Raw genomic sequence first — 62,616 nt, 5'->3', positions numbered from 1 at the left:
CAAGTCGAAACATGACAAAGAAAGGTACAAGTTTTTAACAGATTTAAAAAGTGACTTTTAAAGTATTGATAAATATATTGACTAAGTGATGTTTTGAATGCTAACAAAATAGTCAAAAAGTTGTTCTTCATATTAAATACCTGAAAAAAGTTATAAGAATTGCAGATAAGTTCGGCTGGGATGTGGCCAGTGAGTATAAGGGCCCTCCACAGATAATCAATATACCTAAAGTGGTGAAAGATATTGTACAATTATTGCTGTTTTTGAGGTCAATACAATGATTTAAATCATGGGCTCGGTGAATATTGTACTCCTCAGATGGCTAGATCATTGTATTGACCTCAAAAACAGCAATAATTGTTTTATTGTATGAATCACTGATAAAATGATACAGCTCATTACTTGTTTGCATTTAATTAAGTCCTAGCCAAATACAAGAGAGAAGTCGAATTAAAATGTAAATAAACCTTACCAGTTGTATCAATTTGAAATTTTTTTTTAACAATTTTAGTTGCCATGAAAAAATTGTAGTTTCAGTCTTTTTTATAGGACAGATTTTGAAAGGAAGGAGTATTATCGAAGAAAACTGACAGCCAAAAAGTAAAAATTGTTGTTCAGTAAAAGTGTTGGAGGGGGCCCCTGCGTCCCCTTTTACCACCTGAAAATATATATTCGCTTATGTTTGGTTCACATGAAAAAAAAATCATAGTCGTTTAACTAGCTTTCTTAAACCATTTGTATCAAATTGGAATTCCCCGATCTATTTTTAGATCAATGTAGAGGAAATAAATTCTTGTATTCACCTGGAACGTCACGTGCAGGTCAATACAACGTAGTATTTTTCTAACATAGTTAGATATCAGCCAATCAGAGAGATGAAAATTATTCAATCATATAATAATTTGTTTTGTAAAAAAGAGCATGTAAATGTACAAACAGTTAAAGAACATTTCTTAATTTTGCTTACACTGTATACCATACGTTATTTATCATTTAGGTCTTTTTAAAGTGCATGGTACACTTGTGCCAAAATGGATATCTTCGCTTTTTGAACTATGCTGGTTAATGCAGATGGAAAATTTAAAGATTTGTTATTTGCTATATTGAATATGACAAACCAAGATTTTTTTTCATTGCAGGATCTGATAAGAAAGTGTTTTCGCTGGAGTGAAAATTTTCCCTAACGTTATAGTACTTCATGTTAATTTAGATATTTAGACTTATTCAGGTGCATTTGTGTTTTATGTTCTGATATTGAGACATTAATCCATAATTTTGACTGGGAGTCAGGACTGATATTCTGCATCGTAAGGTAAGTGCCTAATTTTTGTAATGATAGGCCGAGAGCCTGATATGTGTAACGACTGGCCGAGAGCCTGATATGTGTAATGATTGGCTGAGAGCCTGACATGTGTAATGATTGGCTGAGAGCCTGATATGTGCATTGATTGGGGGAGAGTCTATGTGTATGATTGGCTAAGAGCCTATGCGTATGTTCGGCTGAGAGCCTGATATGTGTATTGATTGGCTGAGAGCCAGGATTAAGATACATTGTATGTTTCATAGGCTGAGAGCCACATACATGTATGTGATTGAATGACTTGAGAGCCAAAATGAAGTTCAAATGCATGTTAGTTAAGGCTTACGAGATCAGATAATACCTTTTACGATACTCATGTGGAAATTCAAATTAGAAGCTCCAAGACTGACATATACAGAAGGGGTAACATTGCTCACGTTGCAAAACTCAATTCTGATTTGTGTCCTGTTCTATGTTCTATTAAATTATTTTAATTTGATTCGTATTCAAAGAGTCTTACGACATTATATTCAGGTCATTAAAATAGTTCAAAATATGTAATTCTTGTAAGCCTGTAAAAAGTAACAAAGCCATATCTTATACTTGTGTTAGAGAACTTATTTTTAAAGTCATTGAAAGATGTTGGAGAGGACGTTTCAAAGTTTGGTGTTCATCTACTTAGACAAGGAGGTTCTTCAGCCGCAGCCAATCCAGACATCCCTGATATATCCTTGAAGGCTCATGGACGGTGGAAGAGTGAAACAGCAGAGGACGGTTAGGTTAAGGACTGTCACAGGACAGAAAAGGTTCTATTTGTACAATAAACGGTATTGAAATCACGTATTTTTTTCTTTACATTTTCCCTCAGACGTTTTTAATTCGAATCTGGCTAACATTGTCGCCTCCTCTATAATCGTGTTTAAGTTGCTTTTATATTTGTAAAGAGAATATGAAATAATTTATGTTCGTCTGAGCGAAGCGAAAGAGAACATAAATAAAATTCTTTTCGGTAACATTAATAATGTTTTGGGGGCATATTGGTGTTCCTGGAGGGGGGTCGAATCTGGTTGCTTTGGTGTGCGGGGAGGCGTGTGTGTTGATTCGGTTATCGAATTAGTACGTATGACGTTGGTATTATCTATTTATCTCACCTATATTCTTTACTAATTTAGATATCTTCTGGGGTCTATTTTGCGGCATGCGGTGATTCGGTCTAAGGGTATGGAACGCCGTCACTGCCTTATAGCAGAACACTACTATTATATTGTGTCAACCTTCCATTACATTATGTCAACTCTTTATGACATTAACCCACACTATTATTGCATCGTGTTAACTTTCCTTTACATTATGTCAGCTCTTTATGACATTAGTTGTAGGCTATAAGGCAGTGATGGCGTTCCATATGAATGGGTCAAGTCTCCATTCTTCATGAACGCTTAAAAGATGGAAACGTAAATGTGAAATCTATTTCATTTGTCCAAAAAATGGAATCTGAACCCATTCTATATGAAAATCGAACTTTTCTGAAAAAATTTACGCTTCAACAAACCCGTTCATTTAAATCACACTGAAAGACGTCAATAATGCATATACTTCGTAGCGTAGTGGTTAAAGCGGTTGGTCTTGGAACAAACCTGCGCTATGGAGAGAGTTCGAATCACACATGAAGCTTTTTCTTTTTTTGTTTTCAAATGTCTTAAAAACATGAGTAAAAATAAATTATTAATAAATTATTTAAACAATGAAATACAAAATTTGATACATAAAAGATGATATAAACCATAAAATTTTGAAAAAATACTACTTTTAGAATTGAGAAGTCTTTTTTTCAGAGCGGGGGATTGTCCTCACCTTGTACGCCTCCATTCTTTAAATGCCCTTATATGGAACGCCATCACTGCCTTAGAGCCTACAACTATGCATTTATTATGTCAATTTATCATTACGTGATGTGAACATATCTTTACGTTATGTCCATTTTTTATGAGATGATGTAAATATATCTTAACATCATGTCAATGCTGCATTACATGAAGTAAATACATAATTTCATTACGTCAGCACTTCATAACTGGAAGTAAATAATTCATTATATGAAGTGATAATGTGTTTACATTGTGTTAAAACTTTCTTGCATGAAATGAATTTTTCTTTACATCATTTCATTTCTTTAATATGTGAGGTCAAAATTGTATTACGTCAAGTAAATTGTGTCTTATAATTAAACTTATCATTACACGAAGTCAAAAGCCGGTTCCTTTTTGAGAGTGTGTATTTCTATTATATCAAAGCATTAATACGTGATATGGATTTATCTTTATTTTACGGCGAGGGCATCATGATGTGAGGTGAACACATCTTACCTTTATATCAGTGCTTTATTACGTGGTGTAAAAAGTGTATAACATAATGTGAACATATCTTTATATTATATCAATACTTTATTACATCATGTCAAAACTCCATTCCGTAATGTGGATATATAATTACGTTATGTCAACTCTTTCTTACGTGATTTAAAAATATCTTTATATTGTGTTAACTCTTTATCATGTTGATTCCAAAAGTTCATTACCTGATGTTAAAAAACATTTACATTATCTAAAAGCTGTCTAGTATATCTAGTATATAATGAATGTTGACGACCGTGATTTAATGACTGGTAAGAAGGGGGGGGGGGGGGGGGGGGGGTCCTGATTGATTAGGACAAATTACAGGCACATAATATACCCCCCCCCCCTCTTTTCCAGACATAACTTTACTATAGAAAATGTAATGTTCATTGAAACTGTACAGCCCCCACCCCCACTTTTTGTTGAAGTGTAATCCACTAAGGGTATTGTAATATATCTGGAAAAAAATAGGACTGATCGAAGTTGGACCCCTCTCCCCGAAATAGGATTTTCGGGCTTGGACTTTTTTTTTTCTTGGCTTGTCAAGTTTTTTCGGGTAAATGATTTTTTTTTGGCTGACAACCTCTTTCAAAAAAAGATGCTACGTCACTGGATTTAGTAATTTTTTTTAATCATTCCAGGGCCAGAATTCTATTACAAAAATCTACCAGTCGCTCATCTAAATCAATTGAATATGCCTTAGTAAGCATGCATGGGCACATATCAGTGGCAGATATGGGAATCTTGAAACAAGGAGGACGGTATATGGTTGGAGACCAAGGGCGGAAAGCGGAGAAGCTCTCAGGCTTTATAGTTTTATAGAAAAAAGTTTTCAACTTAATTCAGCTAAGCTTATTGTGAAACTAATGCAATGTCCTTCAAAGTTTAAGACTTTTATATAAAAAAAAGAATCAGAATAAAAAGAAAAAAATGATTCCTGCACGACTCATAATATTTGATTTATTTAAAATTATGAGATTAAAGTAAACACCACTGAATTTCGACGTGACTTTAATTCACAGTCGCAGTGTTAAGGCTTTGCACGTCAATCATTTGTCGCTTAAAGTTTTCATTTAAAGATGTCATTCCCCAATCGCTGAGAATCTCTTCTACGACAGTTTTTTCTCCCGCCATTTTTAGTGCTTGCGGAACGCGGAAAATACGTTATGCTCATATAAAGGCCGAGGATACCCGTGTTCGCATAACGTAATAGTGAATCGACATAATGTAGAAGAGTGCGCACAGTATGGCATGAGCTTTTCACATCAGTTAATAAAAACTAAGATCTCATGAAAAGTAAACATAACGAAATGCAAGTTGACGAAATAAAATTTTAGTAAGTGTAAATGTCATAAAGAGTTGATATAATGTAAAGGAAAGTTAACACGATGCAATAATAGTGTGGGTTAATGTCATAAAGAGTTGACATAATGTAATGGAAGGTTGATACAATGCAATAGTAGTTTGGGTTAATGTCATAAAGAGCTGACATAATGTAAAGGAAAGTTAACACGATGCAATAATAGTGTGGGTTAATGTCATAAAGAGTTGACATAATGTAATGGAAGGTTGACACAATATAATAGTAGTGTTCTGCTATAAGGCAGTGACGGCGTTCCATACATTCATGTTCAAAATTCGTTGTTTATAGCTCTATTAAACCCATTTTCCACTAAATATGTTTAACTGTCAACTTTGAAATAAAGATTATCAAATGATAAGTCGTTCAGTAAAATAAAATAATAATTTCTTTTGAAGATGACATTACTGAGAACGTGATTTTAGAAAAATATAAATTTTTGGTGAATTTTGAAAATTGAGAAACATTTTGTCTCACAGCGGGGGATTATACACGCCTTATACGCCCTCCTTCTTCGTGTTTTATGTTCTTTTGTCATTCGACAGAAGTTAGCCACGACTTATCAGTTTTCCAATTTTCTTTTACTTTTATTTAATGAACAGAATTCTTTTGTAGATTGATGCTTAGTTTCTTTGAAGTAGATCTCATTCCTAGTCTGGAGTTGCATAGCATTTTGGTTGGACCAATCCTGGGCTTGCCTATATGGAATACAACTGCTAAAATCGTTTTCGAGATTTTTTTTTCTCTATATTCTCATAAATGAAAAACTTTTTTGTAATGATTCATAGCTACATGTAGCGGCAATTTGTGTTTGATGTAGTGTTTACAGATATTTCTAATATATATTTATTTTGCACAGCTCCACTTAAACAAGTCAATTTTTTGTACATTATAATTAATGACACTTTTGAGTTAAAGGTTTGTGAGAATGAGTCCGCCATTCATTTTGTTTACCTCACAATTGCTGCGGACTTACAGGTTTCCATAGTTTTTTCAACATCAGTGTTGTTTTTTTCTATGGTTTTTCCTGGGCGGCGAGGGAGGCATAATTATGTTCATACATTCACTTATGGAGGTCAAAACAAGTGACACGTATAAACATAGTGTAAAAATACCTTCTTGTTCTGTGATATTTGATCAATTTTTTTTTTTTGATACTTTGTAGAAGGAAGGTAAAGGAGTTGGTACCATCGAAGACACGTGTTTGTAAATTTATACGTGTAATAAATGCGGCAAGCAAGCGCTTTTATGTGTGGACGCACCTAAGGACGCGTTAATATTTGTACCATTCATTTTTATTGAATCTGGCTAACATTGTCGCCTCCTCTATAACTGTGTTTGAGTTGTTTTTGTATATGTAAAAAGAATATGAAATAATTTACGTTCGTCTGAGCGAAGCGAAAGAGAACATAAGACTAATGTCATGGCGTTCAGATTTTAGAGCGCAGTTCGCAGTTCGTTATTATACCCCCGCTCCGAAGGAGAGGGGGGTATACTGTTTTACCCTTGTGTGTCTGTCTGTGTGTCCGTCCGAAACAAATTTTCGTCTCAGTTTTCTCAGTAACTATTCATCTTAGATGCTTGACATTTTGAAACAATCTTCTCTGAGGCATGCCATATCTTGGGATTCATTTTCGTTCAAATCTGATGTCAACTTCTGTTTATCTGTGTGTCTGTCTGTTTCATACATAACAAATTTTCGTCGCAGTCTTCTCGGCAACTACTTACCACAGATGCTTGAAATTTTAACACAAACTTCTCTGAGGCATGTCATACGTATGGATACATTTTTGTTCAAATCGGATGTCAACTTCCTGTTTGTCAGTGCGTCTGTCCGTTTCTTACATAACAAATTTTCCTCGCAGTTTTCTCAGAAACTTCTCATCGCAAAATCTTGAAATTTTAATACAATCTTCTCTGAGGCATGCCATACATTGGGATACATTTTTGTTCAAATCCGATTTCAACTTCCTGTTAGTCTGTGCGTCTGTCCGTTTCATACATAACAAATTTTCGTGGCAGTTTTCTCATTAGCTATTCATAGCAGATGCTTGAAATTTTATTAGACTCTGTGTTGAGGCATGCCATATAGTGGGATTAATTTTGAGATGAATCTGATGTCAACTTCATATTTTTCTGTACATCTGCCTGTACTTGAACTTGTGTATATTGTGTATACATCAGAACGGGGGTATTACTAGTGAGCATTCGCTCACAGATTTCTTGTTCGCAATTCAAAAGTGAACTGCGTTCTAGAACGCAGTTCGCAATTCAAAATTTTACCTTTAGCTGTGTGGTCTGAAATTTTGATGGTGGGGTGGTAGGGGTCAGATACCACTTCTATGAAAAAATGGTGATGGTACCATCTCTATTTTCCGAGATATGGCCCCCCAGTTTTAGCCCTACTATATAATACTATACGAATAAACATCGGGCTCGGGGACATCGAAGTTCCCTACCCTGGGGTCTGAAATTTTGAGGGTGGAGTGCTAGGGGATAGTGGTGATGTTACCATCTCTAATTTTTTGAGATATGGCACTGCAGTTTTTAACCATATTTGATAATACTGTTGTGAAGTGCGTAAGTATAAGGAAATACAATCTATGTAGTTAGTACAACTCGTGAAAATGGTGAGGGGTAACAATAAGTTACAACCCACCTGAGCTGTGGACCTCGGACGGGACAGTGTCGTCAGACGTCTTTGTCAATCCAGGATACAATCACAACTGGCTTGATATGGTAGTAAATCAGCTGATTGTGACGTAGGAACTATATGAATCCCGAACCCGAACTATTTTATAAACCTTTATTACTACATTCTTCCCCGTTTTAATAGGCCCAATATGGCACAAATCAGAACATCCGACTTAATGCCCTTTAAATATAAAAGCAGTATACTGTACAAATATATACAATTTTAAAAATAATTTAAAATCAATATAACATTTTTAAAGCATCTTTGAAGTCTGATAGTAAAATGTCATTTCCAATTCCGGTCAAATGTACTCCATCTCTTCTAAAAAGTGTTCTGTTTTTCCAATGAATTTTATGATTAAATATCACTTTCCCTCCCCTTCTTTCCATGAATGATCCTAATTCTCTATTGATTATCGTTTTCTTGTTTTCTCCCTCCCAGACTTCAATTTTGCCCTAGACTCTTCTAGACAACAGTTCAGAATACATAAAAATTGTATCTGGAAAATTCTCCATATATAAAGAAATGTCATTTTTCATTTTGGTTATGAGAGGAAGAGGACTTGAAAAAGAGATGTCATTAGATCCTAAATGAATTAGAATAATGCTAGGGATTATATCTTTTGTAGCAGAGTGGAGAGTTTCTGTAAGCGAAGACCATTTCATGCCTCTAATTCCATGCCACTTAATGGTGCAATTTTGTAAACCTAAGTCAGTAGAGTGGGTGTCAATAGATATTTGATGGGCCCAATGAATAATTGAAGATCCTATTATGAGTATGTCTTTCTTTTTTGTAAGTTCACAATTTTGTAGAACCTCAGCTGGAGGACTGCTTATATCCAACAGAATACTGAGTATTTTCCAGGGTAACAAACTTGTAAAGTTTTGAGCAGGATAAGGAGACTTTGGTAATGACTGATGTTGCTGGGTTGCATCTAAGTAATATTTTATTTGTACTAAGTCATCCTCTTGCCAAATTGTTCCTAAACATGCAGAAAATTTTTCGTTTGAATTTATAAACGATATCACATTTACTTTATTGAATCTGTTGATCAAAGTAGATATTTTTTCAACCCAAATTTGACCATGAATGTTAATATCATATCTACAGTATGTGGGATCATCAAAATGTTCTTTTTCTATATGTAGCCTCAAAAACCTTTCCTGGCCAAAACCTGATTCACATGTCCAACATGATGCCTTTGGATAAAGAAACCAAGGAATATGTTCTTGAATAACATGTCGTCTGACATGTGTAAACTTCGAGTTACAAACAGGGCACTTTTTCCCTTTTTTTCCTAAAGTGGAACCTTGCACATGGTTTAGTAGAGGTTCTTCTTCATAGTCATGTACAAAACGATCTCCTAAGTCTGACATTTCTAAAACAATTGTAATTTACATTTAATCCAAGTTACTCTTAATATATAAATTTATGAAAATTTTAATTTTCCTGACACTTGTAGGTTTTGATATATTATCATACAGACATAAACCAGTAAAATGAAATAAATATACACTTTAAAAAATTGTTAATTTATCTTTTAATTATTTGTTTCTTCGTTTTGTTTTTATTTACATATAAAACATTAAACAGTTGATAAAACATGTTAGTTATTAATTCACATGTACTTCTGCTAATTAAATCTTGTACATAATCAGATAGGTAATGGGGTCTTTGTCTTGTCCTCTGACCTCTTTTAACCTGTTCTTTTTCTATAGAAAGAGAACTTGAAGCAGTACTGGGGTTTTGAAGATGCATCAGAACATCCGACGCATCATCCCTAGCAAAAAGGTTTGAAAAATCTGATATCACATCATCAGATTCATATGTTGTAGCTGAGGAAGGACAATTAGTCTGCTTTAAAGACCCATCACTTTGATTGAAAAATTTATTCCTGAATCTTTTCACCCGGCAGGGATGATCTAGATATCTACAGAGCTTAATGCGGTCATGGTGTATTACAGATTCTCTGTTTTTCTTATCAATGATCTTAAATAAAACAGGAGATTTGACCTCAGTTATGATATATGGACCCTTCCATGGAGACTTTAATTTTGAACTCTGACCCAGTTTTGTAGCTGAATCAATTTTCAGTACAACATCTCCTACATTGTATGTACTTTGGTATAAATTGGTATCAAAGTATCGCTTTTGTCTATTTTGGGCTTTACAAATATATTCTCTTGCAATTTGATGACATTCTGTAATATTAGATCTTAAATCTTGTAAGTATTCAGGAATTTCTGTCTCAGAGTTGTTCAGGTTGTATGTACCTAGTATCAAATCTATAGGTTGGGTTGTCTCCCTTCCTAAAAACATAAAGTTTGGTGTAAACTGAGTTTGTCTATTTTCAGTAGCTCTAATAGCACCTGCAATTTGCTGTAAATTGAGGTCCCATTCATGTTGTTTGTCTTTTAAATAACACCGAATACTCTGAAGTACTACACGGTTGTATCTTTCAACTTGACCGTTAGACTGAGGATGGTAAGGTGTTGTCCTACTTTTAGCTATTTGTAATAGCTGACATAATTTTTGCATAAGGACACTATCAACATTTTTACCCTGGTCAGAATGTAACTCTGTAGGGCATCCATACCGAGATATAAAATTATCAACTACAGCTTTTGCTACTGTTTCAGAATTTTGGTTTGGTATTGGGACAATTTCTAACCATTTAGTAAATTGATCAATGATCATCAAGATGTATTTATTTTCATTTTTGGTTACAGGAAGAGGTCCTAGTATGTCAATGTGTACACGATGAAGAGGATAACCTGCATTATATTGACCTAAAGCAGCCTTAGCTTTGATGTTGGGCTTTTATTTTTGTTACATACACTACAATTTTCATCATAAAGTTTGGAGTCTTGTGACATACCATACCAAATTGAGCATTGTTCCAATTTTTCATAAGTCTTTGTTCGACCTAAATGTCCTGCTGTTTTGCAGTCATGGCAATGTTTCAATATTTCCGGTTGCATATTTTTTGGAGCTACAAACAAATATCTTGGATTAATATGATCTTCCCATAAGTAATATAGAAGACCATCTTTTAGGTGTAAATGAGATTCACCTGACCAAAGATATCTAACACTGGGACTACTTAATGATAACTCTTTCTGAGATGGTTTTATCCCAGACTCTATCCAGGTCTTGACCTTGTAAATATCACTATCTTCATTTTGATTTTTGTTTATATCTGTGGCAAATCACAATCACACGGAAATCTTCTTTTTGTGTTTATTATGACGATTAAAGGCAAATAACAAATCCACAAGGGATAACAATCACAATACCACATTGGTTAGATGATATGTATTCAATATTTTTTCAATCTAGACTCAATGTAAACTCAATAACCTCAATAATATTTAAGATTACAAAAACTCTCATATATATAGTATTGAAGAAACATCTGGAAATAGAAACTTCTATAAAATTCTAGGTCATCACATTCTGACATATTCTAGAGACTTCTTGAGAATTCACTCATGAAACATATAGAATATTCTAGATTATACATGTACATCATCAAAATTCTAGAAAATACATACATTAAAATTGCGACAGTTCGCAGCGCTCCCATGCCAAGGAAAGTCAATCATTAAATTAGTTCTTTTGTCTCTTCTGATTCATCAGCACACACTTTCTCCCGATCTGAATTGACCATCTCGACTCATTTTGAAATCGGAAATTCCAACTTTTCCTGGGAGATCTTCTTTGAGAACAACATCTAGTGTGTTGAAATTGTTTCCCTTCAAATTTATAGGATGTTTTTTTCACTCCATGGCCAAGTAACTCGAGAGGCTATCTACTATTTTCTGTATTTTGAAGGTTTTTTCAAGTCTTTCAGAGTTTCTCATCATCTGTCGATTCAGACTGGTCTTTATTTCCAATTATCGCATCTTTTGACGAAAACTTCAGGGGCAGACATTTACGAGTATCAATTGACGAATGAAGACAATATTCTGTACTAAATTTGTTTCTGTTATCAATCTGTAAATTATGTAAATTATCTCTGGATGCCTCGAAATTTTCCTGTATTCTTACAGTGAGAATCCATCCTTCCTTTGACGAAAGTAAGTATAGTCCTTGGTTAACTTCAATTTTTTCTGATAACATTAAATCGAGGTAATGGTCATTTCCAATAAGAATGTCTACAATTGAATTTTCTACAGTTTTTGGAAGGGTGTCAGCAAATTGAAAATGTTTATATTGGTGCTGTACTTTTTCAATGATGTAAGGTTGTAATGGTCCTCTTTGTATGGATCCAGTTATTTGAGGCACAACATTCGCATCAATTTTCATGAAGTGTCCATCCTTTAGTTTAATTCTTAAAGAGATTTGCAATGTTTTCATGGTCTTGGGCTTCTTTACTCCAAATGCGTTAAGTGATATTTCTTCTGTTTGTTTCCTCTGCAAATTTAATCTTGAAACCAATTTCTCTGTAACGTATGTTCTGGGATCCAGAGTCCATCAGAATTCTAACAGATTCAACTCTCCTACATTTCAAATCAGATGCATCGATCCTTGCAGTCTGCATTAGCACCATGGTACTTGAGGAGAGTTGTTAACTATTTCTGAGTCACATTAGCACCATTGTACTTGAGGAGAGTTGTTAACTATTTCTGAGTCACATAGTTCGGATGATTCAGCAAGGTGTGAGGTTTCTATTAAAGACAGCATTTTCTTGTTGCAGACTTCGGTGATGTTTCTTTGCCTGATGGCAATGGAAGCATGGTTTATCTACTTTGCATTCTTTGCTAAGATGTCCTGGACTAAGACAAATGTAACATCTTCCCATAATTTTCTGTTTTCTTTCATCAGTTGTTCTGAATTCTGTGCATTCATCACTCCAATGATTTTTTTCACAGAAGATACAAATTGGATGTTTTCTTCCATATTTGTTTCTTATCTGTGATCCTTGAAATAGTGTTGTTAGGGCTTCTGTAGTTGTATGTGGCCTTTCATTTATATATGAAAATTCAGGTGATGAAGATTTTCTATCAGATCGTTCTTCATGACCGGCTAGGTTTTCTGTATTTGTAGACTCTCTGGCTGCTATGTAGTTATCAAGGAATATTCTCAGCTTTTGCACAGTCCACTTTTCTTTCTTTCCTTTCTGTATTTCTAATTGTAATCTGGCTTCTTTTGGTAACTTTGTTATTATCACGGAAACAAAGACATCTTGATTTACGTCCTGTTCCAATGCTTCTAGGCAGCGCATATGCTTTTCTAGTTCATCCAATAATCTACGGAGACTGGAAGTATTATTGAGTGCAGGCTTGATATTTATAAGGTCCACGTAGTGTTTGTTAATCACAGACTGCACATCTCCGAATCGTTCCTTCAATATGGAGAGAGCTACATCATAATTTTCATGGGAGAGCATAAAGCCGGAAATAGCAGTTCTCAATATTGGAAAGCCTTGAGTTTTTGTGGACAGAGGCTTCAAAGGAGTCCCAGAATTCTTTCCACTTTAATTTGTCTCCATTGAATGAAGGTAGTTCAAACTTTGGTAGTTTAACTACTTGAGTTTCTTTCTCTTTGCAAATCTCTTTTCTATGCAATTCTTGAATTTGGAGTTCTTGGAAATGCATCAGTTGTTCCTGCATTTTTGTCTGCAGATCTATCACGTGGTCTATTCTTGGGCCATTTTGTGCTTAAGTTTTCATATATGGAATGTCCCCTCGTTCCAATCTTTTTACCAGTAGTAGAAGATCTTCTGAGTGTTCTGTAACATCTGTGAGCAATTCAAACAACTTCTCACTATCTTCTGTAAATTTTTCAATTTCAGATTCATTGTCTTGTTTTGCTTCCAAGGCAATGGAAAGTTCTTTCATCGATTCTTCTAATTTAACACCAAAGTCCTTTAAACGTCTCAAGGAAGGTTGAATCTGCCTTAACTTGGTTGTGAAATCCTCTTCTTCGGCTTCTGAAGAAAGAAATGTCTTACTTTTAACCATTTCCTTCAGCAGTAGATTCTTGTACCTTGTACAAAGTCCTTTCAAGTATGAGGTTGACATCTTCTTCTTTTCCGTGATAAATTCTTGATTTCAGGCTCCAATTCCAGGGTTCCGGCACCAAACAATGTGATGAATCACAATCACAGGGAAATCTTCTTTTTATAATTTATTATGACGATTAAAGGTAAATAACAAATCCACAAGGGTTAACAATCACAATACCACATTGGCTAAGATGATCAGATGGTTTCTGATATGTATTCACTATATACTTTTTTTTTTATTTCTATAATTCACACTTTTGGGGTTTGAGTTTCAGATTGTATTTTTCAAACCTGGAAATAACTGCCGTGAGATTTTTAGTATGGGACAGCATATCGCTTCCTAAAATGATAACATCATCTAAGTATGCTAAGCATTCTTGCCATATTAATCCCCTTAGAACTTGTTGGATAACTCTACTAAAAGTGGCTGGGCTGTTACATAAACCGAAGGGTAATCTAACATGTTCATACAAGCCATACTTAGTGCTGTTTTGCTTCTGTCTTGTTCATCTGTTAGTACCTGCCAGTAACCTGAAGCCATATCTAGAGAACTGAAAAAAATATTTCCCCCTAAAGTGTCAATGCAATCTTGTATATTTGGTATAGGAAAAGCATATTTTGTTGTAACTTTGTTTAGGGCCCTATAATCTATACAAAATCTCATTTTCCCATCTTTCTTTCTCACTAATACAGGAGGAGAGGCCCACTCTGAATTAGAGGGTTGAATTATACCTTTTTCTAGCATTTGTTCAATATGTTTTTCTCTTCATTTTCAAACCCCATTGGAGTTCTACGCAACTTCTGTTTGATTGGTCTTGCTCCACCAGTGTTAATTTTATGAATTATCTCCCCATTAAAAAGACCTAAATCAAAATCGTCTTTGGCAAAAACATGTTGAAATATGTTTAACAAAGAGAAAACTTCATAATGGTCTTCCTTAGTTAGGTTAGTAATTGATCTATCATATAGGTCTTGTAACTGAGGTGGTAACTGAGATCTTAAATTTTCTGACGATGGTTTAGAAATGGAGTGATTTATGTCAATTTTATTGACAGATATTTGTTCGTCATCTTCCATATCAACCACTTCATCTATTTCCATTCCAAAACCTATATTCTAACCTTTTTTTAAAGTGACAAATCTATCTGTTGGATTTCTAAAGGAAATGCTTGTATGCTCTGAATTAATCACAGAATTCGGAGGCATAATACCCTTAGAAAAGTTTTTTCCGTCTCAATACAAAGTTATCCTTCAAATGATCTGTCAACTTTTACTGGTGTAATTTGAACTGTTTGAGGTGGTATAACTGTTCTTTTCTGTACAGAAATTCTGTATATCTGAACATCATTCTTAGAACCCTCTGTTTTGATCTTAGTGATTCGTACTGATGTTTGATCCAAAGTAAGAGTCAAGTAGTTTTGCATATTGATAATGCTATTGTGTGCTTTCAAAAAATCAAGACCAAGTAATAACGAGTCTGCAATCTCCCCAACCACTACATCCCACCGTTGTACTATTGGCCCCACTCTCAACTTAACCTTTTCTGCTATTTTGGCTTTGATGTTATGTTTACTTGCCTTTATTTAATTTTGGCTTGGGTTTTTCATAACAGTGACTTGTGCTGCAGTATCTATCACAGCATCAATTGTTCTGTTGTTTACAGTACAAGGGACATAAAGGATGTTTTTCAATATATCATCTTTGTAAAGGTCAATTTCTTGTAATTTAAATTTTACTTAAGGACGAGGCCTGTCTCATGTGTCTGAATAGGTTGAAGAATGGCCTACATCTCCAACCTGTTGGAGTTTAAAGGCTTAGACTGGGGTGATGGGGACGTATTCCTACTCTGAAATGGTGACCTACTTCTACGATTAGGACAGTCTCTGGCAAAGTGACCTTCTTGATCACACTTGAAACAAGCTTGTCTGTTTGGGCTACTTGAAGGGGATCTAAGTCTTGTACCCTCTCTACTGTTTGACCTGTAAATATATTTCTGATTTGAAGATTTTAAAATTTTTAGAATATCTTGGATGTTTGTTTTTATTTCTTTAGTGTCATCTTCTAATCTTGTGACCCTTGACTCAAGTTTGGACATTTTTGTTTGTTCTGTGTATGGTGTTGATGTTTGTTTATTGAAAAGATACCTAATCTTGTTAACTTTCTCTTCATCTTCCTCACTATCACTTTCTGAACTTTCAAACTTGACCCTTCTTGTTTCAGACTTTTTTATACCTAAAATGAGCTTTTGGTATGTGATTGCACTTTTCATGTATTGTGTGGCGATGTCTAGTGTGTCTGGATTTTTGTCCATGGCAATGAGTGCAGCTTGTTTATTTGTGCAGCCTCTCAAAAATGCATCTATTGCAACAGTTTGTCGATAGTCTTCAGTTGTGTTTAGGTATCCGTCTGTGGTCATTTCCAGAACCTTATCCGCAAACTCGTCTACGGATTCCTCGGGGCCTTGTTTGATATCTTGAAGTTGTCTTCGTATTATATGAGGCAGGTCTTTCTTGCCAAATCTCTCATTCATTTTTGCACTCAGTTTCTTGAAGCTTCTTTGATCTGAACTTGGTCTGGAACTGAAGTATTTCAAGGCCTTGTCTCGAAGACTCTCAATAAGTTTGTCCAGTTTTTGTTCATCAGACCATTTGTATCTGGACGCAATATGAGAAAACTGTGTAAAGAAGGGTCTCCAGTCGCTCTTTCCATCAAAGGTGGACATTTTTGGTGGACTTGGTCCCTTTGGCTCATTGGTGTCAGGGTTCGCAGATGAAGTCTTTTTGTAACCTTCCTGTGGTGCTAACTTGCCTACTTCTCGGCTGATTTTTTCAACTTCAAGTTGCTTAATTTTGTTATCTAAATGTTGTAACTTACCTACCCATCTGCTGTCTTGCTCGTAAAATTTTTGTTCTAATGTCGCAATTTCTTCATTCTTTGCCGTCATTTTTTACTAATTGTGTTTTCGTAGTTTGCTTTTGTGTTTGCTAGTTTTGTTTCAGATTTTTATTGTAGTTTGTACATTTGTTGTTCATGTTCTGATCTCGATGTATTTTCTAAATCTTCTAATTGCTGTTGTCTAGAAGTGATGTCTTTTTTCTGACTGAACAATTTGTATGTTTTTTCTTTCATTGTGAGCCATATCTGATTGTAATTTTGCAATTTCGTTTAAAACATCTTCAATTTTGGGGTGCTGTGTTTTTTTCTGATTGTGTGTCTCTCAGACTCTCTCCAAAAACAGTCACCTCACTCACAAGGGGGACCCATATTGTGCCCCCTACCTCGGGGTCTGAAATTTTGTGGGTGGAGTACTAAGGGAAAGTTACTACTTCTGTGAAAAATTGGTGATGGTACCATCTCTAGTTTCCGAGATATGGCACCGAGTTTTTAGCCCCATATCATAATACTATACGAATAAACATCGGGCTCGGGGACAGAAGTACTACTTTTCACAGAAGTAGTAACTGTCCCTTAGTACTCCACCCACAAAATTTCAGACCAAGGGGTAGGGGACTTCGAAAAAAGGTCTAACGGACATGTTCGTATAGAAATTCACATGACATACATAGCTGCATGCACAAAACTAATGGAAATAAATACATCAATATATTGTATCAGAAATATGGTTATTTTTGTTATTGCTGAAATGCAGGTAACAAAATCCGATGATAATCAGCATGCACAAAATTTTTCTGGTTAAGTGTGACCTCTAGCTTCGCACCTAGGAAATATTGATCCTTAGTAGTGCCTGACGCCGTGACGTCAGGCAATAAATTCAACAGGTAACCTCTACCCCGCCCTCTAAATTCGTAAATCCACCACAATACTAAATCGAAAGTTAAACTTCAAGTGGTATTTTAATGAGCCAAGATAGAGAAAGAACGCAATAATTTAAGCAGAAAATAATAAAGAAAATATAACTGATCGGGGTTAGTTAAATCTGCCTCTAATATATTTACGGTGGAGGGAATTGCGGGATTTGGGCATAAATGAATTCTTTTAGAGAAAAGTCGAATAAAAGTTGAGCATAAATTATGTAATATTTATAAACCAACAGGTCAACTTTATCTTTTAGGAGGAAGATGGCGACTTCATCTTCTTGGGCACAGGATGTGATCACGTGTGATCTTTGTGACAACCCCACCCAGCAGTTCTGTAACAGCTGTCAGGTCAGTTTGTGTGGGGGTTGTATTAATAAACATGTAGAAAGTCTGAAGTCTCAAACACATGACATTGTTCCTTTTAAAGACAGAAGAGAAAGGCTCGTATTCTCCTCATGTGCTTCTCATCCCAACCAGAAATGCGAGGGACATTGTCAACAGTGTGATGTCCCCGTCTGCTTCAGATGTCTCACGGGTCCCCACAGGCCCCATACCATCATAGATATGTCAGAAGTGGTACAACAGATGAAAGAAGAAATCAAGAAAGAAACAGAGGAAATTGAGTCGTTTATTTCAAGATTCGCACTAAGTGGAGCGAATATTGATCTAAAGATATCTAAAATGACTGAAAAATTTGAAACAATGGAGAGAGAGGGAGAAAATCTGAGAAAATCCTGGCATGAAGAAGTAGACAACATTTTCGACACACTACAATCAACAATTAGGAAAATGAAGGATGGAAGACTCACAGCTCTCAGATCACACCAGTCCAGGCTTCATGATTCGGGGACAAAATTAGCAAGGATAACAAAGGAAAACAAGAAAATCCTAAAGTCCAATAAAGTGTCTGATGTTACAAGCTACAAATCAGAACTTACGGATTTCAGAGACATTCCTACAGATGTTGATGTGAAGATTCCTTCCCTAAATAGCAACACAGTCCAGGGGAGAGAACTCAGCATAGAATTAGGAGAATACAAGGCTACACTGACACAGACATCTATATCCAGTCTGACAGATGAAGTATCCATTTTATCCGTGAGAAAACTATTGGACAAAGCTAAAGTTATTGCTACCATTCCTTCTAGAATAAAGTCATTACGTCATATTATCTGTACCAGAAACAATGAAGCTTGGGCTTGTAGTGGAGATAGATTCATAAGACGTATTGACATACGTGGTTCTATAAAGGAGAAGATCGCCACCAAGTGTAAACCCTCTCCAAATGAAATTTCAGTGACCAGGAAAGGAGAACTGATATACAGTGATCATGACAGCAGAACAGTGAACATCGTCAGACAGGGGAAGATAGAGACACTAATCACTCTACCTCGGGGGTGGCATCCTGATGGACTGTGTTGTACCAGATCAGGGGACATACTAGTTAGTATGTACACTACCGATAAAAGTCATTACAAAATAGTCCGATTTCAGGGACAAACAGCAATACAAGAAATAGATAAAGATGCCCGTGGACAAAATATATTTGAAGGTGGGCAACCAGGGGTCTTGGTGGACGAGAATAACAACGGAGACATATGCGCCTCTGATTTTGATACCAGTACAGTGATAGTAATGGACAAGACAGGAAGAGTTCGATTCCGTTACGATGGTACACCAACCAGGAGGAAGAAATCATTTGGTCCTGCGTACATTAAGACAGATTCATTGAGTCAGATTATTTTAATTGATATTATTAATGACTGTCTTCATCTCTTAGATGAGAATGGACAGTTTTTAAGATGCATTAGCAATTGTGGACTTCGGAATCTTGGTGGACTGAGTGTGGACAGTGAGGGGAGGTTGTGGGTAGGGTGTTTTGATTCAGGTGATATTAAAGTCATCCAGTACATGGAGTAAAGGAATCACCCACTGTAATATGTGTATATATCCAAAAATGATCTTTTATACGAATGTCGGCAGGCTAATTACCAAAAGCTTTAAATGTTTTAGCTGCAGAACTGTAGCTCTCCGAAAAATATATTGACAGACCAGAGAGCTGCAGTGCCACCCAGTGAAAAAAAACTGTATATTTAATGCGCACAAAAAGTGCGCTGTTTCTCGATTTATTTCTCCATGTTTTTCAAACTGTCATCTCAAAATAATACTAACAGTATATTCGTAACATATTTTTTCACTGTTTCTACAACAAAAAATTTCTTATATATTATTGTTATTAGCCCTCCTGGCCCTGAAATTGAGATCATCGAAAATTTCGTCTATTTGTACTGCCATTTTTGTTTGCAAGATAATTTGGTCTAACATTCTTTGTTCAGATGTCATTTACGAGAGTACTAAAATTAATATAACCAGAAGTCTCTGTCGAGACTGTAGCTCTACTGGTTTGTACTTATAACAAATGATGAGAAAAGAAGCCATTGCCACCAGACCAAAACTGTAGAAGGAGTAGCGTTTTAAAGGAATTTCACAGACATTTTTATTTTTAGTAACAATGGCAACACCGTTCATCGAAATCAAAAACCCATGCACTATTTTATCTTAGTGTAGTATACTTGTGTGCAAAGGTATATTGAAATCAGACCAAAATTGTAGGAGGAGTAGCTTTTTAAAGGAATTTTTACAGAAAATTCTATTTTTAGTAACCATGGCAACACTGTTCATCGAAATCAAAAACCGGTCTGTCAATATATTTTTCGGAGAGCTACAGTTCTGCAGCTATAAATGTATAAAATCAAATTTAATTTATGAACTAAGGATTAAGAGCAAAGGTCTCGTTATTAAACGATATTAAATTATACAAAGGAAAGTTTCCTCTCTACAAACTATGCTATGGTAAAAAAAAATTGCAGATTTCTCATGGATTAAACCTACACCATGGTAATCTTGAGTATCATTTTTTAAAGAATCTTGATAAAAATGTTTACTACTGTAGAAGTACTTTTTCCGCGTGGTATTAATTTACGCTATGTACTCGGTCACAAATTTTCCGCGGAAATTTGTCCAAGCGTACTTAATATAAATGTAAGGCATATAGTGACAATCTAGAAAATCCGCGTAATTTTCTACCCGTGGATTAAACAGAAATTGAGATTCCGCGGAATTATGACCCCGTGGAAAAAAGTACGTCTACAGTATTGAAACAATGGAAATATACTTATAGTCAATAGAAACGCAACACACTTATTTTAGGGTGGAAATTATATATGGGTTATAACTATGTACCAAAAAAGTTAGGAAATCTTAAACTTTGCCAAATCAGTTATTTAACGGTTACATGAAGGATTTGGAGATAACGAACATTATTATATAGTTTATTCATAGTCCCTCTATAATCTATACAAACGCAAAGAGTTCATAACGCTACATATTCACCGGATTTTAGGCCGTATTCACCGGAGGGTCAATGCGCGTGCCACGGCATTGTGACTTCACAAAAAAAAACATCAAACAACGTTGTAATCAATGGTTGCAACGGCCGCAGCGAGCTACGTATCTGAACAGAATAACAATTATTCAAACCTATTTCAGGATCATTTTTTAACATTTGGACGTCTTACACATAGCAAAAGGAAAACGTATTCTGGAAATTTTTTTAATTTTCAACAATGAAAGATCGAAAATAAAAATGGTGTCGTCATACAGCCTTCAATGTTATTTATTCAAATCCCGACTATATAATAAAACAATTATATACTTTATAGGCGGAAGCCGCCTATTGCATTTGCTTTGATGACCTTTTTACCTCTCAAGATGTCAAAGGTCAATTTTGCCCTCTGACATGGTACTCCAAACGGATGTATCTTAAACTATGGGCATACAACCGTTACTCGTATTCGACACCCTTTCCAATCTTTATCGTTATTATCATATCAAAAGCGTGTGTTATGGCTGAATTTATTTTAACAATTTATTTTGATTTATGAAAAAAAGTCCAATGAAATAATAGCCTAATAATAGAACTAATAGTTACTTTAGTACTCCTGATACATTTCACGCTTGAGAGAAGAACGAACGACAGCTCTGTATGTTTAAAACAAAAACAAATGGGGTTCAACATCACGGGGTCCTGAAGCGATGTTTAGAAATATTACGAGGGACAAAATAGTTCAAGTAGGTATAATTATATTTAAGAATTAATGACAGGTACATGTATACAGCTACTGATGAACTAATTTTTTAAATAATCTATTGGAAAATAGAAGAAAAGAGGTATGTAGTTTCTTTTATCAATTGTTTATTTATACTTATGTACTACTTCCGCGTAATAATCTAACATGAGACGATTCAGCGTGAAATTATTGTAAACAAACCCACATGGAGTACAAATGATTTACAATGGAAGTGACAGGCTTCTCTTCAACATTAGCTAGGTAATTCACGTTGTCTGATTAGCTTATCTTTCATTGTGACCTTTATCTTTATTGTTTTAACTTGAAAATGTCGCCTCCCTATGCAGACATGCTTTAATTAGATATCGTAACATGATACCTGTTTTGGTCGGTCTTGATCGAACGAACTGATACTGTATCTGCAAATAATTTCATGCATGCCTGGAAGAAATTATTTGAGGAATTATCATGCCCAGTCTATGTATACATTTATATATCCTGCATTTAATGTAAATATGTTGAAGGATGGACCAAAGCTATGAAAACTGGACAGTCTCAAAGACACAATTTTAGTCAGTATAGATGTGTCCCTATGGAGGCAGCTAACAAAGAGCAGGATAATTAACATTGCATGGTGAACATGTAGAAATTTCGCTCTGTGTCATCTCTAAATCAGAAAAACTCAATTCAGCACAACCGCAGTCAGATACACTATTCTCATGATTCTGTCAGAAGGTGAGTACATGTATATTTCAAGTGGGAAAAGTGTCATAAATTATGATACATATATGTTTGATAGCATAATGAATGTTCTTGTTATAATGACAGATATGAACCGAATATTTTTTGAAAGTATAATTTAATATTTTCTATTTTTGTTAAATTGATTTATTTTCTTTTTAATTTTTCAAATACACCAAAGTAACTTTTATCAGTCTATGTCCTGTATATCTTATATACATTTAATCTGTTTTCTTGCAAATGCATGATTACGAACAATAGTAGGCTTTTGAGAGAGAGATCAGATAGAGAGAGAGAAATACTGGAAAATATTAGGGAAGTCAAATCGATCAAATCATTTGATAATTAATGATCGCTTTCTCCGGTTGAATACTCGGTTACTAACGGTAAAATGTAGATAAAAGATTGTTCTTGAGCCTAGTTAATCTCTATTAACCCACAAAAATGTACAAATAAACAATGATTCGATTGGAAATTATTTTTTAGTACTTAAGTTATCTATCAAATAAAAAGCAAAAAAAAATTATGCACAATTGGTACACCAAAAATTACAAAAGGTTGTTTTGGATCTATTTGATCAACGCAAAGGGAGGACAAACTGTTGTGCAGGTTTGTTTATTAAACTAGCGAAACTTCAAAAATAAGATATGGATGTTGAAGGGATTGCATGCTCATAGTCTTATAATAATTCATTTATTGGTTGTTTCCAGTTTATACACTAAAGTTAATTAGCAAATTGACTTTCATCTGTTTTGAATCTTTAGTTATTTATTTACTGTTGAAGTGGGTAGCGGCATTTCTATGCATGTCATATTTCACTGCTGTGTACTGCAAATACTTCAATCATTGTGATGTATACTTTAAACAATCGTTGAAGTCACTCATGCAAAAATTAAGGACCACAATAGTTGAGAACGACTATGTGCCTGCTAATTGGTCAGTAATTGCTGTATATTCACAGCTACATGTAGAGGTGATAAGGGGTGTTTTACAGCTAGGTGTAGATGAAAACATGCTAATTACTGTTTGCATATTTAAGTAAATATTGATAAGTTTTGATAAAAATATTTACTTTGAAAAAAGAAATTATTTAATATACATCCGAGTAACCGAGTATCCATTTTTAGTATTCAATACTTGGACGTTGGATCGAGTACACGGTTAATTTGACGTCCCTAGAAAGTATATTAAATATATCATAAAGACTATTTGAAGTCCTTGATTTCATTTATTGAAAGTCGGATAAGTTGTAAAGGAATATTTGCTAAATATAATTATGAGATATTCTTTATTTTTTTCACTTATTCACTTTGTAGAAAATTCTAACAAGAGACAGCTGTCAGGAGAATGGTGGAGACAATCTCCAGAAAAGAAAACGCTACTGATATTAGGATGCATGTACCAATATTTTACGATCCCGAAAGACAAATTTACCACAGGAATAAAAAAAAATATTGTCTGGCTTTCAAGGGCCTGCTATGGTAGGAGCTCTCCTGAAAAAATATCCAATGGATTTATTGTGGACATCATGACACAGGGCTCACCTGTCATCAGCATTAAAGACTTGTGATTTGTTCTACCTGGGCCATACGTGTATTGAATCAAGACATTTTATAGAATCACAAGCACATTGTAAATCTATGTAAGGTCTTCTATGTATGTTGCATCCTTATTTGATTTGCAACTTAACAAGACTTCGTTTCATTTGTACTATGTCAACTTAATATACAGAAAAAAAAACAATAGCAGTTGTGATGTTTAATGTTTTCTATTACTCATTAGTACTCATTTTTGTGTGAAATTTAATAGTTATCCATTTCTTGTTCCCAAAAACCATATCTTGCAAATTTTATGTATAATTGCAACTTGCATTTCAATTTTATCTTGTTATACTTTACAAAAAATAAATGTTAAAATGATCATATTGCTATTGACTTCATCTATTCTCATCTCTCCGCTTCAAAAGGGAAACATATTGTTAATTCTTGTTCCTTAGATTCAATCCTTCAAAATATTTATTAACACCCCCCCCCCCATAAGATAGATATTATACTTCAAATATGTGCCTTTAAAGTTTTGCACATGAGGACTTGCAATCATGCTTCCGCCTATCAGTACTTTCAGTACTTTGATTTGGTGTTGAATATGGTTTGTTATTCACCAGGAAAATATCCATATTGACCTCGGCTTCGCCTTGGTAAATCTCAAATATATTTTCAGTGATTGCGAATAAAATCACCTGCTATGCATTTTCAAATTCACATTTGATCAATTAACACATTTTAAAAATAAAAATCATAGGTATCCAGGCTTTTATAGAAATTCCACAATTTTTATACATATAATGTACTTTAATTTCTTTTATTTTCCTCGATCATTTTACGATGCAAAGTGTATAAAGATTCTCCTGTCATTGCAAAGCACCATAAATCACTTCTAATTTCATATCATATTAATAAACATTGGTATCTATGGTTAGATTAAAATGAACATCAATTTCTTGATATATGTAATTTTAAAATGCCTTTACGGGGTAAAAATTTCGACATTTTATTAGACCTTTCTGAGAACTTCAAAGAGCCTTGACGCACATTTATAGGTACATGTATATAATGAAAATTATTGCATGAAAAGATTTAATTTTCAAACCTCGTTTTGAGACTTAAATTATGAATTTTAAAAATTAAAGAGTTTTCCTTCCTAGCTGAGGATATGAGTCCCTTAATATTGTTTTATACGCCATGTATTTATGTATGTGTATATACCGTAAATCTGGAAATTTTTACTGGAGATAAATTTTTAGCAAATTTGCGCGTGTATTGCATTCGCATAAATATTTTTCTTAAAAATAAATCATTATGTAAAGAATTTTTTTTCCTGAAAGCTGGTGTCTATTTTTAACTCAGTGAATAAGCGTCGGTAAGCACTGGTCATTTTTAAAAAGAAACCTGAGTGTTTATACTACAGTAACTGTAACTACATGTACAAGCTAATTACCCATGCGTGTAAATTGCCCTCATTATAGGCAATATCGTCTGATGTTATGTCGCTTTTTAATTATTTTGCCAAGAAAGAGAGACCAGTTATTTTATCTAACCACGTATCAACACGGGCGATAACTCAAACTCAGTACATTTACTAGAGTGTTCCATATGTAAACACAGCGTGTAAATTTTAGGTGAGAAAAAACCAAACGTTGAGAAAATTAGTTATATTTTTGTCATTATTTGGATTATATTTTAGGTTGAAAGGCAAACACAACCTCTAAAAGGTTTGTTGTAATTCATTTAGAAGTCATTTCATTGCAAATACTTTTGTATTTTTATATTCAAAATTGTTTCGGAGCGATTCTGCAATTTCTTGCCGCGTTGCGACTATATTGTTGGTATTCTAACTGTGCATACTATGTTTGCACATATGTGAACCTGAACATGTGTTTTTAATTTGCATGCTAATTTATGTTTTTAATTTTTTCTTGTGATTTTTAATTGTGATAGTCGGTTTAAGAGCTCTACAGTGCTCACGTTTCTTGTTATGCTATTGTATAAAATGCCGATTTCATATAAAAAAAATATTTCTTACTTTCCAGATTTTTGGTTGTAATATAGTCTTAAAGACTCTTATAGGAAATTACTTCACATTACAAAAATACGAAAAAAGAAAAGTAAATGCAATTTTCATCAGCAAATTAACATGCCCTTTTTCTTCATTTATTTCCCAAAAAATAGTCGTTAATTTAAGATGGATAACTTCAAGATAGCGTGTTACTTTCAAATTCTTTAAATTAACTTAAAACGAGCTTCCATGGCCTTCATTTCCTGGACCTCATCAGTCATTTGTCCTGGATTTACCTGGGATCCCAATGGGATCCCTCTTCAGGATCCCCAGCCTCTGGATTTTATTATCGCATCTGAATTTAGAAGATCCATCCTTGTCCCTGAAGTGTTATTGATTGCTTGAAAATTTATGATTCGCAAAGTACAAAATGTATTCAGCAAATTTTAAAAACTCATTTTAATCCCATGAAATGTTTCTCCTCATGTACACACCATAAGTGTCCGAAGATTAGGCGCTCTCCATGTCATTCTGTAAATGACGAAAGAAAAGTACATATAGGTCTATCCTTCCATACTTGAAATTAAAATGTTGATTTTAAATTATAGAGTGGTAGACCTATATATTCTTAATCTTAATCGAGGATGGTATCCACATGGACTGCGTTGTATAAGACCTGGAGACGTACTAGATACTTTGTGTGAACTCTTTATGAGAGTTATTACAAAATAGTGAGATCTCAGGAACAATAAGTACAGGTAAATAGTATCAGAGGGGGAGGGGGGGGGGGGGGTTGCAGGGGACCTAAACACCATACTTTTTCTCCCCTGATCTGGTACAGTAATTTTACATTTTAAAATATTTATATCAAAAGAATGTTCCCTTTTGTTGTAGCATAAATAAATCATCAACATGCGGAATTGAATTAAAATAATATTGATTGTGAAAGAAAGTTAAGCCCCCGCAGTAGCTGCTGGCACAAAAAAAGATTCCTCCCTGCTCAATGGCGCTGAGTGCCGAGTATAGGATAAAATTTGCAACTCTCCACTGGCAAGTGGTGGCGTCTCCATATAAGTGAAAAATTCTTGAGAGGGACGTTAAACAAGATGCAAACATATTCCTTCTCGGCACCAAATCCCACTATTGTTTCCAGAATAATAGCTCTGTGGATGTGACAGCCAGAGTCTGATTTCAATAAAAAGGTACTACCGTCAAGATCATCACAGGACACAGTTACAGGGTTTTGAAGTCGCATCATTTGATGTGATATTAATAATAATTGTCTTCATATTTTAAATCAGAACTGACAGTTGTTGTGTTGAGAAGTGTAGTTGTTTGAGATATTTTGGGTCGAGTTTGAGACAGAGTGGAGAGGTTATGGATAGGGTAATCTCAGATAAAAGAAAAATACATTACAGTACATGTATATATGTGTTACTTTTTGAAGAATTCGTATTGCCTACAGCTTTAAATGTTAGAAAGATCAAATTTTATTACTGAACTCAGTATTGAGAATCTAGAACAAAGTCCTTAAAATTAAAAGAAGGTTTGGAATACATCAATGGAAAATTAATTTTCTCTTCATAAATTATTCCATAAAAAAGAAAAGTATTGAAAATTCCTTATGGATTGAACCCAAGCCATTAAATTGTTGAGAGGTAAGGGTTTTTAGAGGCTGTAAGGGGAAGAAGTATTTGAATCAGAATTGTATATCTGATAAGCATAATTGGCGTAAAAGTGTGTGTTGAATGGAAAACTAAATATCTATTCAGAATTATTCGATTATTCATATTTAAACGTGACTATATCTAAGTAATATAAGAATAACTTCTATAGCAACTAAAGCAAAGTTTTAAACAATTGCAAAAGGGAATCCCCTCCTTTCGAAATACTTCTGCGGACACACAGTCTGATTTCAATATAACGGTACTTCATTTAAGATCATCCCAGCACACAGTTACAGACTCATTGATTCAAATCATATAAACAATGAATAGAATATCAAACGAAATTATATCGTATAACTTTGATTGGGACAGTTTACACTTAATTTGTTCTACGGTGCGACCGTTGGGGCGAGCGCAGTTATTTACTATCAAAAACCTTTACAAAGCTTTTACTTGCACAGCCTATCCTCAGTTCATTGAAAAAAGGAGAAAAGAATGAAAAGAAATCACTTCCCAGGCACCGGGATCGAGATTCCGAACTTTTCGGAAGTTTCCGACAAAATCGGAAATACCTGAGCCGTTTCTGTGACGAAAGTGTGACGTCAAATAAAAAGACCTGTTGACTATGAAAGCAAACAATAGTTTTGTGGCATGGAGATTGCATTAAATCGCTGTTTGTAATTTTTTTCAAGTACGCTGTTGCTATGTTTCAGCCACTATGTTGCTATGCATCGCAAAGGAATATTGGGAGTTTGGAATTTTTTCACGCGTTGAGATAAAAATTTCTTGGAACTATGTGCAGATTACAACCTGAATTTCCTCCGTTCGTATACGTAAGTCTATTGAGCTCGCTACGCAAGCGGCGCTTGGCGCCGCCTCGCTGCGCTCGCTATAATTTATATGAAAAAAGTAAACTGCTCGAATTCATGTTATAGCAGTATAATTTGGTTTCCTATATAATTCATTCCTTATAGTTTAATTTTCAATTATTAAGTATATAAAACAAAACGATTTCTACCTTAAATAGCCTTCAAATTGTTCATATTTTAAACGCAACGTCAAGCAGCTTGATGCGTTTTTATACCCGCACTTTCTAAAGAAAGTTCGGGTATATTGTTGTTACTCATGTCCGTCCGTCCGTCCGTCTGTCACACTTTTCTTCCCTGAACTCCTCCTACATTTTACACAGTAGCTTAATCATCTTTTAAGAGATGGTTGGTGGTGTCATGTAGATGTGCAGTAAGGTTTCGGAATTTTGATTTTGCCCCGGGGGGTCAAATGGGGGTCGAAAAATGACGTTTTTTGTGCAAAAAGTCCCTTCTTCCCTGAACTCCTTCTACATTTTACTCAGCAGCCAAATCACCTTTTGAGAGATGGTTGGTGGTGTCATGTAGATGTGCAGTAAGGTTTCGGAATTTTAATTTTGCCCCGGGGGGTCAAATGGGGGTCGAAAAATGACGTTTTTTGTGCAAAAAGTCCCGTCTTCCCTGAACTCCTTCTACATTTTACTCAGCAGCCAAATCACCTTTTGAGAGATGGTTGGTGGTGTCATGTAGATGTGCAGTAAGGTTTCGGAATTTTAATTTTGCCCCGGGGGGTCAAATGGGGGTCGAAAAATGACGTTTTTTATGTAAAAAGCCCCATCTTCCCTGAACTCCTCTTACATTTTACTTAGCAGCCAAATCATCTTTTGTGGGATGATTAGTGGTGACATGTAGATGTGCAGTAAGGTTTCGAAATTTTGATTTTGCCCCGGGGGGTCAAATGGGGGTCGAAAAATGACGTTTTTTGTGCAAAAAGTCCCGTCTTCCCTGAACTCCTTCTACATTTTACTCAGCAGCCTAATCACATTTTGGGGGATGGTTGGTGGTGTCATGTAGATGTGCAGTAAGGTTTCGGAATTTTGATTTTGCCCCGGGGGATCAAATGGGGGTCGAAAAATGAAGTTTTTTATGCAAAAAGCCCCATCTTCCCTGAACTCCTCCTACATTTTACTTAGCAGCCTAATCATCTTTTGGGGGATGATTAGTGGTGTCATGTAGATGTGCAGTAAGGTTTCGGAATTTTGATTTTGCCCCAGGGGGTCAAATGGGGGTCGAAAAATAATGTTTTTTATACAAAAAGCCCTGTTTTCCCTGAACTTCTCTTACATTTTACTCAGCAGCCTAATCATCTTTAAGAAGATGGTTGGTGGGGTCATGTAGATGTGCAGTAAGGTTTCGGAATTTTGATTTTGCCCCGGGGGTCAAATGGGGGTCGAAAATTGATGTTTTTTATGCTAAAAGACCTGTCTTCTCTGAACTCCTCTTTCATTTTACTCAGCAGCTTAATCACCTTTTGGGAGATGGTTGGTGGTGTCATGTACATGTGCAGTAAGGTTTCAGAATTAAGATTTTGCCCCAGGGGATCAAATGGGGGTCGAAAAATAACGTTTTTCATACAAAGAGCCCTGTTTTCCCTGAACTCCTCTTACATTTTACTCAGTAGCCTAATCATCTTTTGGGGGATGGTTGGTGGGGTCATGTAGATGTGCAGTAAGGTTTTGGAATTTAGATTTTGCCCGGGGGGGTCAAATGTGGGTCGAAAAATGACGTTTTTTGTGCAAAAAGCCCTGTCTTCCTTGAAGTCTTCCTTAAATGTTACTCAGAAGACTAATCATCTTTTAGGAGAGTTAAATATTTTGAAAATTATGTAAAACATCAACGTCAAGGGGTAACAAGATGTGTTTGTGAAACACTATGCGCCCGGCGTCAACAAAGTTCGAAAAAGCTATTTTTAGCATATAGGTCACAGTCAAGGTCACAAGGTCATTGACCTTGATGTTGTTTGTAAGAACTTAATTAGTGGGGTATGCATACTAAATATGAAGTACCTATCTCCTATGGTTCAAAAGTTATGGCAAAAAGTGGAAAAAGCTATTTTTATCATATAGGTCACAGTTAAGGTCACATGGTCATTGACCTTGGTGTTGTTTGAAAGAACTTTATTAGTGGAGTATGCATACTAAATATGAAGTCCCTATCTCTTATGGTTCAAAAGTTATGGCAAAAAGTGGAAAAAGCTATTTTTAGCATATAGGTCACAGTCAAGGTCACAAGGTCATTGGCCTTGATGTCATTTGAAGGAACTTTATTAGTGCAGTATGCATACCAAATATGAAGTCCCTATCTCCTAAGGTTCAAAGGTTATGGCAAAAAGTGGAAAAAGCTATTTTTAGTATAAAGGACACAGTCAAGGTCACATGGTCATTGACCTTGGTGTTGTTTGAAAGAACCTTTTTAGTGGAGTATGGATACCAAATATGAAGTCCCTATCTCCTATGGTTCAAAAGTTATAACAAACAGTTGAAAAACCTATTTTTAGCATATAGGTCACAGTCAAGGTCATGAGGTCATTGACCCTGATGTCATTTGAAAGAACTTTATTAGAGGAGTATGCATACTAATTATGAAGTCTCTATTTCTTATGGTTCAAAAGTTATGACAAACAGTTGAAAAACCTATTTTTAGCATATAGGTCACAGTCAAGGTCACAAGGTCATTGACCTTGATGTCATTTGAAAGAACTTTATTAGAGGAGTATGCATACCAAATATGAAGTCTCTATCTCTTACGGTTCAAAAGTTTTGGCCAAGGTTAAAGTTGACAACAGACAAACAGATAAACAGACAAACAGACAGGACAAAAACAATATGCGCCCTGAAAAAATTCGGGCGCATAAGAAAACATCGCATGCTGGGAAACACCTTGAATTCTTATGGGTAATTTATGTACATGTCAAATGTGAGAGTCATATCTCATCTCAATCAAAAGTTATAAGCAAATGCAACATTTTTGAAAAGTAGGTTAGGCTTGATCACTTCAAGGTCAAGGTCACAGTGTTAAAGTCATGATTTATTTGGAAAGGTCTTATCACAGGTAATAATATACATGCATTATGATATGAATGCCCTAACTTTTCTCTTTCAAAATGATGAATTTATAACCATTTTATTTTTTTTGCAAGTTGGTCAAACTTCTAGGTCACATGTAAAAAAAAAAAACCATGCCATTCTCACAGGTAAATATACTAATACATAAGTTTAATATGAATGTCTCTTCTCATTCACTAGATATGACCGTGATAACCAAGGTTAAATTTATTGAGACAGATGGACTGAGTCTGACATACAAATGTACATATTTCTTTATGAATTGGGTAAAATTGGCCCAGTGGTTCTAGAGAAGTTAAAAATGTAAAAAGTTTTCAGACAAACAGATGGACAACACGTCACGACAGACATTATATGCTAAGGAAACCAAAAAAGCTCAAATGAGTGTTTTGAAAAGGTTACAATATGGTTGGAGTATTTGAAAAGCTGTTTTTTTTTCCTGCAGAGATATGCATGACCAACATATTCATGTTTTATATTTTCTTTAGTGATTTGTTTGTTTGTTGTGAATACATCTTCCCTCTTATGGAGACACCACCAAATAATAATGAAGATAAGATGTGTTTGTGAAACACTGATGTCCCAGTATGGAAGCCTATGGCGGAGGTTGAAGTTTCTCAAATATATGTCAAAATCAAAGGTCAAGGTCAAAGGGTTCAAATTGTTAGTATCAGAAGAAAGTCTTGTCACAAGGAATGCACATGTGAAATAAAGAAATCCCTAGTAATTCCTGTTCAAAAGTTAATTGCCAAGGTTAATTTTTTTGTTTAAGTGGTTCAAACTCTAGGGTCAAGGTAAAACATATTTATACCTGTTGACAGTTCACAATGAATACAATATGTCATGATAAGTATGAAAGCCCTAGCACCTACTGATCAAAATTTAGGCAGAGTTTAAAGTTTGGTATTTTTCTTGTAAAAATGTGTATCCCATGTCAAGCGATCAGAGGTAAAAATTAATGGTACCCAAATAAAAGGTCTTATTAAATTGTCACAAGAAATAAACCTATAAAATGTGGAAGCTATTTGTATAGCCCATCCCACTTAAAACTTATGGGCAAGCTAGCTAGGATTTAATTTCTGCAGACTTATAGACAGACATACTATAAACACAAGAAACAAAATATGTATAATAATTAGTCAAATGGAAAAAAAAATATACTATTTAACTGGAATCACAAAATACATTGTTATTTCAGGGACAGGAAGTGGGTAGGAAGATTGGAATCCCCCCCCCCCCCCCTATGGCATTTGCTTTATTTAAACAAGACTATATACTGTAGCAAGTAAAAAATGACTCTTGACATCCTCTCCCTATAAACTTAGAAAACATTGACCTCACTATCATTGTTTTTTTATTTGTTTATTTGTTTTCATTTTTTTTCTCCGGCTTGTCACGAAATTCTGGGCTGGAATTTTTTGACTGAGATGTGAACCCCCCTCCCTACTCCCGAAAAAAATTCTGGATCCGCACCAGTATTGGCAGTAACTGAAAGTCACATCGACAACGGGAGATAACTTCACAATATGAAATTTGTCTAGTGTGGCACGCGATGATCTTTGACCCTTTTTAAACTTTAACCTAATCGTTTGGGTGTATTTTACCCCCCACTATACTAAAACTTCTACTTACCGACTCCCTGTGTCTCGTCAACTTCATGAAATATAAATCCAATTACCGGTATAACACAAAATGAATATTAATCCAATGCACACCAGACTGCAGCCATGTGCCATTTTGGCGAACCTTCGTCGATTCCATCACCTTATCAGATGAAGTGGGTATCGGCCGAGGTGTGCCAAATGGTGTTTAATCTATAAATATGATAATGGGTGACGCAACGTGATGTGATGAAGAAATTTACATGTTCACATGTATAGTACAAGAACAAATTTTAAATTAATTCATAACAAACGATATTAAATTTTAACAAACCTTTTCCATCTAGCCTATTCCAAAAAGTATGTGCTGTGTGATTGTGGTGTCGAGGGGGGGGGGGGGGGGGGGGGGGGGGTAAAAATTTAAAAAGGTCCTATTATGAGCAAAACATATATCAAAATCTAATTTCAGACGCGGATCCAGAAAATTTTTTTCCGGGTGGGGGGGGGGGGGGTCCACCTCAGTCAAAAAAAAATCCTATCCAAGAAATTGACAATCAAAAAAAAAAAAACCTAAAGTAAATCTCACCCAAACGTCAAAAACCTATATCGTGGGGGGTGGGGTGGGGGTAGTGGTGACTTCTATTGCCGCAAATGTTTAACTTTTCATACCTATTTTACACATATTCGTGTTTACCAGGGGGGATCTGCATTTTCCAAGGGGGGTCCATTGTAACTTTTTCCTTGTTTTAGTATATACATTTTTTAACCTTGTAAATTCCAGGGGGGGGGGGTCCGGACCCCCCCCCCCCCCCCCCCCCCCCCCCCCCCCCCCCCGACAGATCCGTGAATGAATTTACATCATTAATAAAATTCAGACTGGTATATAATGAATTAAGCATGTATAAAATAAATATAAGAGGTTCTGGATTATAGGTCACAGGGTCTGAGAATTTCATACTCAATTTGATGAATACATGTAAATTATAGAATTATTTTGACTATTTCTTTGGAAAGCCGCCCAATATGTAGGAGCGTGTATTTAGAGGCAAACACCTTAGTGCGGGTATTACTGTCTCATGACAGCATCTAGTTGACGGAAGCTATTGTGACGTACGGTCGGCAAAACAGTATACAATTTAGATTTAAGTTTTATCAACCAATCAAAAGTAAATTATTTAAGAAATGAAGATAATTTCAACTTATGTTATACGATATAACATAACTTGGGGCAGTTTTTGCTTTATAAACCGCGAAGCGGTTAATAAAAAAAGCGTAAACTGCCCCAAGTTTTGTTATATCGTATAACATAAGTTGAAATTAGCTTCATTCCTTATAATTTAATTTCAGTATACACAATAAGACGATTTTTCCTCCAAAATAAGGCTTCAATTAAATTGAGCATTATTTTTAAAGTAACGTAAAGCGGAGTAATACGTTTTTTACGTAACTCATTGTGACGTAGGCAAGTTATGTTATAAAAATATTATATGTTCCTCTGAATGATTCAGCCAATGAAATTGCTTGATATAAGTGAAATTAAATTATTATGTGATATTAATAAAACTTGTCTTCATATTTTAGATGAAAACGGACAGTTTTAGCTGTGTTAAGAATTGTGGTCGTCTGAGATATTTTGGATCAAGTTTGGACTGTGTGGACATGGAAGAGAGTATATGGATAGCGTTGTGCAAAAGAAATCAAATGTGTGGAGTGAAAAATTGAAATATTTATTACCTAACCACTGTGATTTATCTTCTTATGTGTGGTATAGGTAAATGTAAATGCAATTAAAAAAAGGAACAATTATTGCTCATAGAACATGTAGAAGACTCGGTATTTTTTGTTTTCTCTTCTGTTTTATAATTTATGTAATTTACAAATTAAAGATGTGAATTCCCAATTAAAGGATTTACTAGAGGCTTGTGACTTTTTCTGTCAGCTTGTCATTTGTCAGTACACATGTATTTAAAAACAAGAGGCCCAGGGGCCACAGCGCTCACCTGAGCACATCAGGCTTGAATTTACTCCACCCCGCCCCTCCAAACGTTCATCATTTGAACAAACTAGAATCTACACTACCTGAAGATGATTCCATATAAATATCACTAATCATAGCTTTGAAGTACTTGAAAAGAAGATTTTAAAAGGTTTCCCTATATATCCCTATGTAAAACTTGGGTCGGCCATTTTGGCCCCACCCTAGCCCCGGGGGTCATGATTTGAACAAACTTGAATCTACACTACCTGATGATGATTCCACATGAGTTTCATCTTTCCTGTTCTAGTGACTCTGGAGAAGAAGATTTTTTAAAGATTTTTCCTATATATTCCTATGTATAACTTGGGTCGGCCATTTTGGCCCCACCTTTGCCCCGGGGGTCATGATTTGAACAAACTTGAATCTGCACTATCTGAGGATAATTCCACATGAGTTTCATCTTTCCTGACCCAGTGGTTCTGGAGAAGAAAATTTTAAAAGATTTTTCCTATATATTCCTATGTAAAACTTGGGTTGGCCATTTTGGCCCCACCTTTGCCCCGGGGGTCATGATTTGAACAAACTTGAATCTACACTACCTGAGGATGATTCCACATGAGTTTCATCTTTCCTGGCCTAGTGGTACTGGAGAAGAAGATTTTTAAAGATTTTTCCTATATATTACTATGTAAAACTTGGGTCGGCCATTTTGGCCCCACCTTTGCCCCGGGGGTCATGATTTGAACAAATTTGAATCTACACTACCTGAGGATGCTTCCACATGAGTTTCATCTTTCCTGGCCCAGCGGCTCTGGAGAAGAAGATTTTTTAAAAATGCCATTAATTTTTAACAAATGCATGATTATCTCCCCTTGGAAAAGGGCGTGGCCCTTCATTTGAACAAATTTGAATCCCCTTAACCCAAGGATACTTTGTGCTGAAATTGGTTGAAATTTGGTTGAAATTGGCCCAGTGGTTCTTGAGAAGAAGATGAAAATGTGAAAAGTTTACGACGACAACGACGACTACGACAACGACAACGACAGACAACGGAGAAGTGAGCTAAAAAGTGACAATTTCATTATTCATCAGTAAGCATGGAAAATATTTGTTTTATACAGTTTTCTTCCATTGGTCATCTGTAAAAAATAACATATTTGATTTAGCTATTTCACATTGAAAGTGGCGCTTAAATCGTTAAGATTCCCTCGAGTTTAAGTTTAAATACCCCACTTAAAATCTCAATTCCATCCCTGGTTACTATAGCCAACACTAAAACGAAAGTTAAACTTCCGGGGGTATCTAAAAGTGTAGGTTAGAGGAAAGAAAGAACGTGATAACTAAAACAGGTAATAATCCAGAAATAAATGCTGATTGTGATCAGTTACAGCTGCTGTTGTTATATCTACATTAAAGGGAATTGAAAAGGGGTAGTAATTTATTCTCTGAGAGAGAAATTGCTTAAAACATTAGCATAATGATAATTATTATATAAATTCAGTAGGCTAACTTATTTTACAGGAGAAAAATGTGGTCTCCATCCACTTGGGCACAGGAAGTGATCACGTGTGACCTTTGTGACAACCCAACCCAGCAGTTCTGTAACAGCTGCCAGGTCAGTTTATGTGGGGGCTGTATTAATAAACATGTAGAAAGTCTGAAGTCTCATACGCATGACATTGTTCCTTTTAAAGACAGAAAAGAAAGGCTCGTATTCTCCTCATGTGCTTCTCATCCAAACCAGAAATGTGAGGGACAATGCCAACAGTGTGGTGTTCCCGTCTGCTTCAGATGTGTCACAGGACCCCACGGGGGTCATGCTGTCATAGATATGTCAGAAGTGGTACAACAGATGAAAGAAGAAATCAAGAATGAAACAGAGGAAATTGAGTTGCTTATTTCAAGATTCGCCCTAAGTGGAGCAGACATTGATCAGAAGATATCGAACATGATTGAAAAATTTAAAACAATGGAGAGAGAGGGAGAAAATTTGAGAAAAACCTGGCACAAAGAAGTTGACAATATTTTCGCCACACTACAATCAACCATTAGGAAAATGAAGGATAGAAGACTCTCAGCTCTCAGATCATACCAGTCCAGGCTTCAAGATTCAGGGTCAAAATTAGAATGCATAACAAAAGTAAACAAGAAAATTCTAAAGTCCAATAAAGTGTCTGATGTTGCAAGTTACAAATCAGAATTAAAGGATTTCAGAGACATTCATACAGATGTTGATGTGAAGATTCCTTCCTTAAACAGCAATACAGTCCAGGGGAGTGAACTCAGCATAGAATTAGGAGAATACAAGGCTACATTGATACAGTCATCCATATCTAGTCTGACAGATGAAGTCTCAATTTTATCTATGAGAAAATTATTGGGCAAAGCTAAAGTTATTGCTACCATTCCTTCTAGAATTAAGCCTTTAGGTGCCGTTATATGTATTGGAGCCAATGAAGCTTGGACTCAAGGTAAAGTCAATCTCATTAGACGTATTGACATGCATGGATCTCTGAAGGAGAAGATCACCACCGAATGTAAACAGTATCCGAATGATATTGAAATAACCAGGCAGGGAGAACTGATATACAGTGATGCTAAAAGCAGAACAGTGAACATATTCAGACAGGGGAGATTAGAGACACTGATCACACTACCACTGGGATGGCATCCATTGGGACTGTGCTGTACCAGATCAGGGGACATACTAGTTAGTATGTACACTCCTGATGGAAGTCATTTTAAAATAGTCCGGTATCAGGGACAAACAGCAATACAAGAAATAGATAAATATGACTGGGGACAAAATGTATTTAAAGGTGGGGTAGGAGGAGTTTTTGTGAAGGAGAATAATAATGGTGATATCTGTGCCTGTGATAGGGATGCCAGTACGGTGATAGTGATAGACAAGACAGGAAGAGTCCGATTCCGTTATGATGGTACACCAGCCAGGAGGAATAAACCATTCCAACCTAGAAGGATTGCTACAGATTCACTGAGACAGATCATTATTGCTGATTTTAGTAATGACTGTCTTCATATCTTAGATCAGAATGGACAATTTCTGAGATGTATTGACAATTGTGAACTTCAGAGTCCTGTTGGACTGAGTGTGGACAGTGTGGGGAGATTGTGGGTAGGGTCTTTTAATTCAGGGGAAATGAAAGTGATTCAGTACATTGAGTAAAAGAAACACCCACTGCGATTTCTGTATAAAACACACTAGTGTTACTTTTAAAGAAAGTGGACCTTCAAATTACTTTTGATTTTAAATTCAATCAAATTAAAATCATGAACTGAGTTGTAAAGCAACGTTATCAATATTATTAAAAATGTCCAATTTAACAAATAAAATTAATCTATTCATAATGTTTTACATGATAAAATAAAAGTATTGCAGATTGGATTGAACATACGTTCACTTTAACAAGATCTAGACATAGAGCAGGAAGTGCATGAATAGAGAGAAAAAGACATCACTTTAAAACGTCCAAAGGATAAACATGATCAAGAGGGGACAGAGGCCGAGCCTTGAAATGAAAAGGTTTTAAAGAAAATAATTTTTAAGTTTTCAGACAATAAAAAAAGGCCCTGGACCAATCCAACAAAAACACTATCCGAAAGACCCCCTTTGAAAATTTTTATTGTAGATTTGGACAAGTAGTTTAGTTTTCCCCGTCAAATAAACTTCTAGTCTGACGATAGACAGTGTTAATGCAACCCCCCGGAAAAGTTCCTGAACCTTGTAATGTATACCTTACAGAATGCAAAAAGCTAGAGAGGCATCATAATATTATCTGGAAAGCACAAGCGCCTGTGCTGGAAAGAGAGACTGACCGCACACAAAATTATGCATGGCTCTGGATAATGGATATAATGGATAATGGATATTTTTCCTAATTTGTACCCATTGCAACGCAAAAAATGATTTTCGAAATCCTTACACTTCTATCTACTACTCTCGTAAAAGTGCATTGAATGGATCTGCTACCAAAAATTATATGGTTTCATTTTCATACCAAGAAATGCTAATAGCAACTGTTTTGGGGTTAAATTGTAATGTATACTTGTAAATATAGGATCTCCCATGGTTTGTATTTGGATATGATTTTTATCCAACGAGTTGTGTGATGAAAACACTCAGCGAGTTGGATAAAAAATCATATCCAAATACAAACCATGGGAGATTCTTTTTATCCCATGTTTAATACTTCACGACCGATGTTTTACACAGTTTTTATATTTGACTCCGCTATATTTTACTTCATCACGTTAACGCAAAAACCATTATGACGTCAGAACTGCACTTAAGTGTGGGGTATGAAAACGATATCATATGAGCTGTATCCACGGGATAGAGGAGTAAACATGGGATAAACAGGGAAATTATTATGTTCAATAAATCATACGTCTTCAATGGGTGACATATTCCATTTTGTCATACCAACAAGCTATAGATTTGCAGCTACTTAAGACTGTACTGTGGAAAAAGAAGATTTGAAACATTTCTTCCTCTGGCGAATTCAGAGGTTCGCTCACACTAAGAATTCCATAAGTTAGCTTACACGTGTATATAAAGCTCATGAATTATAAAAAGAAGGAAAATATAAAGGTAAAACTATCATGATTTTATTGTGCATATCAAAATACCTTAGGAAAAATAGATTATTAGAATATGAGATTTAGTACAGCATAATCTTGATGCATGTCTCATATGAATTATTTTTGCATTGGATGATATCAAAATTCAATGTTTCTTGGGAAATATCTGAATTTTTTTTTTTAAATTTTTTATAAATTAGGAATTAACTGATGCTCTTACAACATATACAATATGAATGCAATATTGAATAAGATTTTTGTTTTGGTGAGTTTTTTTTTTGAAAAACTAATCTTTTCGCAGATTTTTTAATACTTTAAAAACTATAAAAATGTAAAAGAATGGTTTTATCTATAATTATGTAAAAATACAAATCGTCGTTCGGCAAGACAATATATTCAATTAGGATTCTGAGACTGTTGAAGCCAATTTGATTAAGTGAAATGTCTTGAGTTATTACATGTACTAGAATTTCTTTGGTATGCAATACTTTGAAAGGCTGTAATAGGAATTTAGCGAATATGAGTTATTGTAGTCTAAACCATTGCAAAATAAAACGAAACATGGATATATAAATATCATCATCATTAGCACAGAACTATTGAATTTGTTGCAGCATTTTTTTCTGTTTAAGTTTCCTGAAAGTATATGCCATAGAAGCTACTTTTAAGGTTGCATGTAACTTCCAATTTATCTAAACTTAAAGAGTTTCTGGGGCTCCAAACTTTTACTTTTACTTTGGCCATATCTTTTGAACAGTAGATACCAGTACTGAGTTTTACTAAAGATCGTAAATTTTACCGTAGACGTAGACGTAAACGTAGACTTTACGACTGAATTTACGTGTGCGTAGATAGCGTTTTACTAAATGTCGTATCTGCGCCCGTAACGTAGCCCTACACGTAAAGATTCTCGTAACTTACGATAGGAACTCTTCAAAAGAAAGGCAAATAAACTATCCTAGTAACGAAAACTGCGCATGCGTATTAGCTACTTTCAATATATTGCGAGTCGTCTGCAAATCATTTTGGTAAAAACAACCAAAACAAAGTAGGCCTAATGGATAAAATTAAATTTCGAAAACCTAACTGGAGTGAGATTGAGCTGGAGGTGCTAATAGAGGCATATTGTAAATGTTTTAAGGTTATTCGGGGCAAATTCTCACCGGCTATAACATCGGATACGAAGAAAAGGGCTTGGGAAGAGATAACAGAAAGGTTTGTTTTTATTTTTATTTATTCATTTAGCTCCGAGACTCCAATCTAATATTTATTTTTTACATTTATCTGATTCCGTACGATAAATTTGCAGCCATAAAGAAATAAATCTATAAACGTCATGATGAAGTTCTTAAATTGCTTGAAAAATATTCAAAGGACACTTCTGTTAGGCCTAGTTAAGAATTAGATATGTCTACATATATTATGTATGCATTAGACCTAATACTTAAAACCACGTAAAAATATATTCATCAACTGAGTTAAGTCGTCTTCGGAGAATGTAACTTATACGCGAATCGGTGTTCTAAATCTTATCAATATTAATATCGATACATGTACATGTTATGGATGTAAGCGAATAAGATATTTAGCAATTTATATAAAGATATCTTTAAGATTTTATAGTTTTATATTTTTTCTCAATGCGAGTTAATGTACTGTGATTTTCCGCCACAATTTGGCCTATAGATCCGCATATTCGTTTCAAATACAAAGCGAAAGTAGAAAAAAAACAATGACGATACTCGATAGACGGTAGTGAATCGAAGATGAACTCATAAAGATAATTCCACATGTACATGTATGATATCTTTTGTACCCATTTAGCAGTGTTTATTATATTATCATAATAATAATGAGCAATAGTAAAATGCTTTTACATATATTTTATAATAAAAAACAGAGTGAATGCTGTATCAGTATCATGCAACAGATCACTAGATGAAACAAAAAAGAAAATACAGGATAGTTTGTCCAGTGTGAAAAAGAAGGAGGCTTTCCGGAAGAGAGAAGCATCAAAAACAGGTGGTGGACCAGGCGCGGATCCAGGATTTGGAGTTAGGGGGGGCGCCAAAATTAGGCAAGGGGTCTGGGGGCCGCCTTGAGGCCCCCAGTGGGTCCAGGGCAAAGCCCTGGTGGGGGCCCAGGGGGCGAAGCCCCCGGAAGCTCCTGGATTCTAGAGATTTTGAAGGGTTAAAATGAGGTCTACCAAAGCCCTGGTGGGGGTCCAGGGGGCGAAGCCCCCGGAAGCTCCTGGATTCTAGAGATTTTGAAGGGTGAAAATGAGGTCTACCAAGTAGACATATTTGATTTACGCTAACTTTGACAATTTTAGGGGGGGCGCGCGCCGGGTGCGCCCCCCTTAAATCCGCCACTGTGGACCCTGTACAGAAATAATTTTTAAGCCATGGGAGGTGTCTGTGAGTATTTGGTAGTGGGTTAAAAGTTACTTTAACATGTTAAAGTTAAAGTGAAGTGAGTAAATAAAAATTATATTTAATCATACATACACAAGGTGATAAAGCGATTGAAAGGTTCCGAGAAAGCGTATTTGAATTTTTTTTCTAGTGATGTTTTTTTATTATATCAAAAAGTAATATTGTAGTCACTTCATTATTATCATGATTACAGTGAAAACTGTCTAATCCGACACCTGATAATCCGACACACTGTGAATTCCGACGTAAAATTTCTTTCCCATTTGAGTATTTTCCATGTTTTTAACACTGTGCAATCCGACACCCTGTCTATTCCGACACAAAATTTGTCTCCCAGTGCATGTCGGATTAGACAGGTTTCACTGTATTTATATGTTTTGTATGCAAACAAATTAAAGCTTACATATTTATATGTACTTTGAATCTTTAGCTTCTTGGTACAATTCCAACAGAGATGATACATGGATTAGAAGGGGCAGTGGATACTAAATCAGATGCAGATCAAGGTAATCCCACATAACGTACTTTAGTATTCACACATGTACAAATGGAAATCACTGTAGGATTTGATATTTTAGGATTTTAAAGGTAAGGCCACACCAATTTAATTTCTTGTTTGTTAGACATTTGATGAAAAAAGTACGAGCGGGTTAGCGGTTAAATAATAATATTATGACTTTTTTGTAGGCAAGATTTTTAGGCGGGGCATGAAAAAATTTGAGCAGACAATTGTATTTTTTCTGATTTGCAGAGTAAGTAGATTAAAGGTACGATAAATAGAGCGGAAATATACAGAAAACAGCACAGAATCCCCAGGGTGCGGGGATTTTAAATGAATATTATTTGACAGTGTATAATTTTGTTTAAATACAAGCATGCAGGTCCGGCAAACATTTTTTTTATTGGTGTGGCCTAATGACTGAATCTTAGCTGCAGAACTGTAGCTCTCAATCTGCTTGAGAATATTCGGACACATAAAGTACTAGTAGAGAGCTACAGATCCAAGGCAAGCATTGTAAAAACCTTCGATTTTATACGCTGATGATTATTTGTCGCTACTGTAGGCTTTTATTTCGTGTAGTTTAATCTTTTTCTGACTATTAGATTGGTATCCTATAATTAATCATATATTTAACTATTACCCTTGATACTTTATATACTTTTTAGCGGTCTTAAACATATGCAAGCAAAATATCTGAAGTGAGCGACAATAAGCTTCAGCGATAATCGAAGGATTTTACAATGCTTGGATCTGTAGCTCTATGCTTTATCTGTCCAAATTTTCTCAAACAGAGAAATACACTTCTGCATCTACATGAATCTCAGACATTTACTTTTCATGAATTAAATGCATATACAAAGAACTTTATCTGTATATGCATATGCTTCATGATTGGAAATCTAGCTGTGAAATTTTGAAAGCATTATACATGTACTGATTTATACTCTTTTTTTTATATCTGATGAACAGGTCAAACAAAGGGGAAATTGGATTTGAATCGTGATTTGAATTGTCCAGGAGCAACTGGAGATTGCAGTGCAACATCTAACAATGTTTCAGGTCAAAGGAATATATATTCATACATTTTGTTTATGGTAATCTGGTTTAGTCATAGAGTTGATTTTATAATCAAAATTCACATTTTTTGAGCCCCCTTCATGAAATTCCCCTTTCCGTCTATCATTATGATGGTCTATTATTCCTTCATTGCTGTAGCTTACCTCAAACTTTTTAAGCAAATTAAATGTGGAATGTAAATATATTTATTTCGACTAGTATGCATGCACTAAGAAAATATTCATCATTTATGAGAAAAAATAAAATTTAATTGGAATTATTCTTACATATGAAAGACATTTTCTTTTATTTTATTCACATACACTGTATGTGCTATCTAATACATGTATATTACATCAAGATTTTTAAATTTTAGAATGTGTGGTTGACATACATGTAACATCTGAAGAGCCCTCAATTCCATGTACTGGTATGTATACATCTATACTTGATATCTGACACTTTTCATTCATTATTCATAGCTCACCTGAGCAGAAAGCTCAAGTGAGCTTTTCTGATCACATTTTGTCCGGCATCTAACTGTCTGTCAGTAAACTTTTCACATTTTCGACTTCTTTCTAAAACTACAGGGCCAATTTCAACTAAACTTGGCACAAAGTATCCTTGGGTGAGGGGGATTCATGTTTGTTCAAATGAAGGGCCACGCCCTCATTCAAGGGGAGATAATTGAGAATTTATAAAAATTTGGTGGCATGTTTTAAAAATCTTCTTCTCAAGAACCACTGTGCCAGGAAAGATGAAACTTATATGGAAGCATCCTCAGGTAGTGTAGATTCAAGTTTGTTCAAATCATGACCCCCCGGGGTAGGGCGGGGCCACAATGGCCGACCAAAGTTTTACATAGAAATATATAGGAAAAATTCTTTTAAAATCTTCTTCTCAAGAACAGCAAAGCCATAATTGATCATATTTATATGGAAGCATCCTCAGGTAGTGTAGATTCAAGTTTGTTCATGTTGGACATTTATATTTCACATATTTACTTTATTTTTTTATTTCTGTGTATATGTATTCTTTAATTTTTTTTTCTTGGTACTTTTTTTATTTAAGGGTACAAATACAAACTGTCTATGAGATACTTTTCATGACTTAAAAAAACCTTCACACATTTAAGCTGTTTTAAAATGAATTAAATTATTGCATAAAAGTTCTCATTTAAATTCTTCATTATATGACATTTCTAATTAAATGGAAATGGTAAAGCCAATATATGGTGCGTTTTGATAATTTCAGATAAATAAAACACGAGGACATCAAAGTACAAAAACTGGTCCTAATATATCATTTGAGTTAAACTCTGAATCCCCCTTCTGAAATCTTCAACCCACTCCTCTATATTTGTACAATACTAAACCGAAAGTTAAACTTCCGGGGCATTCAAAGGGGCGGGTTAAAGGAGAAAAGAATGAAATAGTTTAAAGAGAAAATCAAGAAAATATTGCTGATTAAGGTGAGTTACATCCGCTTTTATTACATTTAAGATAGAAGTTATCGAATTCCGGGATTGGGGTTAAAATTTTCTTTTGAGAGAAATCGAGTAAAAGTTAATCATATTATTATATTACATAAATCCAACAGGCCAGGTAAATTTTACAGGAGGAAGATGGCGACTTCGTCTACTTGGGCACAAGATGTGATTACGTGTGACCTTTGTAACAACCCCACCCAGCAATTCTGTAACAGCTGTCAGGTCAGCTTGTGTGGGGACTGTATCAATAAACATATAGAAAGTCTGAAGTCTGAAACACATGACATTGTTCCTTTTAAAGACAGAAGAGAACGGCTCGTATTCTCTTCATGTACGTTTCATCCAAACCAGAAATGTGAGGGACATTGCCAACAATGTAATGTTCCCGTCTGCTTCAGATGTCTCACAGGTCCCCACAGCGGCCATACTGTCAAGGAGATGTCAGAGGTGGTACAACAGATGAAAGAAGAAATCAAAAAAGAAACGGAGGAAATTGAGTCTTTTATTTCAAGATTCGTCATAAGTGGAGCAAACATTGATCAGAAGATATCTAATTTGACTGAAAAATTTAAAACGATGGAGAGAGAGGGAGAAAATCTGAGAAAAACCTGGCATGAAGAAGTAGACAACATTTTCGACACACTGCAATCAACCATTAGAAAAATGAAGGATAGAAGACTCGCAGCTCTCAGATCACATCAGTCCAGACTTCAGGATTCAGAGACAAATTTACAATGTATTACAAAGGAAAACAAGAAAATCTTGAAATCCAATAAAGTGTCTGATGTTACAAGCTACAAATCAGAATTAAAGGATTTAAGGGACATTCCTACAGATGTTGATGTGAAGATTCCTTCCTTAAATAGCAACACAGTTCAGGGGAGAGAACTCAGCATAGAATTAGGAGAATACAAGGCTACACTGACACAGACATCACTATCCAGTCTGACAGACGAAGTCTCCAATTTATCCGTGAGAAAATTATTGGACAAAGTTAAAATTATTGCAAGCATTTCTACTGGAATAAAGCCGTTAGGTCCCATAATATGTATTGGAACCAATGAAGTTTGGGCTTGTGGTGAAGACAAAGTCATACAACGTATTGACATACATGGATCTTTGAAGGACAAGATCACCACCGACTGTGAACCTTATCCTTCTGACATTTCAGTGACCAGGCAGGGAGAACTGATATACAGTGATGTTGAGAGAAGAAAAGTGATGATTGTCAGACAGGGGAGGATAGAGACACTGATCACTTTATCTCCAGAATGGCATCCTGTGGGACTATGTTGTACCAGATCAGGGGACTTACTACTTAGTATGTGTACTATTAATGAAAGTCATTACAAAATAGTCCGCTATCAGGGACAGTCAGCAACACAAGAAATAGAGAAAGATGAATGTGATCAACCAGTTTTTAAAGGTGGTGAATATGGAGTTTGCGTAGAGGAGAATAACAGTGGTGATATCTGTGCCTGTGATAGGGATGCCAGTACGGTGATAGTGATGGACAAGACGGGAAGAGTCCGATTCCGTTATGATGGTACACCAGCCAAAAGGAATGACTTGTTTAATCCTGAACACATTTTGACAGACTCGCTGAGCCAGATCATAATAAGTGATTTTAATAATGACTGTCTTCATATCTTAGAACAAAATGGACAGTTTCTGAGATGCATTGACAACTGTGGACTTGTGAATCCTGCTGGACTGAGTGTGGACAGGGAAGGGAGGTTGTGGGTAGGGTTACGTGCTTGGGGTGAAGTAAAAGTTATCCAATACCTGTAGTGCATGGAGTAAAAAATCATGCACTGTGAAACATGTATATGTATAATTAATATTGTTACTTTTTAAGATTTAAGGACGCATATTGTCTATAGCTTAAAACATGTATAAATCAAATTTAATTAAGAAAGTAACAATTAAGAGTAATTCAAAGTTCTTTATATTAAATGATATAAATTTAAACCCAAAATAACATTATCATATATTATGCTTAGGTTAATAAGTATGTCAACTTTTTAGTTATTGTGTGTGCATGCTCTTTATCGGGTGAATAAAACCAGTACCTGTAATATTGTTTCAGTTTGTGTCTTTATCTAGTATTATTATTCCCTTAGTATGATACAGATAATAATAACACCAAGTAGAGGAGACCTGAAAACTGTCTATGCTATCACAAAAAAAAAATCGTGGGAACACAAAGATTAAAGTTTAAATTACATAGGGAAGGAGTCTTAGTTAGGACAGTGTCTGCTCTGTGCCTAAGAAAAACTTTGAAAACGCTTAGAAGTTGAGATGGAGATAAAGATTGTTCCGAAATAACAGAGCAGGAATTAAAATTGAAAAATCAAAAAACAACAAAGTATCAGGGGCAGGCAATAATAAGGCTGAAATAATGAAAGAAAGTGAAGATTGAATTATTAGTCTTCTATACTCTATTACAACAACAAGATCTTGATATAGAGAAGAAAGTGTCTGAAAAAAGCACCATTGTACCTCATCTAAAGCAATGCGTAATCTAGAAGGCATTGAAATTATCGCAGAGGTTATAGATTTTGCGGACAAACAAAGATACAGAGGAACAGGACAGAAACAGATACCCCCGAATCTTTGATTTCAGAGACTTAATAAAAGCCATTGAAGATCTTTCTCTTTCTTTGAAGCGTAATACGACGTACTCAACGTATAGTTTTCAACATAAATTACTTATCTACCTGTTAAAAGTTTAATTTCTTATTCTTTGCATCAATAAAAGTTCCAATCATTGAAGAATTATTTGCAATTTAATGATGCCTGCATGGTAATAGATAATGTACATCTCCCCTAATTCCATTTTTATTTTGGCAATACAAGAAAAAACTTATCTTATTATGATGGCATATTTATGCCATCCATATAACTTTTTGTTAACATAGCATTTAATGTCAGATCAAGATAACTATTTCGTCAAGTCATTATGACTTTCTGGTGTGTCGTCAAACGCCGACTTTATATCTTGTCCAGTCAAGAGCAGCAATCGTATTTTTGCAACAGCTATTTTATTCATGATAGATAAGTTATCTTGTCATGTCAAGACAGCTATCGCAACAAATGTGATAGCTCATATAGGGAGGGCGGTCCACATTCCACTTATTTCTTGATACAACTTAGTTAAATACTTTAAGAAGAAAGAATGGTACATGCATAAGAATTTACATACGAAGAAGGAAAACTTATTAAAATTATCACTATGAGCTGCAAAGTTGACACGACAAAATGTTGTTGCAAATTTATAATAAACTATTTCAATGATAGAAAAATAGAACATTTATAACTATGAGCTGCAAAGTTGACACGACAAAATGTTGTTGCAAATTTATAATAAACTATTTCAATGATAGAAAAATAGAACATTTATAAACTATTTGCGATGGAAGAACATTTTATTAGCTTTAATTGAAGCAAAATGACATTATTGTCGTCCTGTGCATTATTGATTCCTTGTAATATGTTCTACGGTGCGACGGTGGGGCGAGCGCAGTTATTTACCATCAAAGACCTTTACACAGCTTTTACTTGCACTGCCTATCCTCAGTTCATTAAAAATTAGAAGCCAGGCGTTGTGATCGAGATTCAAACTACTAAAAGAAGTGCAAAAATATTAATATTTGCGTTCAAATCTGAATCCCCCTCCAAAATTCGTAAAACCACCTCTCTTACTAAACTGAAAATTAAACTTCCGGTGATATTTCAAAGGGGCTGGAATCACAATAATTTAAACAGAAAAAAATGCTGATAGAGTTGTGTTACATCTGCTTGGTAAAGGGTTTGCATAATGGGGGTATTAATTAATTCTTTGTGAAAGAAATTGACTAAATATCATGTGTAACGCTAAATCCCTTCCTAAATTCTTAAATTCACCCCTCTTACTATGAACTAGACTCTTATTTCCTTTCTCATTCGCAGAAATGTATACCGTGGATATCAGACAGGCAAGCCAGTTTAACTATGTAAAATACTAAATCGAAAGTTAGACTTCCGGGGTTATTCTAAAGGGGGAAGTTAAAGGAGAAAAGAACGCATTAATTTTAACAGAAAACAAGAACAAATTCCTGATTTGGGTGAGTTACGTCTGCTCCTAAAATATTTACGATAGAGGGGATTGCGAGATTTGGGCATAAATGAATTCTTCTTTGAGAGTAATTCGAGTAAAAGTTAAGCAGTAATATGTAACAAAAATCCAACAGGTTAACTTTATCTTACAGGAGGAAAATGGCGACATCGTCTGTTTGGGCACAAGACGTGATCACGTGTGATCTTTGTGACAACCCCACCCAGCAGTTCTGTAACAGCTGCCAGGTCAGTTTGTGTGGGGGCTGTATTAATAAACATGTAGAAAGTCTAAAGTCTGAGACACATGACATTGTTCCTTTTAAAGACAGAAGAGAACGGCTTGTATTCTCCTCATGTGCTTCTCATCCAAACCAGAAATGTGAGGGACATTGCCAAAAATGCGATGTCCCCGTCTGCTTCAGATGTGTCACAGGTGACCACATCGGCCATACTGTCAAAGACATGACAAAGATTGTACAACAGCTGAAAGAAGAAATCAAGAAAGAAACTGAAGAAATTGATACTTTTATTTCAAGATTCGCCAAAAGTGGAGAAAACATTGATGAGAAGATATCTAAAATGACAAAAACATTTAATGCAATGGAGAAAGAGGGAGAAAATCTGAGAAAAACCTGGCATGAAGAAGTAGACAGTATTTTCGACACACTACAATCAACAATGAGGAAAATGAAGGATAGAAGACTCACAGCTCTCAAAGCACATCAGTCCAGGCTTCAGGATTCAGTGTCAAAATTACAACGTGTGGCAAAAGAAAAAAAGAAATATCTGAAGTCCAATAAAGTCTCTGATGTTAGAAGTTACAAATCAGAACTAAAGGAATTGAAGGACATTCCTAAAGATGTTGATGTGAAGATTCCTTCCTTAAATAGCAACACAGTTCAGGGGAGAGAACTCAGCATAGAATTAGGAGAATACAAGGCTACACTGACACAGACATCACTATCCAGTCTGACAGATGAAGTCTCCATTTTACCTGTGCGAAAATTATTGGCCAAAGCTAAAATTATTGCTATCATTCCTTCTGAAATAAAGTCCTTAGGTCCCATTATTTGTATTGGAACCAATGAAGCTTGGGCTCGTGGTCTAGACAAATTCATAAGACGTATTGACATACATGGATCTTTGAAGGACAAGATCGACACCAAATGTAAATCGTATCCCTATGACATTTCAGTGACTAGACAGGGAGAACTGATATACAGTGATTATAACAGAAGAACAGTGAACATCATCAGACAGGGGAAGATAGAGACACTGATCACTCTACCTCGGGGATGGCATCCAGATGGTCTCTGCTGTACCAGATCAGGAGACTTACTAGTTAGTATGTTTACTCAAGTTAGTATGTTTACTAAAGATAAAAGGCATTTCAAAATAGTCCGCTATCAGGGACAAACAGCAACACAAGAAATAGATAAAGATGACCGCGGACAAAATATATTTAAAGATGGAGAATATGGAGTCAGTGTTAAAGAGAATAACAATGGAGACATTTGTGCCTCTGATATGGATGCCGAAACAGTGATAGTGATGGACAAGACGGGAAGAGTCCGATTCCGTTATGATGGTACACCAGCCAGGAGGAATAATCCATTCCGACCTATGGACATTGCCACTGACCCACTCAGCCAGATCATTACAAGTGATGTAAACAATGACTGTCTTCATATCTTAGATCAAAATGGAGAGTTTTTAGGATGTGTTGACAATTGTGGACTTGTGAATCCTGTTGGACTGAGTGTGGACACAAAGGGAAGTTTATGGGTAGGGTGTTTTGATTCAGGGGAAATAAAAGTCATACAGTATATGGAGTAAAAAGAAACACCCACTGCGATTTCTGTATAAAATACACTAGTATTAGTTTTAAAGAAGATGGACCTGCAAATTACTTTTAATTCTAAATACAATCAAATTTAAATCATGAACTGAGTATTTAGAGCAAAACTCTTAATATTATTAAAAAGTGTGCAATTTAACAAGCAACACTTATCTAATCTATTCATTTTTTTTAACAAGATAAAAGAAAAGTATGATAGATTGGATTGAACGCAAGCTATGGAATTCTTGATTGTCAATGTTTTGTCGAGGCTAACAGATTAACCACTAATGCAAACAACATGCAAGAAGTAGCGGTATGTGAAACATGACCCTTAAATAACTTGACTTTATCTCTCGAAAAGTTATGAACATTTTTATTCTCATAAATGTGTATTTTTAGGTAAATTGGGTCCTTGTTTACTGAAAATGTATATTTTTATGCAGATGTGGAATATGTAAGTGTTCTTTAAAACAACCTATTCATTTGAAAATGATTTTGTTATTCAATAACAAAAAACATATTGACCCACTTTTGTATGCACATGGTATCTCAAAGACAAATAAATTCAATATTTGCGAAAGTGTTTTAAGTTGTATCTTTATTTACTGTCATTAACTTAGAGCAGGAAGTGCATGAATAGTGTGGAAAAGACATCACTTTGAAACATTCAAAGGAACGTCATGATCAAGAGCAAGTTGGAATCAAGACGCCCTAAGAAGTTAAAAGCTTTTAAATTTATAGGAAATAAAAGAAGACTCTATCCTCCGAAAAAGACACTATCCAAACAACCCCCGCTCCTCTGATTTTTCTTGCTTAGACTTGGGCAAGTTGTTGAGTTTTTAGCTCACCTGAGCCGAAGGCTCAAGTGAGCTTTTCCGATCAAAATTTGTCCGTTGTCTGTCCTCGTTGTCGTCGGCGTCGTCGTCGTCGGCGTAAACTTTTCACATTTTCATCTTCTTCTCAAGAACCACTGGGCCAATTTCAACCAAACTTGTCACAAAGTATTCTTAGGTGAAGGGAATTCAAATTTGTTAAAATGAAGGGCTACGCCCGCTTCCAAGGGGAGATAATTATGAATTAGTGAAAAATTAATGGCATTTTAAAAAATCTTCTTCTCAAGAACCACTGGGCCAAGAGAGATGAAACTCATGTGGAATCATCCTCATGTAGTGTAGATTCAATTTTTTTCAAATCATGACCCCCGGGGCTAGGGTGGGGCCAAAATGGCCGACCAAAGTTTTACACAGGAATATGTAGGAAAGGAGTACAAGGAATATTCCGAGAAGAGAATATGGTTCATCAGCAAGACGGAATTTAATGGTGAATTTTAATGAGGCGGAAAACGTTAATTCGCCTATTCATGCGAGTACTCCAGCATTTTCAGAGCCGGACCATCAGACCGACTTTAATCAGGAATCCAGTGAAAGCGAAACTTCACATGAAAAACTTCATGTGTTTATGGGGTTGGTATTTCTGGCAGGAACTGTAGGTTTATTCCTTTTGTATAAATATTTCCCAGGATACATGCTGCTATGCCTTACGCGGGAATTTCTGATGACAGGAACGCTGGCAATCTCGTGCGTTATACTTAGTATTATTTGCAAGCTGGCATTTAGAGATGGTCTTGTAAGTTGGCGCAACAGAAACACAGAAAGGAATTTAACATCAAGTACCCCTATACCACGACGAACTCCGAGTCTCTCGCCAGGCGTTAACCAGAATGTAATGTCAGGTGTTCAAACCTCCCCATCTAGGGTCCCCAATACAAGGAATACACCAGCGCAACAGATAAATGTGAAAAGAACATTTAAGGGAGTTGGCACAGATATTTGGAGTGAATACATACGATATTTTGAAAATATTTCAGAATTAAATGGCTGGGATAATGACAGAAAACGCAAAGTAGTGTTGCGGGGACAGGCGGAAACATTCTGTTACAGATTATCCAATTCCGAGCGGAGCGACTGGAAACTCTTAACAGAGTCGATAAACCGGAGATTTGGTCACATTGCCATGAAAGAGAGCTACATTTCGGAAGCAAAGTTGTGATTTAAGAAGCATAGTGAGACTTTCCGAGATTTTGGACAAGCTATCCAAGATTTATACAGACGAGCTTATCCGGAAAGCAGGGAATATGTACAGGAAGCTAGTTTCAAGACTTTTCTTGACAACTGTAGTGATTCAGAGGAGTTTCGTTTAGCTGTTAAGAGAACACGACCAAAGACTATTGATGAAGCGGTTACAGCAGCAATGCAGGTAGAGTGCATTAGACTCACAGAGAACCAGAAACCTAGAGATCAAAGGATTATGAAACCCCCAATTTACCAGGTTTGGTCAAATTCTACTAAACCAGAATTTAAGACGGATATGACAGAGCCACGGGATTCAATTCAGAGACGGTACTATAACAACAATAATAATGTGACGGCAGGTACGAATTATCAAGCGAGGGACAAGAAATTGTGCTATCATTGTAACTCAAGTAAACAATTAATCCGAGATTGCCCAAAGAAAGCAACTTCAAAGAAAATGCAAAACACAGGTGCGACTTCCCAAAACAGAAAGAATCAGGAAACACCCGAGCAGCAGTTAAACGACATTCGACCGAGGCAGTAGGCCGTGTGTCGGTCACAATGCACCACAGGCCTAATACATTGGATTTGCAACATTCCGTTTCAGAGAACAGGGAGACCAGAAATGAAGCTAAATTGCTTGAGAAGCTTTCTGTAGTAAACTCTGAGGAAGGAGAATCTCCAGTTTCTAATAAGGAAGCGGATGTAATTGATGCAACGCACATCGGTGTGAACTCCAAGCAGGGCGAGGTCCAGAAATACCAGAAATTTAAGGTTAAAGGATCCTGTGACATGAGGATCATTGGATGGGTAGAAGGGAATCCCCTTGAATGGAAAATCGATACAGGTGCGGTTAATACCTTTATTACGGAAGATAAATTTTATATTATCTTACCGGAGGTTAGACCTGTGCTGGAACGCGTGCATAAGAAATTTCACATAGCTGATAGAAATGAATTACAGATTCTAGGAACTGCAAAGATGATTTTAAGTTTGGGAGAAAAAGACATTTTATTTCGTGTTTTTGTTGGAGGAGTTAAGTGCAATCTCCTGGGTTAGGATTTCATGAGACAATTTAAGTGCAACTGGGATTATAGTGAAAATTCGTTGGTGTTAAATTTTAAATCGTACAATCAAGGAGGAGAATTCAGTCATAAAACTTTGCGGGTTTTGTCCATAGCGGATTGTGTTATAACCGGGCGACATGAAACTTTAATTAAAACTAGGATACGATGCACGGAAAATCTAGGTGATGGAATTTTATTGCATGGTTCATGCATGTTTATGGATTAGTTGTAAACGCCGACCAAAAGGAAGTGTTTGTGCGTGTATTTAATCCGTGTGATAACGATGTTTTGGTGAAAAAGGACACAGATGTAGCACTGTTTTCACCTGTGAATTATATTAGTGAACATATTCATGAACAAGGAGTATTTGATGTAGATTTTGTAAGGAAATCTGAGGATTTGCCTGAACATCTAAGGAAGTTGTATTCAGATGGATGTGAACATTTAGCAGAGGAAGAAAGTACATGTACTACTTTCAAGGAATTTTTATGGAATTCAAAGGAGCATTTGCTGACCCAAACCAACCAATGGAGCGTGCTAATTTTAGAGAGCATTGCATTAAATTGAAAAATGAATCGCCGTTTAAGGAACCACCCACGCGAGTCCCTATATTTAAAAGGGAAATACTGGACACGGAAGTTCGGAATTTAGAGAAGCATGGACTTATAGAGGAATCTATTAGCCCTTGGTCATCGTCCCTTGTCCTGGTGCAGAAAAAGGACAAAAGCTGGAGAGTTTGTGTAGACTATAGGACTTGTGTCTTATTACAGGAAATTCATCAAAAACTTTGCCGAAATAGCAAAATGTTTACATGCACTCACAAGTAAAAAGTCTAAATGGGAATGGACGAATGAATGTGAAAATGCATTTCAAATGCTGAAATCAAGACTATTGACTGCTACCATACTAGGATATCCAGATACGGATGGAGGTGTATATATTCTAGACACTGATGCTAGCAACAACGCAATTGGAGCTGTTCTGTCACAAATTCAAGATGACAAGGAAATAGTTATTGAATATGCTAGCCGAACTTTGAATAATGCAGAGAGAAATTACTGCGTTACTCGGAAAGAAATGCTAGCGCTTGTGTATTTTATAAAGCATTTCAAACATTATTTGCTCGGGCGGGAGTTCATTCTTAGAACTGACCACGGATCATTAGTTTGGCTGCACAAATTTCGGGAGCCAGATGGACAAGTAGCGAGATGGCTTCAACAACTGGGACCAAACGTATTTCGGATTGTGCACAGACCGGGTAAACTCCATGGAAATGCTGACGCATTATCCAGAATCAGTGACAGTTTTATCTGTAAACAATGCAAGCGCGACGTTCACGAAGAATCGACAGAGGAAACTTTCACTCATGTAGACGAATTAAGAAAACTATGTGAATCCCCGGATTGCTACAAACAGAACACAGAAGTTTTAGATATCGGATGTTTGTTATATCCCGGAAGTTATCCAAATCCGGATGCGTGTCAAGTAGAAACAACAACTGAAAACAGTAAAACGGCTGGGCGTAAGAAAGTCAAAAACAGACCCCCTCCAGCGAGGCAACGGAAACAACCAACAGAGTCTCTTGCAATTGAAAATATACGTAAGCACCAACATGAAGATCATGAGATGTCTGAACTACTGCGCTTAAAAGAGAAATTGGATTCTGCTAAACCTGCGATAAGTTCTATTTCTCATACCAGTTTTGAATTCAAATTCTGGTATTCTAGGTGGGAAATGTTAACCGTTGATCGCGGTTTGTTATGTTACCGGTGGATAGAAAAAGACAGTGAAACACTTAAAATTTGTATTCCTAGGACTTTACGTGACAGTGTAATGTGGTATTTACATGATTCAAAAACTGCCGGATACATGGGAGGACTATTTCAAAGTTAATGAATAGTCAGTACTACTGGCCGCAGCTGAAGCGATATGCTCAAGATTATGTATCGTCATGCTATATTTGTGAAGAGAGGAAAAATCCAACAAGGAAAAAGCTATCTTCCATGAAAACGTATTTAAGAGGTATTTAAGAGGTGACAGGTTTCAGAGAATAGCCGCGGATATTGCAGGACCATTTCCCAAATCAGAAAATGGATACTTGTACATACATTTGTATTAGTCGTCGCTGATTATTTTACTAAATTTTGTGAAATTTATCCCTTACGTGATATGGAAGCTGAAACAGTGGCAGAAACATTATTCAGAGGTTGGATTAAACAATACGGATGTCCGTTAGAAATACATTCTGATCAATGAAGACATGTTGAAAGTCAATTATTTCAAGAAATGTGCAGATTACTTCAGATCAACAAAACACGGACAACTGCTTACTATCCGCAGTCTGACGGGTGGTAGAGCGATTAAACCGAACTATAAAGGAAATGTTATCGAAATACATTTCAGCTCATCAGACAGACTGGGACAGGTACATAGACGGGATCGTTCTGGCCTTTAACAGTACACCCCATGAAACAACGACTATATCTCCGTATAGAATGATATTCGGTACAGAGCCCTCACTACCCTTAATTTTATAACTACGGAATTAATCGAGGAAGAACCAGTTCGGAAAAATGATTCGGAATATGTGAGAAACTTGGAAATTGAACTATATTTTGTGCACAATATTGCGAGGGAAGTAACAGGGAGATTATCGCAAAGACAAAAACATTATTATGACGGATAGTCCGATTTTCAGATGTATATAAAAAAAACCGAGAAAGATAGAGTACGTAGGAGTCTCGATTCAGCTGGAGTTTAAAAGTTTTTAAAATTTCTAAGTAAAACAAATTTGCCAAAAAAAAAAACCTTTTCTCACACTGTTTTCTGGAAAACTATAGAAAATCTCGATGGCATCTAAAGAAATTACGCAAAGAAAGTGAATTCTGGTTTTATTATTTTCAAATTCTTACCTCGACAAAAAAAACAAAACAATAATTATAAATCTCTATTAACTATTCTCTAACGACTCAGAAATAAATTTGACATCTGCATAAAGTGGATTTGACATATCTTGCCCTCAGTCTAATACATGTGTTATTATATTTGATATTAATTTTATATAACGACGACTTTTTACAATGCTTATTTCCACCAAAATATGGCTGAAATATTTGCCGACTCGGTGTTAAAAACCGATAAATAATTCCATTCTTATGTCGTTACATACATCCTGGTGAGCTTGAAATAAAACAAACAACAGGGTATGTTTTTGACATACTGGCATCCGTATTGTATTTGGAAATTTTACTTGAAATGACGTTATTGTAATCTAACAACCAAGTTTAATGATTATCGTAATGACTTGAACCTTTCAATCGTCCATCTCCCTTACTTATGCAGCAATATACCTTTATAACCTGTATACAGGGATTTTATCTGTATGATACGATTCGATACGTAAGAGTTTATTCTATGTATGAACAATTTACGAAAGGAGATAATTGACGAACAAGTTGATGAAACAAGAATATCAATAGTACAGTCTCGTTTAAAGTCATCATTTCGAAAATTCAATGTATCACCCCTTAACTAACCATGAAGTCAAATGCTGACTGCTGTTTTTGTTACTAATTGTTTGATATTTTTTATATACTGAATTGACAACAGATTTTCCCTTATTTTCCGATCATGTAAAGGGATACACTGCTGGAGTGACGGTGTGTGGTAGATTTTAACTCCCACATGGCACCTTATCCGGTCTCTGATATCTTGAAAGTCTGTGATTGCTCTGCTACTATTTTTATTGTTTTATATGGACTTTTGTGGAAGTTAAAATCTACTACAGACCGTCACTCCAGCAGGGTGTAAGGAATGTTCACTCCCACATGGCACCTTATACCACCTATGATATTTTGAAGGTCTGTTATTGCTCTGGTTCAATTGTGTATTGTTTAAAGGACTTTTGAGCTTGAATACTGTTCGATATCTCAATTTATATCATTCATGTATTCTTCATCTTTTATTTCTTGGTATACTGGGGTATGGTGTTTAAAGAAAGAATTTATTAAGTACAAAGGTCAACCTATTATAGGACCCTTTTTAAGACTTCACAGAACCTTGATCATATTAAGCTGTATAAAATAAAAATTATCGCAATATAGGTTTAAGAGTAATCCTTACTGGTCGAGTATCCATAAGACTTGTCAGTTCAGGTAAGTTAAAAAAAAATATACAGTGTATCTCTATTTCATTACTAGTATTCGTCGAAAGTCTGGTAAAACATTGATATCAATCATTTGTAAAATATAAAATATTTATTAGAGATTGCAATCTAATACAGAATTGCTCAACGGTTAACCGCAAGACATTCCGACCGATTAACCGGTTAACCAGATCAAAATGCGGATTTTTTTTTTATGTACATAGCTCTTTTTTTTCCTATGTAGATCTATTCATATGTACAAGTCTGGTAAAGTTTAGATGTTTAATAATGATTTAAAAATAATTTACCTCGTTTTAGAAATTGTTCATACGTAGAGCATGCGCTTGCGTATTGAATCACTAGTAACACTAGAAATAGATGAAGATAACTATGGACAAAGCATATTTAAAGGTAGGGAATATGGATTATACGTGGAAAAAATAACAATGGAGATATTTGTGCCTCTGATATGAATGCTAAGACAGTGATAGTGATGGACAAGATAGGAAGAGTCCGATTCCGTTACGACGGAACACCAGCCAGGAGGAAGGGTCCATTCCAACCTGCGCACATTGCTACTGACTCACTGAGCCAGATCATCATCACTGATTATATTAATGACTGTCTTCGTGTCTTAGATCAGAATGGACAGTTTCTCAAATGTGTTGACAATTGTGGACTTCGGAGTCCTGCTGGACTGAGTGTGGACAGTAAGGGGAGGTTGTGGGTAGGGTGTTATAATTCAGGTGATGTAAAAGTGATCCAATACCTGGAGTAAAAGAAACATGATCCATCACGATACGTATATATATATATATATATATATATATATATATATATATATATATATATATATATATATATATATATATATATATATATATATATATATATATATATCTCAGGGTTACTTTTTTTAAGAACTAGGCGGTCGAATTGCCTAGAGCTTTAATGTATGAAAATCATATTTAATTAAGTTAACTTAGTACTAGTATTTGGAGCAAAATTCGTAATAATATTAAAAAGTGTGAACTTATAACGAACTCTGCTTTCCTCTTCTCAAACTGTTTCATTATAAAAAAGCATTGCAGATTCCCTATAAATTGAACCCAAGCCATGATTTTCTTGACTATCAAGGATTGTTAGAAGTTGACCCGTTTTTCACAGCAATAAACAAAATGTAACAAGAATTGGTATGTGACCCTTGAATAACTGGACTTCAAATATTCCTAGAAAAGTTATGATAGTTGTTTCATATGCCTGAATGTGTATTTTTTTTTATGAAAAGTGAATCCTTATTTTAAAATGATATTGGTATGGAATGAAAAAATCCCCAAATTATTTGCCCTCTGTTACGTGTGCTTGCTTTAGTCAAAGACAAATAAATTCAATTTTTGTGAGATTGTTTTAAATTATATAGTTTTCTAATGTGATTTTCCTTGAGAAAGAGAAGATACAGGTAACACTACCAACCCATCCCAACCACCACAGAATAGTTCTTTTCCAGTTTGGGGAAGTTGTATAGTTTTTAGCTCACCTGAGCTGAAAGCTCAAGTGAGCTTTTCTGATCACCCGTTGTCCGTCGTCCGTCCGTCCGTCCGTCTGTAAACTTTTCACATTTTCAACTTCTTCTCAAGAACCACTGTGCCAATTTTAACCAAACTTGGTACAAAGCATTCTTGAGTCAAGGGAAATTTAAATTGTTAAAACCAAGGGCCAAGACCCCTTCCAAGGGGAGATAATCAAGAAAATACAAAAATAGGGTGGGGTCATTAAAAAATCTTCTTCTCAAGAACCACTGGACCAGGAAAGCTGAAACTTATATGAAAGCATCCTGGGGTAGTGTAGATATTAAATTGTTAAAATCATGACCCCCGGGGGTAGGGCGGGGTCACAATAGGGAATCCAAGTTTTACATAGAAATATATAGAACAAATCTTTAAAAATCTTCTTCTCAAGAACCACTGGGCCAGGAAAGCTGAAACTTATGTGGGAGCATCCTTGGGTAGTGTAGATATTAAATTGTTAAAACCATGACCCCCAGGGGTAGGGCGGGGCAACAATAGGGAATCCAAGTTTTACATAGAAATATATAGAACGAATCTTTAAAAATCTTCTTCTCAAGAACCACTGGGCCAGGAAAGCTGAAATTCATATGGAAGCATCCTTTGGTAGTGTAGATATTAAATTGTTAAAATTATGACCCCCGGGTGTAGGGTGGGGCCACAGTAGGGAATCCAAGTTTTACATAGAAATATATAGAACAAATTTTTAAAAGTCTTCTTCTCAAGAACCACTGGACCAGGAAAGCTGAAATTTATGTGGAAGCATCCTTTGGTAGTGTTGATATTAAATTGTTAAAACCATGACCCCCGGGGGAAGGGCGGGGCTACAATAGGGAATCCAAGTTTTACATAGAAATATATAGAACGAATCTTTAAAAGTCTTCTCCTCAAGAACCACTGGGCCAGGAAAGCTGAAATTTATGTGGAAGCATCCTTTGGTAGTGTAGATATTAAATTGTTAAAATCATGAAATTTAGGGTTTCGACAGGGCCACAATAAGGAATCCAAGTTTTACATAGAAATATATAGAACGAATCCTTAAAAATCTTCTTCTCAAAAACCACTGGGCCAGAAAAGCTGAAACTTATGTGGAAGCATCCTTTGGTAGTGTAGATATTAAATTATTAAAACCATGACCCCCAGGGGTAGGGCGGGGCCAAAATAGGGAATCCAAGTTTTACATAGAAATATATAAAGAACAAATCTTTAAAAAAGATCTGCATCACCCAAGTTACTCAGGTGAGCGATGTGGTCCATGGGCCTCTTGTTTTTTTTCTTGTCAACAAATTTGGAGTCTAACATTTGCTAGATTAATGCAGACAGACCCCCCCCCCTCCCCGCCGGAAAGAATCCTGTATCTGCATCTGAAATGGGACGGACCTTAGAGAATGCAACAACGGAAGAGGTATCACTCTACTATGCTACAGTACAATCAATAAAATATCATTTAACATGGTCAAAAAGTTGCGCTCGGTTCTGGATTTTTTATTTAACCAATTCTTGCCTTAAAAACACAGAATTCTGATTTCAAACAATTCATAAACCTCTATCAATTTCTCTCGTACAAATAATTGACATCTGCAGGGAGTGCGTTGGACCGAACTGTTCCCCAAATTGGCATTACATTTTTCGATAGTCTCAATTACAGGCCATGAAGGACTACTAACAAATATTTGGGGGAAACAGTACACGAATTGTGTGCAATAAATATATTCTTTTTCAATGGGTGGCACAAACTATTTTTTTTCACAGACCAACGACAGCTAGACCTGCAACGATAGCGTTGCATTGTGATATGCGATTTATAAAAATCACCAAAGAAAATATATCTCCCAATGCATGGCGAATTTAGAGAGGTTTTGGGGAAAACACCCCCCCCCTGAAATTTCCAAGAAATGGGTAACATGAAATATATGGAGATAATGAACAGAATTCAAGATATAAAGTCCATAAAATAATTTTTTAAAAAACAGAGCAGAGCAAACACAGACCTCCAAAACATCAGAGGCGGGATCAGGTGCCATGGAGGAGTGAGCATCACCTGCCGACCGGTCACACCCCCTTTGTGCCTTTGTCATGGTCGGGAAATAACGGAAAAACCGTCATCAATTCAGTGTATAAATAATGGACTAACAATTATAATAGTATGAAAAACGTCAGTCTGTATTTAAATTGACTCAATGATAAATTGTATTTGCTGATGAGGTCATTGTATCGACAATAGAACTTACAAAATGATGACTTTAAACTAGACTGCTGATATTCTTGTTTCATCAACTAGTTTGTCAATAATTTATCTCGTTTTAAAATTTGTTCATACGTAGAGCATGTTCTTGATTATCGAATCAACTGAAATATATACACTCCATATGCAGGTGATGAAAGTATATTGCTGCATAAGTAAGGGAAGTTGACGATAGAAAAGTTATATTCATCATGTTTATCATAAAGCTTGGTTGTTACAGAGTTCCCGAAACGCACCGGTCCACCGGGGATCCCCGGTAAACTTTGAATGGGACCGGTAAAATCTTAATTTTATCGGTCAAAATGTCCGATGGTTTTTT

At 35.5% G+C, this 62,616-nt stretch overlaps 5 protein-coding genes, 1 long non-coding RNA gene and 1 pseudogene across 8 annotated transcripts; 6 read left to right on the top strand and 1 right to left on the bottom strand.

The window, feature by feature from the left end:
- Positions 1-7,990: 7,990 nt before the first annotated feature.
- Positions 7,991-9,127, bottom strand: LOC134243432 (uncharacterized; annotated as a pseudogene).
- Positions 9,128-17,634: 8,507 nt separating this feature from the next.
- On the top strand, positions 17,635-20,450 carry LOC134243428 (uncharacterized). 2 transcript variants are annotated; one of them, XM_062725672.1, is made up of 2 exons: positions 17,635-17,687; positions 17,834-20,450. In XM_062725672.1, the coding sequence occupies exon 2, from the start codon at positions 17,841-17,843 to the stop codon at positions 19,497-19,499; it is 1,659 nt and encodes a 552-aa protein (XP_062581656.1). In that variant the 5' UTR covers positions 17,635-17,687; positions 17,834-17,840; the 3' UTR covers positions 19,500-20,450. The 2 variants fall into 2 exon arrangements, with proteins under 2 accessions (XP_062581656.1, XP_062581658.1); XM_062725674.1 differs by having other exon boundaries at positions 17,662-17,687; positions 17,816-20,450.
- Positions 20,451-21,215: 765 nt separating this feature from the next.
- Positions 21,216-24,243, top strand: LOC134243426 (uncharacterized). Its single transcript, XR_009987031.1, has 3 exons — positions 21,216-21,970; positions 22,234-22,444; positions 23,767-24,243. It is a non-coding gene; the product is annotated as an uncharacterized LOC134243426 (long non-coding RNA).
- A 12,995-nt stretch (positions 24,244-37,238) lies between these two features.
- On the top strand, positions 37,239-38,369 carry LOC134243431 (tripartite motif-containing protein 2-like). Its single transcript, XM_062725677.1, has one exon. It carries the CDS (start codon positions 37,239-37,241, stop codon positions 38,367-38,369), a length of 1,131 nt encoding a protein of 376 aa, XP_062581661.1.
- A 3,151-nt stretch (positions 38,370-41,520) lies between these two features.
- On the top strand, positions 41,521-44,236 carry LOC134243430 (uncharacterized). The gene is made up of 6 exons (XM_062725676.1): positions 41,521-41,582; positions 41,685-41,816; positions 42,165-42,201; positions 42,650-42,725; positions 43,691-43,780; positions 44,154-44,236. The coding sequence occupies exons 1-6, from the start codon at positions 41,575-41,577 to the stop codon at positions 44,234-44,236; spliced, it is 426 nt and encodes a 141-aa protein (XP_062581660.1). The 5' UTR covers positions 41,521-41,574.
- A 1,165-nt stretch (positions 44,237-45,401) lies between these two features.
- Positions 45,402-47,057, top strand: LOC134243429 (E3 ubiquitin-protein ligase TRIM36-like). Its single transcript, XM_062725675.1, has one exon. The coding sequence runs from the start codon at positions 45,402-45,404 to the stop codon at positions 47,055-47,057; it is 1,656 nt and encodes a 551-aa protein (XP_062581659.1).
- A 2,243-nt stretch (positions 47,058-49,300) lies between these two features.
- On the top strand, positions 49,301-51,753 carry LOC134243427 (uncharacterized). 2 transcript variants are annotated; one of them, XM_062725671.1, is made up of 3 exons: positions 49,301-49,372; positions 49,517-51,149; positions 51,402-51,753. In XM_062725671.1, the coding sequence occupies exons 2-3, from the start codon at positions 49,524-49,526 to the stop codon at positions 51,429-51,431; spliced, it is 1,656 nt and encodes a 551-aa protein (XP_062581655.1). In that variant the 5' UTR covers positions 49,301-49,372; positions 49,517-49,523; the 3' UTR covers positions 51,432-51,753. The 2 variants fall into 2 exon arrangements, with proteins under 2 accessions (XP_062581655.1, XP_062581654.1); XM_062725670.1 differs by having other exon boundaries at positions 49,517-51,753.
- The last annotated feature ends 10,863 nt before the right edge of the window (positions 51,754-62,616 follow it).

Source organism: Saccostrea cucullata, unplaced genomic scaffold (assembly GCF_032062105.1).
Source record: "Saccostrea cucullata isolate Sc308-1 unplaced genomic scaffold, CSIRO_AGI_Scuc_v1 ctg2635, whole genome shotgun sequence".
NCBI classification, from domain to species: domain Eukaryota; kingdom Metazoa; phylum Mollusca; class Bivalvia; order Ostreida; family Ostreidae; genus Saccostrea; species Saccostrea cuccullata.
Note: the sequence above shows the minus strand (reverse complement) of the source record. Positions and strands in the feature narration are given on the sequence as shown.

What these genes read in the sequence shown, in the direction of transcription:
- LOC134243427 (XM_062725670.1), top strand. Translation starts at nt 49,524, where the DNA reads ATGGCGACATCGTCTGTTTGGGCACAAGACGTGATCACGTGTGATCTT.
- LOC134243429 (XM_062725675.1), top strand. Translation starts at nt 45,402, where the DNA reads ATGGCGACTTCGTCTACTTGGGCACAAGATGTGATTACGTGTGACCTT.
- LOC134243431 (XM_062725677.1), top strand. Translation starts at nt 37,239, where the DNA reads ATGAAGGATAGAAGACTCTCAGCTCTCAGATCATACCAGTCCAGGCTT.
- LOC134243428 (XM_062725672.1), top strand. Translation starts at nt 17,841, where the DNA reads ATGGCGACTTCATCTTCTTGGGCACAGGATGTGATCACGTGTGATCTT.
- LOC134243430 (XM_062725676.1), top strand. An exon ending in TCAAAAACAGGTGGTGGACC is followed by an intron (nt 41,817 to 42,164) that starts AGGCGCGGATCC and finishes CCACTGTGGACC; the next exon opens with CTGTACAGAAATAATTTTTA. An exon ending in TAAATCAGATGCAGATCAAG is followed by an intron (nt 42,726 to 43,690) that starts GTAATCCCACAT and finishes TCTGATGAACAG; the next exon opens with GTCAAACAAAGGGGAAATTG.